This window comes from Crocodylus siamensis, chromosome 4, assembly GCF_052110815.1.
Source record: "Crocodylus siamensis isolate JL-2025a chromosome 4, ASM5211081v1, whole genome shotgun sequence".
Classification (NCBI taxonomy): Eukaryota; Metazoa; Chordata; order Crocodylia; family Crocodylidae; genus Crocodylus; species Crocodylus siamensis.
Window position 1 is genome coordinate 109,023,088 of NC_143398.1, and position 72,089 is coordinate 109,095,176.

Here is a 72,089-nt window from a genome sequence, read left to right on the forward strand (position 1 = left end):
TTGTCCCTAGCCTTCCTTCATTACCCTGGTCAGTCAGCTTGTGCGTAATCATGGAGCCATGTGATAGTGTCCTCAGTGGGCATGTGCAGTTTCTGTAGTCTGCCACTGAGCTTAGTCTGCAGGTAGTTATTGACAATATATGACATGGTGTGTGTTTTGCCATAGCTACAGTCTGGGTTGCCATGAAGACCCCAACAGTGGAGGTTGGTTGCACCCAGATCTAAGCAGCACAGGGACTTCATTACCCCATCTCTCGTTGTTACTACCCATCTCTGCATTCTTCAGATCTAATTCTCTTACTTAGGAGGATCAGACATCTGTGATACAGGGCTTAAACTACAGGCACTGTATTTTCAAGCCTCCTTTTGCTGACTAGTGACCATTAGGAAATCCAGAGGAATCATAAGATGCGTCTGTCATCTGGGAAGCATTTTTTGGCCAGCAGCTCACCCCACACCTTGAACCTGCAGCCCTCAATAGAGATGCTGCACTGCTCTTCTACTTGGCCTGTACAGCTCAGTTTTTCTACAGGCTGCCAGCAGGCCTGACTTTGGGTAGGTTTGGTAGAAATGAGGTTGGATAACTTAAGTCTGTTTTGGAACTGGGCCTTCATATGTGTGGCTTCTCACAACATGCAACACACTAGATATGGGTGCCCTGCAATCTGTGGATACACCAGACCAGTAGATTAAATATGTTCCTGAAGCCTTCAGTACTGTCAGTCAACTCCACATTAATCATATCAAGATCAATGTTATCATTGCTACAGGCCATGCTGTTTTACCTAATCCAGCAGAAGCCTATGCTTGGGGAGTCTGAATTCCACTGCCCAACTGCTGTTGGTGTATACATAGGCAAAGAGCAGAGCACATCCCTGATGAATTATTAGTCTTCCTGGAATGAAGCCATCGGGATCATGAAAGAGAAAGTATATTTTAGAGAAAAACAATGGTTGTTTATTTATCAACAGCTCCCAGGCCTTGAAATAATAACACTAAAAGCCAGCTAGAAAAGGCTTTCTTTTGGGAGAGAAGGTTGTTTATTTTCTCTAACTTCCTGATTGGCTCTTAGAGAAGGGGGTGGAGCTTCCACCATTTTCCATCTTTCCCATTGGTGAATTGTAGTTGGACAAAGCTTTTTAATAAGTTTTTATCTTAAGACTGAGGATAATCTTTGCTCTGTGGATTCCAGGCTGAGGATATGTAGGGGAAAGGTAAACTTAAAGCAGAAAAGAGAGGATTAGAATCTTATAGGGAAGAAATCTGAATAGAGCACAAGGCAGAGGGCTAGAAGAGGAGGCAATCTTAAAAAAAACCAAAAATCCACCCCCAAAAAGCCCACCCCTGCACATTTCCTTAAGTGCTTTAAGCTGTAAATCGTTTATATTAACAATTTTCCAGGCATAAAGAAATCTGAGTTGGGAGAATCAGACTGCAATATTAGCAAGCCAGGAAGAAGAGACTGTGGGTGACTATAAGGACATCAGGCTTGGTTTACTAAAACAGGACTGACATCACTGCAAACCAAATGATGGAAGGAAAAGAGACTTTAAAAAACAGGGATGAGAAGTCAATACTGCAACTTCCCTGATTCTAAGTAAAAAGACCATTACCAACAAGACCACTATGCTCCAACTTGCAAACCCCTGCAGATTACAGCACAATAATCATAAGGACGTACTTGTAAGCCCTACATAAACCCAAGTAAAAAAAGCAGCAAAGTTGATAGGATTTAATTTTAAAAAGATTAAAGAACAAATAAATTAACAAAGACATTGTAAGTGGGTGTTGGGGGAAAAGACACAGTGCAGACAGAGCCCTGTTAGAAAAATTAGGGCAAAATTGAAGAAGGATCCAGTGCTGAAATAGAAGCCTCAGTGGAAAAAGAAGACAAACCAAGGAAAAGAGTGCCCGGGAAGTGAAACAGTATGGCAGTCATGAAGGAGCTTCTCAGGGCCAGAAACCTGCTGTTGGTTGTCCTTATTCCACTTCTGCTGCTTCCTTTGCCACTCCTATATCCCAGCAGTGTAAGTATCTTATTGCTTTCTTATTAAGGCTTGTGTGCACTGGTGGGTTAGTGTAGCGATATCCCAGACAGGGACTAGATAGTAGTTGTTTTTGTAGGAACTGATACTTCTTAAAGAACTAACAGTACAATTTATTTAGAAGCATTCATGATAATCTCCACAGCAACCAAGCATATTATTATGAGCAGTGTACTCAGCAAAGAAGCTGAAAAAGTTACATTTTTAAAAGACCGCATTTTTAAAAGAAGGGGCGGGGGGCTATAGATTCTATTTGCCAGCTAAGTTGGATTAACTCTAAAGACAAATCTTTAAAAAAATTACATGAAGTATTATAAAGCTTTATAATGAGCCGTCATACAGGCAGTTTGGAGACAGACTGGGTTCGTAATTTTACAGGGAAAGTGAGGTAAAGATTGAAGCTAGGATTTAGGGATGGAAAAGTATGTTCATATGGAGATTTTCCATTATATATCAGACCTGGATCTTTCTGGTACACTGCTGTATTTCTGGAACTAACTAATAGTCGGTGGTTCAGAGAAAGGCATGGCAGCACAAAACAAAGGAAAAGAAAAGTATTGTCATTAATTCACGTAACTCCTCTTTTCCTATGTTTGCCTATTTATGAAATGAACAATAATAATGCTTTCATCCCTTCCAGGGATACTGAAGCATAATTTGTTACTGTTCTGAGGTATGCAAAATTCTACAGCAGTGAGTTCAGGGGCGATTATTTACATATGAATATTTACTTAGGCAGGGGCACAGTGCTATACATGGGGATAAAAATACCTTCCTAAACCCTGTACATGGTCAACTCACCTCCATCCTGAAGCTGGAGCATTTTAGGCATAAATACAGATGTTATTACTAGTTATAAAATCATCCTGAACTGTTTAAAGTCTAGTCAGAGAGTTTGATGGGCTAGAAAGGCAGGATTCAGAGACCTGGGATATTCCAACATTAGCAAGCCCAAAGCAGTTTTTATTGCTCTTCACTTCATAGAAAAGTAGAAGGCATGTGTTACCATGCTTTTTCAGTGTGTTTGAGTCTCATACAAATCCCAGGAGAGAAATAATGAGTTGATCAGTATGGTCAGAAAGTCTAAGCCTATGCTGATTTGTCTGTATCTCGCCTCAAGCTGCAGTTCTCACAGATTTATTTGCCCTGCCTTCTTTCTAGAGAATTACAGTTGTGTCATTTTACCGGCATTCATCTGATAAGAGAGTTTTCACCTCTTGAACTTCAGCAAAGTAGCATCCCGATTACAGTGAACTTTCTGACCTCATGTTTTAGCTTATCAGCGTTCAGGACATACCTAGCGTCCATAGGAACACCAGGATCTGAGGACTCCTTGTATGCTACATAAATTCTGTTGCACTAGATTTTATCATACATAATCAGTCCCTACTTACAAAGAGCCTTGGAGCCAGGGGCTTGGGCTTTTATAAGGAAGGTCTTTAATAACAAAAGAAGTTACGGTGCAGTTATATGTTTTTTAAAAAAGAAGTTCAATAGCCTTATATGCTGTTACACAGTATGGGATCCAACACACTACTGCTATGTTCTTACTGCAAAGTGGCAGTAAAAGCTACCGCAGTAAAAGCTACCACAGGATGCATTGCACTTGCTTTTCATGGCCATGAATAAATACAAAAGGAATGAGGCAACACGGAATTGGAGTCAAAGAACTGTAGAACAAACCAGATGCGTCTATAATTCCATTAAAAATTTAAACCTAATCAATTAAGTTGACACAACACTATTTAGTTTAGTTTTAATCTGGCATTTATTCTGTTACACTTCACAGAGTGCAGGTCCCCCATAAAGCTTGAAGATTAAATAACTATACTATTTGTTTTGTTCTGTTTCAGTCATCAAGCACGTTCTTATATGTTTCATGGAGATTGAAATGAATATCTACAGTAGCCAGTGAGGGGTGGTAAGGATGGCTGAGACTGACCTAGGGAGTTGGGGAAGGTAGATGTGCTGCTGGCCTGGCCACCACTGTGCCACCAGCAGCACAGCCATCAGCACTGCCTTATGTAGAGCAGCCACTCAGGGCACTCAAGTGCCCACTTATGCCTCTGAACACATGCATCTCTGTCTGTGTCCCAGGTAATGCTCTGTTGATAGCAACACAGCTCTGAGAATGACATTTGGTAGTTAAGTGTACTGCAGAGCCACCAAAGAGAGTACATGAACACAACACTTTGTTTTTGTATAGGTCCTGTGTAAATACTGGCTATGTCTTCTTTTTTATATCCTGGCATGGTAACAGTAAGTTAAAACATATATCAGAGAACACTAACATTCTCTCTCCTAATTTTTGCAGATTAGTGCCATGTAAAGGTAAACCAGAGTCGGTATCTATGGGTAATTTAGCAGACCCTGGAATCCACAGTAGTGTCACTAATATTTCCTCAGTCAGAGACATTTGTAAAAGAAACAGAGAGTGCTTTTGGAATCCCACCCTCTTGTATTCCACTTCTGTAGTTACAATAGACAGTGAGTTGGGGGATGTTTCCATCTGCTTTCCCATCTACCTCTTCCTTTTATTTAATCACAAAGTTACCTCTGATGTAAAATTGTTTTAGTACATAGAATTTCACAGCCTTCTCACACTCACTACCACATCAGTCAGAGGTGGTTCTCCCTTTCAAAGATGAGCTGGAGATTCTGGGTGTCTTAAAACAGGCAGTTCAGCAGCATCAGTGGTGCAGACCAGAAGTCAAGGAACACACTCTAAAAGGCCACCAGTGCTGTTCTTTAATTACTATTACTCTTATTGTATATGAATTAAGTGTAAATAAAATAAAAAAACCAGGAAGATGAAAGCAGCCCAGCTATAGTAGTGAAAGAACTGAGTTTTTGTTCCTATCAGTGCCTCACCGCAAATCTTGGCAAGCTGCTTACGCCAACATTTCCAAGAGCGTAATAGAGCTTGACTACCCAACCTGAAACACCTGAGCAAGTGCTGAGCACCAATCCTCAGAAACTCAGGCCTTTGAAAGCCTGCTTTAGCCAGCCACCCACAAATTCTAGCCTCCCACATTACTAGTCATATTTTAACATCTGACCTTATTTTTCCCACTTACATAACAGGGAAGTGCCTTCCTGCCTTGCCTATCAGCAGGCTACAATCAGTAACCTTTTAAATGTTTTTTGATCCTCACATGATGAAAAGTTTAGTTGTTATCTTTATCCCAGGGCTTTGACACCGCTGCCTGCAGTATCTCTAGTGTTACACTCCAAAAGACTGGTTGGGTTAGGGTCAATAGAAGCAAACTTATTTAACCCAAACTCTTTGGTACACCTCTCCCAACTGCACACTTCTTCCCCACTCTGCACTCCAGACTTGTTGTGGATTTAACAGTTCTCTAGAAAAAGAAGAAAGGATAGGTAAGGGAAAAGGGCTGGAAATAGTTAACATTACATAGCCATTTCCCCACTTCGGTTCTTAGTAGCCCTGGTGACCAATAAGTAAATAAATAAATACATTGAAATAGAAGGGATTAGCATAATGTCTCTTGGAAACAAGCTGGTTTAAAGTACTTCTAGAATAAATTGCCAAAATTGCTACAGAAGCTGATTAAGTTTTTAGCCGAGATTATCATACAGCAGTTATTATGCAGCCTTTTTCTTCCCAGGCACTTACTACTGCATTTCCTACCTTTCTGGGTTATATATTATTTGTACAATGCAGATATGTGGGTGTTCAAGAAGAAAAAAGACTCAGTGCCAACAATAGCTGTCTTTTGTTAAAGATGAGACTTTTCTTCTATTCCAGGAAAATTCTGCGCTATCCTGTTTTTACTATTGTATTGTACATAATTTACCTCACAAAAAGAATGAGAGAAAGCATTATTTATGTTGTTATAATTATATTGCATATTTTTTGAAAAGCAAGTGGTTTGGGACCACCATGTGGTCAGATGTAAATTTGTCTCCAGATTATATATATATCTATTTTTTAAAAATCACTGGTTTTTCATAAGAAGGTTTGTTTTTTCAAAATAAGGCCTTCTTGGTTATCACGTAGGACCGATGTAAACACAATGATTTAGATTTGCAGCAAAAATTAACATTTAAATATTCTAGAACTATGTTGAAGGCTGCCTGTTTCATACACTAAATATTATTTACATCAATATAAAGCTGTTATCATCAGTACTGCACCGAATTAACTAGGGCACAAATACATGCAGCTGTGTTAATTGGTTGTTCTATGTTGAACATGTGGACAGAACCAATATTTGTTAAAGGGAGAGGGAGAAAGTTCACAGCAGGATAAAACATTTTTTCAGGTGTCCAAGAGAGAATAATAAACAATGAAGAGGAAAAAAAGAGAAATCTGTAAAAATATACTTACTGGTTCATTTAAGAATCTGGCCCCCTTTTTTTTGGTCATTCTCACTTTAAATCATCTTCCCATCTATCAACTCATATCACTGTTGAGATCATCCAAACAGCCTTGGCTCTTGAAGCGTGACCTACAAGAAATTTTTGCTTTTCCAAAGCCCTAATCTGTATTCACTAACCTCTACAGGCCTGATTCAAAGCCTGCTGAAGTCAGTAACAATTTCTGAATTAAGGCCTATGTGAACTTTTTCACTGAGTTTAGCAGGAATGGGCTATATCTCTCCTGACTATTGACCAAAACATTTAATGTATTTGGTGATATGTTAGACTAATCACTGGGTCCTATGATACCAAACTGATTATTCTTGTGTCTCTGAAGGAAAATTAATCTTGGCTCCATAGATTACAGAAAGTGGATTCATTCCTTACCCCATCTAGGCAGCAATTTTTCGTTTAATTATTCATTTTGTGTAGAGTTAGGAGGCAATGCACATGCTTAAATTATTTCAATTTCAAATGTAACATTTTGAAGCCAAATCAAGAAACCATTTTCATGGTAAGACATAATATTACTACCAATTAATTATAGTTTTCTGAGTTTCAAACTGTATTTCCTTTTCACAAATCCAAGGCCCATAATCCATAAATAAGAGAAAAAATCCCTATGATCTCATGAACTCTAACACAGCCTTGTCTAGATGCTTGAATTGTTTTTTCTTGGCAGTAGTGACATTGTACCTGCATTAAATATTTTTGATACTAGAATTTGTGAAAAGCTACTGTATTTTTTCATTCAACCAAATTCCATATTGACTAGTGAAGCTTGCACTGGAGACCTTAAGATATGGACCTATATTTATATAAAAGGGAAGTGCTCTTTTCCCTTCAAAAATACATCTGTGAGGCGTTGTTACGTATTTCTTGATGCTCCTGCATAGTTGAAGATTGCTTTTACTATTTATACTTGTAACTTGAATTACAACAATTGCTATGACCTTCTGAAATAAGAGGTACATCAGGGTCAGCGATAGTTAATTAGAGCTAAGGCTTCCGAGGAAACCTGCATTAATTTTTAGGCAAATAGGAAATAGCACATATTTGCCTGTGGGTTGGATCTGGTTGTAATTATTATATGCTGAATAAAGGACAGGAACAGTTGAGCATGGCTTATGACTAGAGTAATGCAAGAATATACTCATAATTAGTTTGACTAAAAACTGTTAATTGATTTAGATGATATTCAAAACCCACTTATTGTCAATTTGGTGAGGCCTCCCAGCAGCGAATCTTCCTTTACACGAACATCTGTAGACAAATGAAATGTTATGAATACTTGTGTATTTGCACATGTATTCATTTTGAATGTGTTATGTGGCATCTTGAAAACTCTTTGTTGGTTCGGAAGTTATACAATCAAGGAGAAGAAACAAAGAAATATGCCTTAGGTAAGAAATCACAGAGCTCAAATTGTTAATTATGAGTAGTGAATGCTCAAAGCAATAATCATTGAGATTCATTTGTAAGGAATCCATGGGATGTAATACATTCATGTAAACCATATAAAGAATACTTTTTAATAATAAACAATATCCAGATACCAAGATGGTATAAATTGGCATAATTCCATTAGCCTTCATAAAGTTGAAAATTTACTGACAAAAAAAAAAAAAATAAGCTGAGGATCTGCTCAGAATTTGTACAAAGTTGATATGTGCTGGACAATGAATAGAAACTATAGATCTGTATAATTTTTTATAGAAGATACTCATAAAACTCTTAAGTATACCTCACTGAGCTTAAAGAAATCCTGTTAAATGTCACCAAGAAGAAATAGACACCTATCTTTGAAAAATAAACCAGAAGACGTCAGTAAATTGCGGTATCCTGGAAACCATACACACGCAATATCAAATCAGCTGTCTCTCCCTTTCAGAAATATATCATGTATCCAGTTTTCTCTCCCCCAGAACCTTGGACAGCAACAAGTTCTGCTAAATTAAACTGGAGTGTCATCATTCTTCCCTTTCCCTTGGTATTTATATGCGTATCTACTATGAGGGTGAGTTTGTTGCTCATGAAGATAATAGTATTAACTACAATAAGCCATAATGCAGGTCCACAACCACTGCTTTCAGCATCCTCCCTTTGCTGAGCAGTCAGTGATTTCCATATGAATTGCACAGACACACACAGATAGAGAGAAACAGAAAGAGATTAGAATTGCAGATAAGCACATGAACTGATTTTAATATCTCTCTCCCTCACACACCCACTGATGTTACCACAGTAATTTATAGGTGGAGACATCCTTAACTCTACATTTCTTGGGTGTAGTTGGTCATTTTTTGCTTCGGCTAGAGGTCATTTTTTGCTTTGATAAAAACCTAAAGGGAAGACTAACAAACAGAAACCTAGCATTGTACATAGGAAAGAGCGAAGGGAGGTGGGAGTAGTGAAATATGGGACAGAAAGAAGAACAACATGTAATTTGTAACAAATGTTCTTAAAAATAATATCACGAAAAGGTAGGTGCTTGCTATAAACCTTAACTTTCTTTCTTTCTTTTACAATGGATCAAATCAGTAAAATTCTATCAAATCTCATGAAAAATTAACCCTTTCATGTGACTTTCTGCAGTTATTGGCTATATATACACTGGAAGATATACTATGGTTACAAGACCATTATCTTGCTTATTATCTCTCTTCTCTACGGTACAGTCCAAATTTACAAAATGTACACAAACTTACATTTAATTAGTTGACTTCAACATATAGGAAGTTACATGCTGAACAGATTTCTATTCCATGTCATGGATATATTTTCTATGAATGTCTAAGGCATATTAAGCATCTCACACTGATTTGTTGAAGGTAAAGGTTATTACATTATTCATTATAATGAATAATGTAATATAATTAAATATTAAATAGAGATTTGTAGTTCTATGCAGCTGCCATGAGAGAAGTGAGGAAAATACAAAGAATTTCTTAAGATCACCAATGGAAAACCTCAGCTGGGAATACCCACACAGCCACCAATAAGTGACCTCCACCATCACATTTGTTGTCTTCTCATCACCAATTATCTCTGTTCCAAATACTAAAATTTATTAAGTTTATTTCTAGCCATTGATATCATTGTAAATTTATGCTATGAGTTGTCATGTTGATGGGGAACACTTGCTTTGAGTAGAGTACTCAGCTATTTTAAAATCCATCTTATTTTCTCCTCTCAGCATCCCTCAACAAGAGTGGTCATTTACTCTAAGATACTACCCATGCTAAAGTAAGACTAACAAAGCTCCCAAATAAAATCGAGTATTCTTTTATAGTAGTCACTATAATATTCATTCTATATGCTTTTCTTTTTATCATGGCTGCTTTCCTAATCTTTTGTCATATCTATAGTCCTTAGGAACTCTATTAACATCCCAATCTCTTACAAAACATCCTCCAAACTGTAAATATCCTGCCTCCAAGATTGTAGCCTAGATATCAGTCCTGTATAACTTGACCTTTGAAAAGTCCCCCTTACATGGTCCCTGTCAAATGCACTTTTAATCTAGGCACCTGTAGCTGGAACAACCCAATAGTTGATGCAGCAGAGCATGTTGTTGTGCTATGTAACCCCATCATTTCTCCCCACAGGAAGCCTCATGTGCTTATGTGCTCATAGTGACAGCTGTGTACTGGGTGTCAGAAGCAGTACCCCTCGGCGCCGCTGCACTAGTGCCTGCTTTCCTCTATCCACTGTTTGGAGTGATGAAGTCCAGCGAGGTCAGACCAAAGCCTACTTTTTATCATTTCTTCTTCCACTATGTTAACTATTTGCAACAAATTCATCTTAGCAGAATAACAGGGCTAAGGGGTTGTGTGGGGATAAGGGTTTGTGTGGGGGCAAAAAGGCTCAGCTCCCTCCTATGCAATGCTTAGGCCAATTTTCAAAACCATGGCAGGAACACAGTCAGAGGAATGGCTATACCAGATCAAAGCAGTGGTCCACCTGGTCCAGTGACCTGTCACCAACAATTCCTACTATCATCTACTTCAAAGGAATCTTGCAGTAAGCACTCCTGAGTTAGTCTTTCACTGGTTAGTTAGAGGTTGCCTTATTTCCTGAAGCATGAGGCTATGAATTCCTTCAAAAATTGATTTTAGGATTGATGTTTAGTACTATGATGCTAGCTAGCCTTGCTATCCCTATAAATGTTTAATCCTTTTTATGAATCTTGGCCTCAATAATGTCAGCAATGCATTCTACAGGCTAAATTAATGTTACAGGAAACAAAATGTTTTCTTTTCAATTTGGTGACTTTGATTTTCATTGAATGTCATCTTTCTTTTTATATTATGAGACTGGGAGCTTTTATTCACTCCATTTACCTTCATTATAGGGTTTTTCTTTTGCTCGTGTTCTCAGCCTGAAAGTCATATTCAGCTTACTAAAGCTGGAAGTGCAGACAGAAATACAGATCACAATTTACAATGACAACATAAAAAAAGTGTTGATTAATTAAGTGTAGTACGAGACCTGAATATATTCCGATAAAGTGAAATACACAGTGTGAGAGAACAGCTCTGTAAACTGCCTCATTCATCTCAGTGGAACAAGAGCCTTGCAATATAAAGTACATTTCCATATCAACTCTGTTCCGTATTTCAATGACAGTTCTTTTAACACTTAGGTTTTCTTCATGTTCCCCAAAAGCAGCCTGCCTGCTTCCTATACCTCCTCAAATGGCAAAAGCCCAGTTTTACCTTTTGCAACCTTAAAACTCTTTGTTTCCCTGAAATTGTGCAAAGTAAAATAAAATAAAATGGTTCTGTATTTACAGTACAAGATTCAACACACTGAAACTATAACATGTAGGGACTGCTGAATACAAATTATGTTTAATTTCAATGTAAGTAATGGTGGGGATACTATAAAGATTACTTTATTCATTTTCATAAAAAAATTAAAAACTTAAAATTAAAATAAAAGCATCTGATAATAATGCAGACTTCTACTCTGCTTCATGGAAGCATCACAGAAACCATGGACTCCCACTATGCAGGTTAAGCCAAAGAAAACTCACAAGGCCTTATGTGTATGAGTCAGAGTGTGTCTGAGTTTTGTGTGTATGTTTATAAGAACAAAAAAAAAGTATGCTTACAGGAACATTAGTATTTGCTAGTTTCCCCGAAAGACTATGAAAGGGATAAAGGGAAACAATTAAATCTTTGTACTGCTGGCTAGATGGATTCCTTTCATTCAGTTTAAGAACTTTTTTATTAAAAAAAAAATTGAACAGGGTACTGGGAAAATAAAGTTAATGAGTCAGAAACAAATGGAAGAAAGCCAAAAAAGGGATATTTGAATGTTTTGGCTAACAGTCATGACATCCAAGGCCTTTTTTCTCGCCATGGGGTTTTGCTAAATAAATATAAATAAATAAATAAATACTTAGCACTTAATATAGTACTATTTTTGTGAGAGCCTACCAAGGGAATTAGTATTATTCTCACACTTTTATAAAGGAGGTATATAAGGTACTAGGACCAATGAAAGAAATTCTGGCCCCACTGAAATCCTCATATTGATTTTGATGTGGCCAGGATTTCACTCAGTATTTTCCAATGCAAGTGCCTATCCTTAATTCTTAGTTATTTATTGATTTGGGGCTCTGAATTCCTGCAGATTGCCAACACTTGGAAAGAATGAAGGCTTTTTTTCACATATAATAACCGAAACATGATAGCTAATGCATTTTAAAAGTCTAGTGTAGCCAAGGAAGTTGTCACCTGTGGGTGGGTCAAAGTAAAGCCCTTTCTCCTCAGTCTTTCACTTCAAACATCCTACTATAGCCATCACCATTTTGAAAACACACCTATGCCTTACAGTGGAGGAGCCCTTTGATTTGGTTTAACAATGTGAGCTGCAGTTGCCCAGCATATCTGAAAACTAACCCACTTCTTAATATCAATTTAGGTGTATAACTTCAGGTAGTTGAGTTTGATAATTTAGACCACAGGGGCTTACCCAGAACCTGTATCGGAAGTCTGTGGCTGAACCCAAAACAGAGCCCGGCTTTTCATTTTTTGTGACTTGGATTTTTTTTTCATTTTGTATTTTAAATGTGGAGGGGAGGAATAGATTCATAGATTGTAAGGGGCTGGAAGGATAATTGGGTCCAGCCCCCCTGCACTATGCAGGAAAGACAGCTGGGGTCAGGTGACCTCAGTGAGGTGACCATCCAGTCTCCTTTTGAAGATTTCCAGGGTAGGTGATTGCACCGCCTCTGGAGGGAGCTTATTTCACAGTCTGGACACTCTAATTGTGAAGAAGTTTTTCCTAATGTTGAGCCTGAAATGATCTTCCAGGAGTTTGTAACCTTTAGTGCCCTGCTGAACAGTTGTTCACCAAGCCCTTGATGTAGCAATAAGCTGCTACCAAGTCTCTCTCAACCTTCCCTTTTTTAGGCTGAAGATGCTCAAGTCCCTCGGCCTTTTCTTGTATGACTTGTCTTGCAAGTCTCTGATCATACAGGTGGCCCTTCTCTGGACTCTCTCAAGCTTTTCCACATCCTTGTTGAAGTGTGCACCCAGAACTGGATGCAGTACTCCAGCTGCAGTCGCACCAATGTTGAGTAAAGCAGAAGAATCACTTCCTTGGTTTTGCTTGAGGTGCATCAGTTGATACATGCCAGAGTATTGTTTGCCCTGCTAGCTACAGCATTGCACTGATGGCTCATGTACATACTATGGTCTATTATTACCCCTACGTCCCTTTCAGTCATGGTGCTAGTCAGTTTGGCACCATTAAGCCTGTAAGTATGTTGGGGATTGTTTATCCCCAGATGGAACACTTTACACTTCTCAGTGTTGAACTTCATCTGGTTCTGAATCGCCCAATTTGCCAGCCTGTCTAGATCTGCTTGTATCTACAGCCTATTTTCAAGTGTGATCACACTCCCCCATAACTTCATATCATCTGTGAACTTGGCTGGTGAGTTTTTCATCCCACATCCAAATCAATGATAAAGATGTTGAAAAGCACTGGACCAAGCACAGACTCCCAAGGGACTTCACTGGCCACTTCTCAGCAGGACAACACAGATCTGTTCATTAGAACTCTCTGGGTTCTAATGAAGTCAATATGGCCCAATACATGAAAAGTTGGGCTCAAGACTCAGATTAAATTTCTGCTCTGTTCTAGACTTTCTGGGAAATGAGTAACTTAGGGTAAGATTCACAAAGGAACCTGCAAACATAAACCGGGCACAAATTAAGCATCTCAGTCCAAGAGAACAACCTGGGCCATCCCATTTGAGCACCTGAGACAAGCAGGGAAATTCAGTTCTGGCCAAAACTGACTGAGGTGTCTAGAATTCATCTCTAGTACATACCCAGAGGCTCCTCGCTCCTGCCTAAGGCTCTTCAGGATTCTGAAACTAAGCATCCCTATTTTGAGCTACCCTAAAAACAACTGACAGCATGAGTTCAGAACTCCCACCCATTTTCCTTAAAAAGCACAGCAACAGCAGCTGCTAATGGTGCCACTGCCACACAGCGCAATAGCCTAGTGATGATGATCCATCAGCCAAGAGAATGAGACACTTCAGTTCAAATCCTCACACTGAGGGGATTCAAAGCCATATCTCTCATTCCTTCACCAAAGGTGTAGGGATAAGGCCAGGCTGAGGGACCATTTCTCCTGTTAAAGTTGGGCTTCCATGCAAAAATGAATACAGAAGTTGTGGGACCGGAAGGCACGAAGCAAGAGGGTGCTCTGTGAGCAGTTCTTGCTCCTATAATTACTTACTGTTTTTCAGTAGATAGTCATTAGATATTAGTCATAAGCAACGTTCTGTGCCTCAGTTCCCCATTTGTAAAATGGGATTAATCACACTGCCTTACCTCATAGGGATGTACTGAGGGTAAATGCATTAGGATTTTGAGGTGTTCAAATACTTTAGTTATAGGGACATAAAATGGAGGCATGGACAGCTCATTCCAAACCTGATATATTGGGCCAGATTGACTTCATAAGCTAGCACAAACCCCAGTGACCTGTACAAATGTTAATGTGGATGTTCTCTGTGTGTTTCCATGGGAATTCCTTGGAGGCAGTTTCTAAAGAAATGATTGGTAGCATCAGACAAGATGTTGAAGGACATGCAATACCACACTAAATTAATACCCCAAAGTTTTTCAGGATCATTTGCAACAGAAGATTAACCAAGCATTAGAGACAAGAGGAGTCTAGTAGGGAAAACAGAACAGAAGTTAAACAAGGTGAATGTGTTATTCATTGTACTGGCCTACGAAATCCTCTAATAGCTTTTAATAAAAATCATAAGCACTTACATACTACTTTTCATCTTCAAAGAGTTCTAAAATACTAATAACTTCTAACACCACTTTAGTATATGCAGGCTATATATCATTTAATCATTATCGTATATTATTTTGAACCCTGTCTTGTAGATAGAAAGGTAATGGACCAATACTAGGTGTCCCTGAATGAACATACTGAGTAAAGTATCTTCTCTGTCAGAAACAACCCACCAAGCAAGACTAGTATGCCCTTGAGAATTTGGCAGTTGGGTCACCTAGTCTACCTGGCAGATGATCAATCAGACTGAAGTGTTCTACCCCATGTGCTTGTTAGTGTCTGGAAATAGGTGTTAAGGAACCACACACTGATCCGTTCATAACTAAGATTTACTGGGCATGCCTACACATGTGCATGACTGTGCAGTTGTTACTGTACAGTCATTTATTACTTCTTAAAGCAAGTACTAAATAACTGCACAGTAACCGCCAGTATGTGGCACCGTGCAGGTCATTTTCAACCCTACTGTGCTGTAGCTTGTGCACTAGTAACAGCCTCATGGTTCATGCCCACCAACACTATGTCGTTGTAGCAATGAGCTGTACCTCGTCGCTACGGTGACATAGCATCTTGTATAGACGCACCCACTGTGTATTCCTAGCACTCTATGAAACATTGTCAGCAGTTGGCCTCTGCAAAGAACCATGACTCAGATATTATAGCTATGCACCCAACACCTTTCCTGGTATGACACAGGACACAGCTTGTCCAAGAGACCTGAGTTCATGTCACAGCAAGGGTTTCAATTGTACTACATAAGCCTTGATAATGATGACTGCACCTTCCCAGCATGCTTTTTGTGAGTAACTGTCACTCTGAGTTTGCTTATCTCTCACTTGCCTTCCTATAGGTAGCTGCAGAATATTTCAAGAACACAACTTTGCTCCTCCTGGGAGTGATTTGTGTGGCAGCTTCTGTAGAAAAGTGGAATCTACACAAGCGGATTGCCCTGCGCATGGTCATGATGGCTGGAGCAAAGCCAGGCATGTGAGTGAATCCTCTGCTTTTGACTGTTGACAGGCTCACAGGTCATGAGCAAATCATAAGTCAGTTTATCCCTGTAATCTTGTTCAAAAGCAAATTATGATATTACCCACAGTGTGTCTTCTCTTCCAACTGAGTACCCAAATTCAAGCCTGGAGAATCTGTCATTAGGTTGCAAGATTAGGAGTTTTTCCATCCTGTTGCTATCTCTTCTCTCTTTGTCTTTGTTCCTTTACCTTCTAATATCTGTTTGTTCCACCCTAATATGAAAAGCTGTAAAAGTGCACCCCCAGACAGCTTTTCCCTCCTGTGTTTTAGGTTACTACTTTGCTTTATGTGCTGCACCACCATCTTATCCATGTGGCTTTCCAATACATCTACCACAGCCATGGTGATGCCAATTGTAGAGGCAGTACTACAAGAGCTGGTGAATGCTGAGGAGGAGTGTGAGGTCATCAGCACTTCAGCCAACACCATTTCTGAAGAGAAGGAGCCAAACGGTATATGAAGATAACAGTAATTCTCCGTTTTTTAAATGAGGCAGATCCTTGGCTGATATAAATTGGTATAGTGCCATACACGGTTTTAGCTATATGTTTTATATCAGCTAAGTATCTGGTTCATGCTTTTTATTTTCATTTATTTTATACACCAACATTTATTTGACAGCTTCAGGGAAAAGTGACTAGATAAATAGAGTCAGGAGGTTTAAGCTGAAGGGAAGATAGTTATGAGCTAAGGAAAAATTGGTGTTTGAGTAACAGGTATTCAGAAATCTTACAGTCTGTATGTGGTCAATAAGAGGGAGTATGAAATAAAGGATGGGAAAGCATTGGGAAATCTCTTAAAAGAAAAAAAAAGAAAAAAAGAGATATTTTGCCTCCTTTTGGGTCATACTTTGCCTCCTTTTGAATGATATCTTCAACTTATATTGGGATATGAACTTACCCCAGGGTCTAGAAGCCAGGATGAGTTAAGGCTGAGTGCCATTTTGAACTTAAAGTAATAAGTCAACCTCCTTTGCATGTGTGAAAAAATAACCTTCACAAATGTACAGCACTAACTTTTTGAGTAAAGAATGATTTTTCTCTTTATTAAGATCTTTGTGGAAATTGGATACTAAATTTTTTAAAGGTCTCACTTTTAATTCACTATGGTGAGGAACAGACATTGCATTTATTCCAGAATAGAAATGTCCCAGTGTTGGTGTGTACATACATCACCTTTCCAATCAGGATTTAGTGAGGAGCTGAATCCACTGCTCCTTTTCTGCCTTTGATTCAATGATGCAATCCTGAGACAACCACTCAGATGCACTCTTCAATATCCCAGAACAAACTGTTAGCACTTCTTATCCCATGAACCTTTCTAGGTTTGGTTCTGGGACAACAGACATAGACGTCTGAAATCACTGCACTTTGTCCCAGGAAAAAAATGGTTTCTTCTGGGATAAATGTGACTTCTGTTTATTGCCTATAATTGCTAAACCAATTAAGATATTTATTTGTAAATACTCAGAAGAATAACTGTTCTCAAAGAGTAAATCCTATAATTTTAGGGAAAATGCATTGTGTAGAGGGCAAAGAAGCTAAATGCTTGGTTTTGGTGCAAAACTTAACATTAACAATGGAGCCCACTATCCCTGTCTCTGCAACAGCAGTTCCAAAACTGTGGGCCATGACCCCAAATGGGGTTGTAACATCAGCAGATGGGGTGGCAATAAACACGCCCCTTTAGACTTCTGCACCCACAGCAGGGTGCATGGCTGCAGCTGGGTCAGACCAGCCCCGGGCAGCAGCCACCTCTGTGACCTAGTGGGTGGGAATCATTGTGGTAGGAAGTGCTGCACCACCATAGCCAACAAGGTGAGGCATGGCAGCAGCAGCAGTATGCAATTGTGACCATGCTGCTGCTGGGTGAGCTGTGGCAGCACAGTGTCCCTCCCTCTCATGCTGGATCCTGCCCACTGGGCTCTGGAGCCCCCAGGGGGAAGGCAGCAGGATGGGGAGGCAGCCTGCCTCCTTCCCCTTGCCATGGGCTCCACTCCAGCAGCATTGCTCACGGGCAAGGGGACAGGGTGGTGGGGAGGAAGCCAGGCTCTGTACTCTGCTCCAGCTGCAGCAGTTGCCACCTCCCATGGGTGGCAGCTGTGGCTTGGGTGCTGCTCGGGGTGGGGGGGGGGCAGGAGGCCATGGGCCCTGACCCTGGGCCTGGGGGGAGCTGTGGGTGGGGAATGACGGGCACCCAGGGTTGTGGGGGGCTATGGGTTAGGAATGAGGGGCCATGCTGAGAAAATGGGGTCATGCTGAGGAAATGGGGTCAGAATTGGGGTCATGCTGAAGAAACACTTGGGAAGCACTGCTCTATTACTTAAAATGCTTTTGGACAATGTGCATCAGAGGGAAATAGCTTATCTTCTGATATCTGGGGGTTCTTCTTTGTAGGATGTGAGGGGGCACAGGGGTTTCGGTCACTATCCAACAGGGTTAAGGTTGTTTGGGTGTCTGAACTGTGTGCCTTCAAATTGCTATATGGTTGTATTTCCATTAATTTATTCCTGACTGAATTTCCTGGTTTGTAATATTTGATTCTGGAATATTTGGCAGCCAATATTTTATGTTTGGGAATTCATAAAGGAACGTCCTCACGCATCATCAAAATGCTTCCAATTCACTTATGCACAGCCCAGAGGCATGCACATAAGCACAGCCCAGAGGCAGGGAAGCAAAAGTGTAGGTAGGCTGCTCAGGGACCAAAACAACCCTTGCATCATGTTGCAGAAGCTGATCTGAGTTTTAGCAGTGCTTCTCCTGCAGCCTATGAGCAGGTCGTTAACCTGTATTGAGAGTTCTGGTATCTCGCCCCCATCATAGCCCTTTATGCTAAAGTTTGGGATAGGCCATCTGCAAGACAACTGATGGTCACAGTTCTAGACTAAGACTTTTGGGCTCTTCATCTCCTTCTCCCTCTTTTCTTATTGCAGGTCTCAGCGAAAATCATGGCCAAACTTCACTGGAGCTCATTTTCATCAATGAGGAGTAAGAATGAATCCTGTCCATCACGACTGGAGATTTGAACCCTACACAGGTTGCAATGAGATGAACACAGGAATGGAGCCAGGAAGGGCAAATAGAAGTTTATATATGGACATTTTAGAAGTGTTTGAGGGGACAATTATTTAAAAAGTTGGGTTAATAGAATGGTTTTCTTTATTCAACACAATAGCTATTTTGAAGGGGAAGTTAAGTCTATCTCAGGATATATGTTCTTTAGCAGTTTTGTTTGTGAATCCAACATGAAGAGACGTGAGCAGATTCAATCTTTTGTTCCACTATAGGTACAGGTGATGAAGGGGTTTTAAAAACTGCATGGAGTGTTTGGAGGGAGTGGGTGGAAGGGTAAAGGGGCCTCAGGTTTTGTTGTGATAGGATTCAGAATAGAATGGCGGATGATAAGAAATGCTTAAGCTGTCAAGTGCTTGATCTTTAAATAAAGGTCATAGAAAGATGAGGAAAGGAAATGGAGAAAAAAATATAACCTTAAGTGAAAAGGTTAAAATTTGCAAATTTCTAAACAAACTCTTCACTTGGCTAAAAGCAGGGAGAACCTTTCCTGTAATGTTTTCCTCATCTGTTTTTCACATCTTAAAAATGAAACAATGTTTGAAAAAGTTCCACCAGCTCTGCCTGCGTGTTCTTGGTCAGTACATAGAATGTGGCACAAAGCTAAGATGTGGGATACAGTGCTAAGTATCATCTGTCATGGTGAAAGATAGTAAGTCTCAATATACCTTTGCTTAAAAGTAATGCTAATCATACCAATAATGCTCTCAGCTACACATTCATCGCTTAAACATTATCCTGATACTAGACTGGTGCATATTGAAAGCTATGCATCAGCATTTTCATTAGCGTGGAACTGAATTCCTCTGTACTCTGTCCTATTTATTACTTCCCACTTCATTCTTTTTCCCCCCATGTATCTGTGCTGTACACAGTAAGCTCTAAGATGATGGTTTCTCACTTATACTCCTTTTCTGCTTTCTTGAAAATTATATATTTGGATCTTTCATAATAAAAGTCCTCGCTACAAAAGTCGGGGGGGGGCGAGGGGAGGGCTTGAAATTTGGAGGAAAGGTAAAACTGAAATAAAATCTTATTCCATTGTTCCATTGAAACTTCAGTTCAATTCAGTGGTAGAAATGACCTAAGATTCTAAGTCCCTGGAACAAAAATCACAGTTATTCCATGGGCCACCATAGAACAGGTTATTAGATTTCTAATGAGGTTGAATAATAATAATAATAATACTAAAGGCTTGGAAGTAAACACAGGAAGTGTTCCACCAGTGGAGGAACCCTACCAACACAATACGAGAGACAGATCCTTGAAATAAAGTGACTTTTTCAGGTATCTACATGAATTGTCTTTTAAGATGGGAAACATGAGAATTCTTCTCAACTGCAGCAGACTCTAGTTTTGAAGTGCTCCTTTATCTACCCTTGACATATGCCTTTTTGATAGTAGGGGAATAAGCCTTTTAAAAATATTTCCTTTCTTTGTTTTTAGTGCTACGACCACTGACTTCAGCTCCCTGATGCATACCAAGGTATTGTCATAGGTAGTACCTTTGCCTCCTGGCCAAGAGACTCCTGGCAAGTTCTAAATGTGGGTCTTGGTTGTTCAAAATTTGGTAACCCCTGAAGTAACACAAGTTCAGTGAATTAAAGAACTCTACTTGCTGAATTCGCTACACCTTATAAAGTCAAAGGTCAAGTGTTTCTTGCAAAGTTTTGATTGGATTCTCCTACCACAGAGCTGCCAAGATTATAGGGAGAGAAGAGATACCCTGGCCATGATTTAATTTTTAAGGATTTAGTTAAAGAAAAGATTTATTTTTATTTAATCTGCTGAATTACAGAACAAGGGCTTCCACAAGCACTGTTGTGGTTTTACTGGAAACCCCCAAAGAACCTGTAAATTTATTTCTGAGGGCCTTCTGGGATTATGTAAAGAGAACATCTTCTAACCAAAAGGCCTCTCCTCTCCCATAGAATATGAATGGTGTACATGTGATAGCCAACCCAATTGGAACTACGAATTCTAAAACCAATGGGCAGCATTTACCTCAGGTAAGAGGTGCTAATCTTCTGGGGGAGGCAAACACAGTTCGTTCACGGCAGCTTCATATACAGGCCCTATAAGCAAATTGCCATGGAAGTTTTGCCCCTCTTGTCTTAGAGCTTTTGATAGTCAGGCCTATGCTAGTTCTCAAGATGATTTTTACTTCTAGTTGCCTCTTTCACAGACCTGTTATACCCTTTAGATTTTCTTTGGTGTGTCCAGAAGAAGAAACGAGTCCCTGTCGGAGTACTAGATAACTGGAGTAATACAATAGCATTTTTGGAAATCTGGGTATAAAAGTGACGCATAAATCCAAACATTTGGTTTACTAGTCTATAATCGCTACTGATTATCTGTCTATGTTATTAAATCACCATATCAGTGCAGTCCAAATAACAGTCCCTCAGTGGTCATTTTGTAAACACTGAAGGTATCACAGATTTGACCTAATACAAGTGTGAATTAGGATTTCCATGAGATCAAGAAGCTCAGAACAGCACTACAGTTATGTAAAAAAAAAAAAACCCACTAAAGAGCAACAGAAGTGTATGTGCTGTACCAAATGAATTCATAGCCCCTGCTACCTTTTTCCAGACCCTGATCTCTTCTTTTGTTACCTCCAGGGTTGCAAACACAAGATATTTTTTAAATATCTTTTTACTGCAAAATTTTTACTGACAAAGAAACTTTTTTACTGACATGTATTTTACTGTCAGTAAAAAAAAAAGTTTTGTGTTGGCAGCCCTGTGTAACTATTGTAGTGGTTTTGTATCCTACTGTCACCACCACAGGAGTACCCTGCTGACCACATACGCTGACATGCCCAACTGCACCCTGTATCTGCTGTCCCCCACATCCCACTCCCCAACCTTACTGATGCCTCACTCTCCCTGTCTCAGAGTGGTTCTCCACACACTGCCTCTTCCCCTCCCAACTGGTAGCCTTGTCCCAGCTGCATCACCCCACTTCTTGTACCTTCAAGGGAAGCAGATGTTAGAGACAGGGGACAGCCAAAGGGACCTAGTGGCAGCACATGGCTATGGAGGGGTCTAACAGACTCTGGTGAACCACAGCCCCTAACAAGAGTTCTGTGCAGGGTTTTGCGCTCCTGTCTTTGACTGCTGCTTGTAGCTTTTTCTTGCAGTAGAGCTTAAAGCTCTGGTGGCTTCATGTTTTTATGGAAGGCAAAATGTTACAGATTTTTACAGCTAGCAATTTTAAGAGTATTTACTTATGACGTGTCTGTAAATTTGCAGGCAGTTGGCAACTCTGCTCGCTTCCCTTAAATTCCATGGACTGTCTACTGACAGCTACCACTATGGAATGCTCTTTGCATCCTTCTACCACCTGCAGCTGCCTACCCATCTTCTCTGGGACATATCTTAGGTATGCAGTGTCACACCTAATTTCCCTTGCAGTTTCCCCAAGCTACTTTCATGAACCAGTGAGAGGGTGAAAGGTCTGCCAAACATTGCCTCCTTGTTTCTCACATGCCTGAAAATTTACTTACTCCAAAAACTAAAATAGAAGAATCCACTCTTCTTAGCTCAGAGTTTGTTGGTATCCAACTAAAAGTCCATGTAGAAGTGGAGCAAGGCCAAACTATGATCAAAAATCTGATTACTGCTCCCCTTGCATTTTAGTCCCAAGTCAAGCATTTTTGAGTCATTGGACAGGTTTTCAGTTCTGATCAGAGTTAATTCCCACAAAGAATAAGCTACCTGCAACCAGATTGTTTCTTTGTTTCTAGCCATTTTCACAATCAGAGTTTCCATGTGGCCTATGCCAAGCTGCTGATATTGTTTAATACTTTCCCTAGTGTGTATTTCTTTTTACAGACTCAGATACTTGTTCTGCCTTCAAACTCCAGAGACCTGGATTTGAGTACCAAATACCGATACCAATCTAGACATGATCATATGGTCTGTAAGTGCCTCTCACTGAGCATCTCATATGCTGCAACCATTGGGGGACTGACCACCATTATAGGCACGTCCACTAGCCTCATATTCTTAGAGCACTTTAACAAGTAAGTGACATCACACAGCTCCTGGCAGTCATGTTAGGGACTGGTGCTGGGATAATTACCGTCATGGTGATGGTCTTACTAGAAGAGTTACTGCCTTATGGAAATAAGAACAGATTCAAGAAGATATATTTAGAGATAATTCTGTTTCTGCTTACTTTCTATATACTTTCTTTCCTTCTCCTTTTTGCTAAGTGTATATGATTAGAAAGAGGACCATTATTTGTTACATGTCCATCTGTTCCTGGTATTTATTCCTCATGTAAAGTAATAATCCTCAGCATGTAACATCATTTTGATTTCTGCAGGAGCTAATTGTGATATCATAGACAGATAATTATGGTAGCAGCAGAGGCAGACAAAATCAGGCAAAAGAAAAATAATTTGAGTACATGGAATTATATTTAAAAAAATAAAATGAACTTCATGAGAAAGAGACAGAATTTTTTCCAACCTTTTCCTAGTGGTCTTCAGGGACCAAATTTGCAAGAGATCAGCTTTCAGAAACAGCCTGATTTCAGATGCTATCAGTTCCCAGTGTACTGGCACTTAAGTGGGAACTGACTTTATTGAATGTATGGTGTTTACACAACATTACACCTCCCCTCAATCAAACCAAGCACATCTACAGACTTTTTTTGTCTGCTTTTTACAGTGCTTCTCAGGGAATAGTAATTTAAGAAAATGTCACACGTTTCCCAAAAAGCCAGTTCTGATGGTGAGCTTTTATGAAGAAGTTCAGGTTTTGGAATTCTCTGCAGAAATTGCTTTAGTGTGTCTTGCTATGACACTTCCATTATTTTTGGCTTAATTTAAAGTGCAGCCTAAACTGTATGAATTATTATATACTGTGTGATCTAGTATAACCAGAGATCCTGAGTAAAATCCCTCTTAGTTGAAGAAAGTTTAGCTGACAAATTCAGCACAATCAGGTTTTTGGTTCTTGTGCTTGCCTTAAATTTTCTGTTCTTCTGCTACCATTTAAAAAAAAAATAATTTACTGTATTGAAGCACACCAGGAATAACTGGATGGAAAACTATGCAAAAGCAGTAGTATTTTAATACATGGAACAAAGGAATATATGATCCAGACAGATTTCTGCAGAGACATCACATTGAATGGATTTGGGAGGTTTTTAATTAAGGCAATCATAGATCATTATTATCCTCTTTGACAACCAATCCCCAACAAAAACAAAATATTATTTTCACAGAAAAATGAAACCAGTCCATATGGTGTGACATACACATTTTATTTGACCAAATTAATCCCTGCTATACTAGCAATACCAGTAAGTACTCTAAACATTTTCTAAGATATTCAGATGACCAGGACATGTGATATTTCAAGAACAGGGTGGACATGATTAACTTGGCATTTATTTGACTGTGGTTTTGTTATGTATGTGTAATACTGCTATCATCCTCATGCTTATCCAACTTTTATATTATGACACATGATCAGTTAGTTCTGTATAGATATAAATTATGGGAGTTTGTCCATCCATCCCTCTTGTCTTCTTAATTACTTACAAAGCTTTCTCCTTCACAGCCATTATCCAAATGCTGAAGTGGTGAATTTTGGAACCTGGTTTTTGTTCAGCTTTCCCATTTCTCTCATAATGTTGGTTCTGACTTGGTTTTGGATGCACTGGCTGTTCCTGGGTTGCAAGTGAGTGCAAACTGCTAATGAATGATGCATGGGACTGTAACAATATGGAGTGCTTCAGCTTCTTAGGAACAAGCATCTTAGGTTCACAAAGGTGCTTTCAATCACAGGGGACAAATCCCAATTTACATATTTCTTTTCCTTGCCAAGGAAGTGCTGCTCAGTGCTTGAGGGAAGTCTCCTTTCCTAACAGCATTGGATGTGTAGCCATGGACTTTATTGCTGCTTGAGTCTAGTGGCTGCTTGAGTCCAGACACCCAGGCAAGTTAATCTGAATGTAAAGTGGTTTAGTTAGTGGGCATTAAACCCATGGGTAAATACTCCTACACAGAATTAAAATGGCCTTAATAAGATTTAGCTGGCTTTGGAAAATAAACGGGATTGACATCACTAATGTATTCTATATGACAGTGAACTAGATGAAAATGCCTTCTTTTGCCATTGACCTTGACTCAATTTGAAGAGGCAATTTAAAGGTGAATAACTGTGCCCTTTTTTCAGTTAATCCCATGACCCTTCCAGCTCCAAATTAGAAGGCCATAATAAATTTGAAATATGTATTTAAATCCTGAGAGAAAACAAGCCCTGACATGACCCACATTTCTTTTCTTTTTCAATAAACAGCATTGAAATTCCACATTGCATCTAAGAACTCACCCTGATTAATGTTGTTCTAAAGAATACCAGAGAACTGAAGTATTATCGACCTCTTGTTAAGTGTGGTTTGATTCCAAGCCTCTTTAATCTCTGACTCCTGTTCAATGAAGTTCATTAAATAATACATGAGATTAGGAGTTTGGCTACCATACTTTGCCTTCACACCTTTCTTAGCAATTGGTATTGATAACATATTGACACGATGGCCTAATGCTGGAGGATAAATTCCTGGTAATATACATGCCACACATTTTTTTTTCATAGGAAGACTGCTATTATCCTTCTGCTGTTAATGGACTGGCTAGAATAGCATCCCAGATTTTCTTTTTAGGCTAGAAATTCAAGTTCTTACAGATTGTAAAATGTAAGCTCTTCAAAGGTCAAAGCAAGAAGGGAATAGCCTATTATGATTTTCTGTCCCCAAAGCAGGAGGACAATATATAGTGTAGCCTCTTTTGAAGAGACTAAAGGGGATGTTAATAGAGATATGACCTTTATTCAGCTGTGCTGCACAGGGCTGCACAGAGTATGTTTAGCTCCAAATATTGGAGGGTCATATATAAAAGTATTTAGCTAACTAAATACTAGATGCTTAGTGAGATTTATAAAAGCACCTATGTTCTTTACATATCTAACACCTAGAGAAGAAGTGACTGAGAGTTGGGCACCTAACACAATTTTTTTTTTATAAATCACACAATGTGCCTATCTGCAAATTAAGGTACATAAACCCCTTTGTAAATCTGACTCTAAATTGATACAAAAAGAGAGACTTCCAGACACTGTTCAGCCGATTATGTAGTATAGGAATGTAGCGTATAACAATTGAGACTGAGGAATAGCCAGATCTTTACAAGAGGCTATTCCAGCTTTAACATATTTTCCCACTGATACCCATTACTGCATAACCCTTTAGAGTGGTTTAGCTACAGAAGCTTCTGGATTATTTTTATATCACCTCCCTGTATGGTAAAGAGGTGCAGCTGAAACAGAAAATCAGAATTTTGCTCATTGAAATATAGTCAAGTGGCACTACCAGAAGCAACACACAGAAAAGGTTAAAGAAAGCTTACAAACTTCTCCATTTGAGTTAAGGATGTCCAGACTTTGCGACACCACAAAAGCAATTTGCTATCAGCCTGAGGGCTGCACCTCATCTGCATAAAGATTTTATAGGAAGTTTAAATGCACTCAGCCATAAAATGTGCTTGCACTTGTATATCCTTGATAGAAGTATAGAAATTGTTCACAGGCAAAAAATAAATAAATAAACCAATCTGATCAGCTTTGTCTTTGCCCTTCAGGTACAGAGAGTGGAGAAACTTTGTATTGGTTATCCTTGTGCTAGAAATATCAGGGGGAGTTGCATCAGTGAAATAGCCAATAGACGGTAAAGTTATAGAAATGTCCAAGATGCTTTTACTAAATTACTTACAACCAAAGGGAGACTGCACCCTTTTGTAGATTCATGCTGTTTTCATCAGGTCAAATGTGCTAATCCTAAAAAGTGCATAGTTCCACTAAGTACATATATATATTGTGTGCTACAACCTGCCCGCAATGAGGTGCAAACTTGCTGTAAACTCTCCCGATCAGGTAGCTGAAGATAGCTAAAAACTGTCTGGCATAAAGCAAACCAGGATGCATCAGGGCTCCTACAGGGAGTGTGATGGGGCATGCCTGAGAAGAAAGAGAATAGCCATAATGGTGCTGCATTTCAGCAGTTTCAGGGACAGATCCGGGAGGGGGGGATGCAGTTGCATGCCCCCCACCCCTGCTATGTTTCCTGTTCCACCTAAACTTGAAAACCAGTGCCCTGGGAGGGGCAGCAGCATTTCTATTCAGACAGCCCTGAGGGAGTTGATTGATTTATAGCTCATTTTCGTCTCTCTGATTCCTGCTAATCTCTCTTCACTCTACAGCTGTTAACAATCCTTTATCCTTTTAAGTGGCCTTGATGTTCCTCTAGTCAAACTATTCTTTCCCTGTCAATTTTGCTTTTTGTTGCCATTTCTGGTAATGTCTCTCTTCTATTTCACAACTCTGCAGATTTTGTGGCTCCAGCTCAAAAACCTTATGTCAGGTGTGGTAATATTAACTCTGGTAGGTAAATGACTGACAGTGAAATACTGGAGGCATTTTCAAAATGCTCAGGAAGGCTAAATTTTGTTTTATGAATCTGAATAAGAGAGATACAATTAATTAAATGAGTACAGGATTAATGAAACAATATCTTTTGACTATTTTGACTATTTTTTGCCTAATTTGTTCTGTTTTTTTGAACTTAATATATCATTTAACAACTTAGTGGACGTTCCTAAAGCTGTATTTGTTTTTGCTTTAATCTTAAACTGAATAATATAATGCTAATCCCCTACCATATTGGTAAAGCTTCTAGTTTCTCTTTAACTGGAGGAAAATGTGTATTGTTTTATATGTGAGGATGTGCCATAATCTGCACCCTGCTTTTCAAAATCCCAGCTCTGCCCATGAATGGCTCCATTTGTGGGCCATTATCAATCTGCATTAAAGGGCTTATCAACCTGCATGAGTTAGAACAGCCTTCAGACTGCTTCTGCCTTGGAGTGGCTCCCAATAACCCAGGGATTAGGAGAGTGCAAAGGTGATATACAACAACCGCCTCCCATTTCATTCCCAGGTCCTGCAGAAAGCAAAGCTCAGACAACTGTAAGATTTGGGTCCTCTATTTTCATCTTGTTGCCTGATTTGCTTACTAAATTGATTTTGTTCTGATATCTGACTCCCTTCTCTCATTTTCCTTTGCCAAATTATCCTCAGTTTTAAAGAGACTTGTTCTGTGAGCAAGAAGAAGAAGACCAAACGGGAAGAATTGTCAGAGAAAAGAATTCGAGAAGAATATGAGAAATTGGGAAACATTAGGTAAAAGGATCTCTATTCTCGATGAATTTTGCCTTCCCTGTTGGAACAAATCACTACTTTGGTCCTCCATGCTGCCTTTGTGTCATATGATGGATATGTTTTCTCAGTAGTCCCTTCTTGATTATTCAGCTCTTTTATTTTGGAACTTATTTTTCCTTCTTTGCAAGATATGTGTGGTCTCATACAAAGATGACACCAACCCAGAAACTTTATTACAAACACTTAAGAATTTTTGTTTCTTAGGGAGGGAGAAGGGAGGAGGACATTGGCTTCAAATTCAAGTCTGTTAATCTGGATTTGCCCATCCAGTTTTGGCTCTAGGTTGAAGGCAAAACAGAAGAGAACTGCTTTCCACTTCTGCATTGGATGTGGCAGGAACCCCATTAGAAGAGCTTATTTTGCAATTTCTTCACCTTTCAGCCTGGGCATGAAGATGCTCTCATGACAGCAGCAATTCCAGAATGATTTCTGGACATTTAGCTCAAATTTCATTAGATGATTTGCAAAGCTTTAGAACAATCAAATCTGAATTCAACTCATTGCCACAATTCAGCTACTGAACCTAAATCTTTATTTAATTTAAATCTAATCTATATCCCTTCAGGCCAGCTTTAGTTTGGTATTTATTTTGTGTTTAAATATGTATGCTTATTTATATGAACATCTGTGTTATGCTTTTGGTAGGCTTTTGAACAGTGCTTTAGAGAGCCATCAACAGCACAAGAATAATGCAAGCTCTTTCCTGTCACAGTATTTCAGTTTCTGAATAATGTAAATATATAAGAAGAAAAATATTGTAGTGATTCGGCTTCATAAATATCTCCCCGAGACATTAAAATACATATAAAAAATTTAAGTGCAAATACAGATAATGAAATCCTCTGATTTTTGTTTTTGTTTTGATTTTCTGGCTTTAGTCTGGTAACAGCTGGGAACCAAATGTAAAGGTCTAGTTCAGACTGATCTCATGTTTTCTTCTCTTTCTGGAATTTATTTCTTCTGTGTTAGAAGCAATTCCTAATTCCTCTTTAATTCCTTCCTCCCTTTGGAATTTGTTTTTGGGTTTTAGTGCTGATCTCAGATTCTTTTCTTTCCTTTTTTTCTTCCCTGTAGTTATCCTGAGATGGTGACCGGGTTTTTTTTCATCCTGATGACCTTGCTTTGGTTTACACGGGAGCCTGGCTTTGTACCAGGCTGGTCATCCTTCTTTGAGAAGTAAGTTACTTTCTTATCAGTTCCAAAGGGATAAAGCAACAGTTTTTAGAGGCTTCTAGCATGGCTATTTGGTTATTTATTGACCATAGAATTTCAGCAGGCCAGGCCATTTCAAACAAGGTAAATCCTAGTTTCAATCCAAGTCCTAATTTGAGGTTTTTCATTAATTTATCAATTTCTGTCCACACAACCAAAATTGTGTCTGTTGTTCTCCAGATAGCAGGCTTCTGTTAGAATATATAAAATAAATGTGTTCCAAAGGGAACAAATGGAAGGGCAAAACCCAAAATTAAAACATACACTAAAAAAAATGTGTGTACAGGGGAGCTCCCAATATTATGTCAGTGCTGCTGGGTTTGATTGTAGCTATCATTCATACTAAGCCTGTGAAATGTTTTTGGCTGAATTGTTTTCCAACAGAGACTGTTTATTTTGTCAAAATCAAAATGTTTTGCAGTAAAGCATAAATTTTGGTGGCAAAATGTTGAAATGAATTGCTTTGTCTTTTTTCTTATATTTCATTCAGTTTAGGCTTTTACATGACATTGAAAGTACACTTGAGACAACACATTATCCTATATGGAATGTATATAATATTGCAACAATATCAAAACAAAATGTTTACTTGTTTCCGTGTGTGTATGTGTGTGTGTGTGTGTGTATGTGTGTGAGTATTTGTCCATACTCTCTCTCTCTCTCTCATATGTGTATATATATATATATATATATATGAAAGAGAGAGAGTCATTGGATAGACACACACACACACACACACACATATATATATGTATGTATGTATACACATATACATATACACATATATGGAAACAATTAGACATTTTGTTTTGATATTGTATATATGAGAGAGAAATTCATTATATGGACAAACACACACACGCACACGTACACATATATAAGCGTCATTGTATGGAGACATGAGATGTGATTTTAAAATTATATATTTTAATTTCTGTTCTTCCAGTGCTTTAAGATTTCCACCTTACTTTCAAATTCAAACTGAAAATAAATTTCCAATAGAATTTCTGTTTTTCAAGTTCAGGACTTTTTGGGGACCTTATCACAGCTCAGAGGACCTGCAGATTAAATATATATATATATTTCAGTAATCCTCCCCATGCTCCAATAAATGCACAAAGATAATGTCCATGGTTGTTTTTTTCCCAAAATATGTTTAGTATCTCTTAACTAACATTTTTTATCACTGTGGGTTCAATGGGAATACTACAAGAAATTCTGTTTCTTAATTAGAAAGCTGTGTGGAATAGATTAGTAGATTCATAGATTTGATGAGGCTATTATTAGTCATTCTGGAATAATGATTGTGTCTGGCTAGAGTACACTGGCTCAAATAAAAAGCAAACATGAGTTTGTACCCTTCATATGTAGTGATACATTTTTTGAAGGACATCTACTAAGCCTTCAGCTATTCTCTACAAAGTTACTTATGGACAGGCATGCAACCTCATTTGGAAGTGTAAGCACCTGTACTTGTGACTGAAAATATCTAACATCTTCATATGAATTTATACATACTTGTTTGCTTGCATGAGAATGTTTTTATAGACAGTGCACAAGTTCTTCAGCTGGTATGAATCTGTTAAGATGTTTTCTTTTACTAAGCAGCATGAGTTACTCTACCTGGAACCTGTGAGACAGTGAGTTCATCTACGTAAGATGCACTACTGTGCAGTAGTATGGTTTTCTGTGCAGTAAGCATGCGCGTCTACACATGCACAGGCTTACTACTCAGTAAAACCGCTACTTGTGAGTAAATTTGCTACCTGCAAATGCAAGAAACAAAGTTACTGGCGAGTAGTTACTGCATGGTAACGTGCGTGTAGACACCAACGAGGAACAAATTTGCTCCCAGACAGCCCTGTCACTAGGAGGCCAACCTCAGGCTACCCCCAGGGCTCCAGGGTTGGGAACCTCTCCTGCCCCAGATTAGAGCCAGCTCTCTGGCAGCCCCAGCTTCAGGCCCTGAAAAGCCTGCAGGCACTCAGAGCCCTGGAGCAGATGCAGGGAGCCTGAGGCCACACCAGGCCAGTATGTCCTTCTGTGCAGGCCTCAGGCCATCTGTGCCAGCCTGCCTGCACCTTGCACCTGTGCAGCGCTGCCTGGCACTGCAGTATTGCATGCCTGCCAGGCCTACGCTGTCCAGGCCTGCAGCATGCTGCAGGCTCCTGACAGGCCTGCCAGCACCTGGGCCCAGCTGCAGGCAGCTCCTAGCCACTGGGGCCAGCTCCAGCTGCTCACAGTACACCCCCAGCAGACTGCCCAGAGCCTGCAGGTTCTGTGGGGCTTTGCTTCACCGTGTGGCTGCCAGTTCCATGCCTCTGCACTGGGTGCTGCAGGCAGCTGTGCAGGCCTAGCAGCATAGGGATAGCCATGTAGAGGCCTGGAGGCCCAGAGCAGGAGCCCAATGGCCTTGTTGCTGATGTCACACCCCACCTCCCAGGGCTGCAGCTGGTCACAGGAGGCTGGTGACTTTGTGGTCCTGTGGGATGAGACAAAGGTGTGGCAACAGTTTGCACAGAGTGGGCGCTCCAATGCCCATGTCTATGAGGGGCTGCCAGGCTGGATTCAGGAGTGTAAGCATGACCAGTCAGCATAGCAATGCTGCATAAAAGTCAAGGCCTTGTGGGCACAGTGAGTTTCCATCTCTGACTACACTCATCAGTCAGGGAGTTCCCTCAAGACCATGCCCTTTATGCTGCAGCTGACAGACATCCTTATGCCCCATGACCCAGGCTGCCACCATGCCATGTACTGCAGCATGGGCAGCCTGCCTGAACCCCCACTCTGGCCTGGCATCCACCATGACATGTTGCTGGGGGAGGGCCCCTCAGGGCGCCAGTGGCACATTCTGCCAAGCTCCCTACCTGCAGCCTCCACCAGCACCTGAGGGGGCCCAGGCAAAGCCCTATCCCGACAGCTCTGCAGCATCAGTCCCAGCCATGAGGCAGTGCCAGCCATGACACAGCCAGCTGTCAGCAGTGCCAGCTTCTCCTGGGGGGTGGGGCTTCCTGGGCATCCACACACTGTGCCCTGCTGTCCAATGAGTCCACCCAGAGCTGTACACCATTACCACCAGCCAGGGCCAACCAGCCCCAGCCACATGGTAAGCCCTGCACTTCAGCCCTGCAGGTTCAACCTTCTTTAAGAAGTAAGTTACTTCCTTATCAGTTATCAGGCCCTGCACCACACTGCACCAGCAGCCCCAGCCATATGGTAAGGGGGAGGCAGGAGATGTGTGAAACTTTATTGAACAGCATATGCCCCAGCTAGGTGGGCATGGGTCCATCACACAGTGAGGAATGCATCGATGTTGGTGATAATGTCCTTCTCAGCTGTGGGGGGAAGGCGATGTGTAGCACAGCTACAGGTAGCCCTTCAGGTTGCAGCAGAGGTTGCAGGGCAGCCTGAGGTTGCTCCCTGCACTGTCAAAGCTCAGGGTCCTATGCCAGATCCACTGGTGTACCCGGGGCACCATGGCAAACAGCAATAGCAATGCATAGTGGGTCAGGCACCCTTCAGTCCATGCAAACATTTGCTTGTGCAACGCCCAGGACAGGAACAGCAGGAGCATGCTTGAGGTGCAGAGCAGCCACAGGGTGCCTGGCACCAGGGCCCCCTGTAGGGAGCACGGAAGCATGGGCAGCTCTTTGTCCCAGTTATCTGGAAGCCCTGTGTCCCCTGAGCACAGGCACTGTGGGCTTGGTGGCAGCACAGGAAAGCAGCTGGCCTGCAGGAGAAGCAGGGGGAGCAGGGTCTGGATCTGTAGCAGTAGGTGCTGCCAGAAGCCTAGCCTGACCTGGCCTGGGAATGGGGCAGGGAAAGTAGGTTGGCTTCAGCCAACACCCAGCCACCTATCCACCCCAGGGAAGTAAGAGGGGGTGAGGGGCTTGGCTAGCAGCCACTTGAGCCTGGGCCTGCCTGCCTGACTTACCATGGTCCCTGGGCATCCATGCACACCCAACCCCTGATCTGAGGCCTGACAGAATGTGGGCCCCTGGTACAGAGCATCTTTTCTCAGAAATGTTACAAATTCTCGCAAACAGCTTCTTTCACATGACTCTGAAGGCCCTGCAGCTGCGCATGGGAGAGAGGCCGCTGTTGGCAGTCAGGATGTGGCCTCAGGGTCACCACCACCCACAGCCAGGGCCCCATAGATGCGACGGCTACACCAGAGGATGACCCAGACCAGTTGGTGACAGCTGCGGAGGACCATTTGTCAGACAAACAGGCCTGGCAGGTGGAGGATATCACCCACAAGGCTGTGTGGGACTGGGCAGATTGGGCCTGTAGCACAAGCATGTGGAGGTCCTCCAGGAGCAGTCTGTGCTTGTGGCCAGGGCAGTGAAGGCCACAGAAACCACAGATGACTGCTGGGTGCTGGACACCATTCTGGCCCTAGCAGTTGCCACCCACTGCCCAGGCCCTGACCCTAGCCTTACCTGGCCCCTGGCAGCTGGCTGTAATTCAGCAGCAGAACCCTTCCTGGGCCTGTCCAGAGGTCTAGTGCTGCCTCCACTAGCCCCTGCCCTGGCCCCCACCTCAGGTCCTTCACCACCCAGCCCCTCGGCTTGGGCCCAGTCCCACCAGTTGTCCCAGCTACACATGGGCATGGACCTAGAGCTGCTTGCAGTGAGGCTAGGATCACACATTGGCTCTGCTGGCCCTGAACACCAGCTGCCAGAGGGGGAGCCACCCATGCCAGGGGTCCAGCAGCTGCCATTGCTCCTGGGTACACCTCCTGCCCACTGGGCATGCCTCAGCCTGGGCACCCATGGGGGAATAGCCAGAGGCCAGGGTGCTGGCAGCCTGCACCCTGCCAGCACTGCTAGAGGACTCTGCCCTCTAGGCACCCCCACCCCAGGAGGGCACTTTCACAGCCACATCACTTAACTTTTAAATAGTTTGCACAGGGAAGAGGATGTTTTATTGGTGGTAGATGGGGTGGGTGGTGGAGAGGCTCTGTTATTGGGGAGGGAGTGGGGGAGGGCTGAGTTATTAGGGAGGGATGGGAGAGTCTATTTGTTGTGAGGACAATGATGTTTTCCTGAGGACTGTTTGCAGTAAGCCTGGTGCTGGGGTGGGTGGTGAGGTGGAGTGACTGTCCAGGCAGGCTGCAGTAAGGAGTGCAAGAGGAGGTGATTGGCTAGCGCCTCTCACACCCATGGCTCTGGCCCCCACTGGTGGATGTGTGGCTTGCCCAGGGCCTCAGTGGTGGGCCCCCACTGGGGTTAGCAGGGCCAGCACCATGGCCAGCAGGAGCCCAGGGTGCTGGGTGTTGCTGCGGGGGGGAGGGGAAGGGGCTGGAGCAGCCATGGCATAGGGAGGCAGAGGCTGCAGTGAGAGAGCCGCCACGTACTCATCCTGGCTTCTGCATGCTGCTTCTGGCCAGAAAAGCAGCTAGCCAGGGAGCTGAGCTGCTTTTTAAAAATGGCTGTCAGCTGTTGGCAGGTGCAGCCAGAGGCTCAAGCTCCTCTTGGTGGCAGCAGGGGCCCATTGCAGGAGCAAATCTGCTCCCAAATCTCTGCATGTGTAGATGCCTGCCTGGGATCACTTTCTCACAAGTAGTTTACTTACAAGCAAACTGATCCTGGATCAAATGCAGGTGTAGACATGCCCATAATTAGCCACATTTGTCTAAAGTCAACTAGAAGGTGGGGTAGATCTGCACCTTACAGACTAACCAAAGTAGATATATATAGGACAAGCTTCCATGAGCTGAAACTCACTTCATCAGATGCTGTGAAAGGACATGCACAGTATATAAGAGAGACATTAGAATACAAAAGACAAGTAGGGTGCAGAAGGAGGAGGGGGCAGTGCTAGGAGAGGGAAACAAGCATGCAGCAAACCCATAGGATCAAAAGAGCCACAAAAACTAATCCAGGTAAAGGAATAAGAACCTATATATTCCCTGTTTGAGCCATATTTAATGTAATCCAGTCTATGAATGATGTCTTGTTCTGCAGTTTCATGTTTAAATATTTTTTTTTAAAACTTGGTCAGTGATGGAGTGTTCAGTGTGGTCAAAGTAGTCTGCCACAGACTTATGTGTCTTTCTACAGCTGATGTCAGTTTGTTTTTCATTAATTCTTTCATGTAGGGATCACCCTGTCTGTCTGGTGTAGACAGAGGAGAGGCACTGTAAGCAGGTGATGGCATATATGACATTATTGGAGCTGCATATTAATAAACTCAGTTGTTATAATCCATGTTATTTGGTCCAATGATGGTCTATATCAGTGTTGGGGCACAGAAGGCATTTGGATCTGATGAAAGGTCTGGTGCCTCAGTGAGACTGGGATTTGGGTAACCTGTTGTTTGAAAGACACCATTTAAGGTTGGGGGGCTGCCTATGACTAGGACAGGTTTGTCCCCCATGACTACTTTAAGACAGCCAGCCCTTTCCAGGAGGTCATTAATGATGTGTCTAAGGTGTTCAGACCAGGTCAGCATAGGGTGTGAGTCTGGCTTTGTTGATTTGAGTGTCTGTAGTTTTGGTGTTGTATTGTAATGGTGGGAATCCCTACTTTAGAACCTTACAGTGTCCATCACAGTCAGTGGGTTCAGAATAGGCACAGTTGTAACATACAGCTTGGCTGTAGATGGTGAATCTAGTGGTGTGCTTAGGATGAAAACTGGTGGCATGCAGGTAGCTGTGGTGGTCTGTTGGTTTCTGATACAACATGGTGGCAATGTGGCCATTGCAAACCTTCACAGTAGTGTCTAAGAAATGAATTTGTTGTGTAAAGTATTCCAGAGTTGGTGGAGGGGTAGAAGTTATTAAAGACCTAGTGAAATTTCTTTAGAAATTCCTTCCCATGTATCCATACAGTGAAGATGTCATCAATGTACCTTGGGTAGATCATGGAACCTGGAACCTGACTCACTTTAATCTTTAGGATTCTAGCAAAAAGTCAAGATAGTCTTCAATTAGGCTAAGTTTGAACGCACTGTTAGAGAGATACAAGTATATTCTTTTATTTGTGTTGGCACTGGAACAAGCTGAAATTATTTCATTTTTCCCTTATAATTAGGGACCTACCTAAATCATGGCAGAAGTGCACTGTGCAGTGGGGCTCCTTTAATCTTGCTTTTTTTGCTGCACTCCTCTCTCCCTACCCCAAATTCCAAGCTGCCACTGATTGGCTGAGGGGCCCCATCAGCCCTACCTCTCACCACTTGTTCCTGATTGGCTGGGAGACAAAAACCATGATTTAAAATATGGCATGGTTTTTGCTTCCTGGCCAATCAGCAGCAAGTGACAGGGCTGCCAGAGCCCATCTACCAGTCAGTAGTAAGGGGGACGTGTGGTGAAAAGAGCAGGATTAAAAAAGCTGCTGTGCAGCACACTTCTACTCTGATTTAAATAGGTGTCTACTTAAATATATAGGATAAATACATAGATGATATGCTGCAGAAAGAAACATGATAAAAGAACTCAAACAAACATGAGAATCAAGGTCCCCAGCCTTGCTGCTCAAAACACCCTTATCAGGGTCTGCACACATGCTTTTACTACAGCAGACTTCCTTTAGTGTGTCTTCACTATAATCAAAATGTTTTTTCCTTAGGAAAGGCTACCGGACTGACGCTACTGTCTCTGTATTCCTTGGCTTTCTTCTTTTCCTGATCCCAGCAAAGAAACCATGTTTTGGAAAGAGGGAGGAAGGTGAGAAGATATTTGTCTTGCATGAAACTTGACCCATTTTTCAACACGTTTAGAGTTTCTGCTCTATAGTGGTGGTCTCTGCAAATATCTCAAAGACAGATGAATCTTTCTCAAGCAAGCATATGCCTCAATTCAGTTTCTTTTATATAACTCCATACTCTATAATATCAGACCTTTTCCTCAATATCTTTCTTTAGCCAGTTGATCGCAAACAAGTTTCAAGAAGTTATGGCCATCATCCCATCTTTCCTTTACTTCCCTAAACTTTTTCTGTTGTAACACATGATTATGATTTAGAGAAGGCTGAGAACCACTATGTTAATTCCAATGTAGACTGTTGCAAAATGCAGATGGACATAGCCCTTGTCGTAATGGGACTGCATGAAAAGTGAGCAACTGCTTAACACACAAAAAAGTCTCTGGGTCTATTCCTATTGCTATCTGCTAATGTAGAGAGATGCACTGCCATTCTCTGGCAACATTAACTATCATTTTCTTCTTGATAACAAATGTTATTGCTATTTAATATTTACTTTTTGGTAGCACTCAGAAGCCACAATCAGGATCAGTGATCTGTTATGCAGAGCTATGCCAGTATCTACAAAGGCATGAACCATCCAACTTGACTCCAAATAATTATTAGAAATAGTATGCAAGTATTTCATTCCCGCTGCGAGTAAATACATAAGTTAGGAAAACTGCATTAGCACAAAGTCCATTTCAGTACAAAAACTGGCCCCATAAAGTAAGTTAGCACTGCCTGCAGGAAAGACTGGGACTATAAATGGCCCTAGTGGCTCTATTAGGAGTGAAAAGATGCGGACCACCTCCTCAGAAATAGGAACCAGATCTTAAACATTCTTATCTAGGGATAGTTTGTACACAGTTTACATAGGAAAAGAGGTAGTCTCTCAAATAGATCTGACTTAAGCCACAGGAGTTTATAACCAACAGTGCCACTAACGGAAGCCAATAAGAAGCTGGTAAAGCGTCAGGACATTTAGGCAGCCTTCTTCCTGAGACACAGACAGTCATAGAAGAAGCAAGCTGCATTCTGTACTAGCTGTCTCTTGCAGATGGGCCATTAAGAGTAGCTTTATACAGAGTACATTACAGCAGATATGCTTAATGTCACACAGACAGAAATCAGTAAGATATCCTCTACAATTTAGAGAAATGTAACATTGTTAATGCAACATTAGCTATGTTATTTTTTATTTTTCTTTGACATAGGAGATGGAGAGAATTCTGCAGACATTAACTCAATGGAGCCAATAATTACCTGGAAGGACTTCCAAAAGACTATGCCCTGGGAGATTGTAGTTCTGGTTGGAGGAGGATATGCTTTAGCAGCTGGATGCAAGGTAGTATTTTAGAGGTTACCCTCTATTACTTGGGTATATGGACCCTTAAAATGTCTACAAGGCTAGATCTTTATTTAACCCCTTGATATTCTGACAGTTCTGGCAACAAAATTACTCTGCAGTTTCAACTGGCATGTCATCTACATCTCTGGGCCATTGATTTGAAAGTCAATTATATTGGGGATTTCAAGAACTTGCTGCATAATCTCTCTCCTGATGACTGGACTTTATATCACCATCATTATCATTAGAGCAGCACCCTAATCCCCAATCAGGGTTGGGGTCCCACTGTGCTAAATAGTTTGAGAACATTTTATTTAGATATAGTCCCTGTAATGTCCTGTCATTCACTGAGCTTTCAGTGGGCCTCAACTCTGCTCTTGAAGAGGCGGGAAGGGCAGTTCTGTACCTATTCGGGTTTGATCTATCTGCTAAGCAACTAGATGGACCACTTTATATTTGGGGTTTATTAGGGACTGACTGAAATCATTGACACATGAAGCTGATGTGGGTGTGCAGGGAATGGCCAACTGAACTAAAGTAACCATAATTTGCTGGTGAAATTCTTCATTACAAAGTCTCTCAGACAAGAGGTTTGCATTTCTCAATATACCATGTTCTCCCTCATCGTGTCACTCTTGTCTTTCTCAGACCTCTGGCCTTTCTACATGGATTGGGCGCCAGATGTTGTCTTTGAGCAGCCTCCCCTACTGGGCTGTTACTCTGCTGGCCTGCATCTTGGTGTCCATGGTAACAGAGTTTGTTAGCAACCCAGCAACCATAACTATCTTCTTGCCTATTTTATGCAGTATGGTAAGTAAAAACAATGGGGTTTTAAGCTGTTGTTTCCCAATAGGCTTTAGGGACTATCTCAAGGTGTTAGGATATCAGCTGTGAGCTGATGAAGAACTTGGTTCAGTGCTGCTGTGGTGCTGTCAGGTTTAGAAGCATTAGCTTAGCCAGTCGACAGGCCTGGGTGCAATATTATATCATTAGTAATACTTTAACCACCCATATGCTTTCGGGTCTTATTCAGGTCCTTTAAAAATAAGCAAATATGCCTTGAGGGAACCTACAATCTAAGAGTAACAGAAATGAGAAGGGGAAGATAAGGGAAGAAAAAGAATAGAACACACCATAAGAGCATGTGGTTACTTGCTGAAGCTTGTACGCAGCTTTAGGCTTGATTTAACTTTTTATTATAGCTTATATCTATTATTAATTAGCTAATGTTACTCTTATTCACTTTGTATGAGGAAAGAAGTAACTTCTGAAGGGTATTCTAAATATAGTGAGGGGGCTGGCTTGTTGCACAAGATGACATACCAAGTATAAGGACAGCATGGAAGAGTGAACAGAAGTACTTGTGAAAATGAGACAATGTGGAAAGTGAATGTGTCATCAAAGGCAGAGTGGAAGGAAAGACACCAGTTATATCCTGCATTAGAATACACAAACCATTGCTTTAACTGCAATGAAGGCAACAGGAACCTGCCTTCATTTTTACAGGTTTTATCATGAGAAAAACTGTCTACCAGGAATCTAACCTGTGAAATGTGTTTCTCCATAAATGCAACCTAATGACTGACACAGTGAGGTGATAGGGAAGCAATCTGAATTCAGAGTCCAAAAATGGTGCCTCATGCCCCAGACTAGGAATAGAAAGTGTTCCATGGAAGCATATGTTCAACTACTAGAGGAGGGGAACCCTTTGTATCAATGGGCAGTGATTTACCTTGGATGCAGTTTGGAGCTGCGCTAATTAGATCCAAAAGCAGCAGCATAGACTACAGACATCCTGCAGTGCCAAGGGGAAGGAGAAGTAAATGGGAGAAAGAAAAAGTTGAAACAACCCATTTACCCCCATTAAAGCATGTTAATAATTTGACTAATGTTTCTGGTTAAACAATACCTGAAATTTTAAGTGTACTCTGATTTCTACAGCTCCTTGAAGGAAAATTACCCTACTGTTAGACCTCAAAATGTAAAGAACCAAGGAGATTCTAATAATCCTGGATCTTAGCTACAATTAAGATGAGAGCACCTTTTCTGCCTTCTCCTAACAACCAAATGGCAGAGTGAAACTTCTCTTCTCCCACCTCTTCTTTGTCTTTCCAGTCAGAAACCCTGCATATCAACCCTTTATACACTCTGATTCCTGTAACCATGTGTATCTCCTTTGCTGTGATGCTGCCAGTTGGGAACCCTCCAAATGCCATTGTCTTCAGTTATGGGCACTGCCAGATCAAAGACATGGTAAGTTCTGAGAATAGTTATATTCCCCAGCCCTGATGCAAACAAAACAGAACCTACTGACTAATCTGGAAATAATAAGGGGACCCATGATAGTAACAGGTGGTCGGTTTGCACCACAGCTATTTCACAGTAGCTGACAGTTTTGGAATATCTGCTCTTGGTATGCATGTGTGTTATCTTAATTTTTTGGAATTAATACAATGGTTGTGAAAGGTACCGAAGAACTAGCAACACAAAATCACTCATGTTTTTCTGTAACTCCAATATAATAGCAGTCTGTGAAGAAAGAGATTAAGGAGCAGAATGAAAGGGGAGAAGCCAGAATTATATGATAAATTAATATATCATATAACTCTGCAGTTTTTCATGTAGCTATCACCCTAGCCATGTAGGATGTAAATCCAGGGACTAAATATATAGTGGTGATGCCCATATGGAAAATTGTGAAGCTATGTGATGAATTACATTTATCATGCACTCTTGGCCCCCTTTCTGGTACTCTGTCTGCACTCTCACACACAAAAATCTTCACTGGGCCTTTTTGCTACTGTAGTCAGCACATTCACTTTGTTCTTTATACAACAGAGGATTGTCAGTTTGCTAGTATCCAGACTACTGCCTTCTGAGTTTGCTAGTTAACACTTTTTACCTGACTGACATTGATTGTGCTCTCATGTGCTTGTTTTTCATAGGTGAAAGCTGGGCTGGGTGTAAATCTGATCGGTCTAGTGGTTGTCCTGATAGCCATCAACACTTGGGGAATTAGTCTTTTCCAGCTGAATATGTTTCCAGACTGGGCAAGGGTCAGCAATGTAACTGGTCAGTTGTAATAAGCAGTGACAAAACTTACAAGACCAAAGCAGGCGGGGGGCAAAATATTTCATCTAAATTGCACACGTAAAAGAAAGGAAGAAACTTGAGTGTATATAGATCCAGGATCCAGAGCAAAACATAGAGCAAGTTCACAGGTTGTTCTCCTAAAAAAAAAAGATACCTTGCCCTTTATTTCCTAAAGTGAAAATTTGCATTACTTTTTCACTTTTAAAAATCACCATGAAACAAGACAGATTTGCTTTGATTTATTGCTTCTTTCCCTGTGCTACTATAATTCTACAAGAAAATCCAACTTAGAGCTCCCCTTACACTACAGAGCAATCAAACTGAACATTTCCCTTTCAAATAGGGGATATATGATCCCAGTGAGAAAACTGAAGTATATACTAGTATAGTATACAACATTAATATAGTAGTATACTATACAACATACTACAGTAACATACACTTTCCTTCCATTCTGACTTCCACACCAGATAGAAGGTGATTCAGTTTACTAACTTGGAGTATTTTTAAGACTAATTCTTTTAAATGCAGGTTTGTTTGGGTTTTTTTTTTTTCCCTTGAGATAAGTCATCATTATTTAAGGATGATCAATCTGTTAGCAAATCTGTGTGGACTAGAGAAAAGTTTGACTAGAAACTGTGTAGCATCCACATGAAAGGAAGATGAGTAACTACTACTCAGGCAGGGATGAATGAGGGACCTGGACATGGCAACTTGGGAAAGGACCTGAGGCTTGTCCTCAGTCCTCACATGAAAATTTACGTGCTGGAATACTTTCAGTCTCTTCTTTGGAAAGAGGAACTTCAGAGTCTTCTCAGGATCTCAGATGGGAAGTGTCAGGTTCCTCATTCCTTATTTTTCTGGTGTGGACGCTGTCCACAGCAGTCCTGCAGTGGAAGCAATTCCCAGCAAACCCTGACATGGCCACCAGTCTTGTTCTCTTTATGTTTCCTTTGCTGTTGATTTTATTGATAGAGAAGGGGTAGTCCTTTCCAAGGTCACAATCAATGCTGCTCTGTAACTAAGATGGAGGAGGACTTGTAGGAATGGCATTGACAGATCTCACCATCACAACACTCACACTGAGACCACACACAAACACACACACCTATTCTTTAGCAGCCCAGAGAACAGGGACTCCAAGCCAAGGTAGCTTCAAGATACAGCAGAAAAGCAGCACACCAAAGGACCATTTTCTCTTATGTTTATAAAAGTGGGTGCCTTTCATTACTGATTGTACCCCAGTTATCCCCACTAGATTTCCCTTATATGTATTGTTTTTAATCACTTATTTAATGTCAAGGCCTTTGATCTGGTTATTAGGATAATTGGGTCCCATATAATCACTTTAGAGATGCAATTTAATCACTTGTTATGTGGCTTTGTTCAATAGGTTTCCCATTTGGAAACAGTATATTTCAATGTTAGTGTAAATGTCTATACAATGTAAAGACAATGTCAATAAAATAAATTATTCACCATGTCATGACCTTGTGCTTTGTAAGACTATAAATGAGACTCAGATACATGTCTCGCTGTGACTCAAGTAGTGCTCAGCATAACAAAGATTAGAGTAAATATTAGTCCTGGCATATTGATTTTTAAAGAAAGGGTTTCCACATATTTCTGCTTGTAATTAAAATGGTATAACAAGATGTGCATGTTTTGGTAGAGGTGGATATGACAGGACTAGGGGATCTATCCAAATAGTTCTTAGTACTATCATGACACCAGAAGGAGGCAACACAACTTGGCAAACCAAGGTCTATAGAATGTATCTGCTGGGAATTTATTCCTGAAAAATATATTAAGATGGATAGTGTAGCATAAGCCATGGGTCAGTAAATGTCATACATTTCCTTTCTTTTGTAGCAACACACAGGAAGGCCGCTTGCTGCTTCTTCCAATAATGTGTTAAGTCCTTTAGTTCAGATAGGGAAGGCTTTTGCTGAAGATCTTGAGTTCAAGTCCAATTGATACAGAGTTGCAGTAGTACAGTGTGCAACTTGTTTATTTTTTGTGTTTGTTTGGGTCAAAGGCCTTTTTTGAAGGAACCTGGGTCCCATCAGTATTGTTGCCCTTTTTTGACCCACCACTTAGCCAAGATCTGAGATCTTACCAGATTGTTTCTGTTAGGTTGAGACATGGATTATGTGAATCAGGTGTTTCCAAAGTGCAGTCCTGTTAATTTTCAAATAATGTACTCAAAGTCCTGTTTTCCTGAGCACAGAAGGGACAAAATAACAGAAGGTAATTTCCTTGTTTTCAGTTTCTAAGCCTGCTCTTCCAATCAGCACCTTGCCCAAAATAAAATATCTTGTTTTCTTAATTTATTCCCAATGTTAAATTCATGCTGCTCCCTTTTTAGGCTGTTTCCATACTGATTCCCATCTCTCTCACTCAGAGACAGCTTCAACCAAATTTCTTAGATCCTGTGTTTTTAGTGAATCAGAAGGCCAATTCTGCCCATCTCAGCTTCTCTCTGGCTTTGTTATTTTGGTCCATGCCTTGGCCAGTGGTCTGTTTTATTCTAGCTATCACCAAACAAAGGAACATTTAATTGCTTTCTTATTTAGTTTAAATGAAAAGTCACTAGCATGGTCATCACCAATGTCAGTGTAAAAACATGCTTGTTGATAGTCACAAACACCTTCCTCAACAATAGTTTTTGTTTAGAAAACGTTTCTAAATACCTGTTGCATGCCAGAATAATAATAAACAAAATTATCTGCAGAATTATTTTCATAAATCCAAAGAGATAAAGGTCAGCTCTGAAGGGACTGAGGCAGAGACATCTAGGTCTGGGACAGACATTGCGTAAACTGGTTTGACGCAAATCAGTTAAGTCTGATACTATATTCAACCACATTTATCTCAAACCCATTTTCAGACTGGCTTATGTGCACTGAACATCTGTTCTGTTACAGGTTTTAACCAGTTTCTGATCATTTAAACTGCTGTATGTGTAATGTCTGTCTCTAGCCCTAGAGAGTAGGATTACCATAGTTTCAGTTTAAAAAAAAACAGGACACCTGTTGTGTTGGGGGAGGGGGTAATATGATTGCAGGAAAGGCAGTGATATGCCGGTGCCCTGCCCCTGCCCCTCACTTCCAAGCCACAGCATCCCCCCAGCCCTGCCCCTGCCCCTCACTCCTGACCCAGAGTACCCCACCCCCCAGATCATGCTGGTGCCCCTCATTCCCAATGAACAGCTACCTGGCACTGCCTGTGCCCTGCATTCCCGACACAGAGCTCCCCACCCTCTGGTTCCCTTCACTCCCAAGCTGAAGTCCCCGCCCCCAGCCCTGCTGGTGCCCCTCACTCTTAACCCACAGCACCCTGCCCCCCATCCCTGCTGTCCATGCAGCTCCTTGCTGCCCGTGAAGAACTCCCACCTCACCCCTCCCCCGCTGCTGGAGGGGCAGGTATCTCCCCCACCTTCCCACCCTGCTGTAGCGCTGGTGCCTGGACAACATAGGCACCCATCCCCCTTGCACACCCATCCCCTCACACACACACCCACAGTCCCCAGCCTTGGCCCTCCAACACCAGCAACCCCCACCTCCCCCCAGCTTAGTTGCCTGCATTTGTGGGATGATATGGAGACCCATGTGAAGCCCCAGCCTACAATCCCCCTCCCCTGCTCGCTCCAGCTCTAAGCAGCAACTTTCTGCGGCAAGTCAGGAAGTGCTGGGGAAAAAAATTTTGATGCTGAGCACAAGCAAAGCAAAATCCCAGACATTTCTTGATATTTTAAAAAACCTCTTGGATTGAAATGGGAGGACCCAAAAAAGGGGACATGCCCAGGAAAATCCAGATGTATGGTAACCCTACAGAGGAGTGAACTCCATCAAGAAGTTCCCAGAAAGCCGTGGTGTAATTAGAGGAGAGCAATGGGCCCTGGGTGCTGACTTGAGGTGTGGAGAAGAGGGAAGCACAAAAAATGGACTGCTGCTAGCAGCCACATGATCTCAATCACAGCCATGGTGGCAACTAGAAATCACTGCTACCCCTCTGCCCTGGCTGTCTGGCTATGTCCCTACACTGTTGCCATAAACCATATCAGTGATCTTAGTGTACCCTGGTTTTGCTGGCACCCCAGACTGCCAAGTTCCAATTTTTTGGCAGCTCTGGCTGTTCACAGAAATGGAATTTCTATAACAGCTTTATTTTCACTACAGGGCAACATAAAACAGGGCTCCCTGTCATTTCAGTGGAGAACATAAGAAAGTAACTGGAGGGCAGAATTTGGACCAAAGTCCACTGTATGCTAAATTAAAATGTGAATTACATGCTACAACAAATGCACCAGCACTGGTCTCTGAGTAGCAAGTATTTGGAGTGAATAAATTAGTGGCGATGCATAGGGGTACACAGGGGTGCATGTACACCCCCTGAGAACACCAGTGCACCCCCTGACTGGCCAAACTCGCTGCTTAGGTGATGGACAGGAGGGGCAGGTCGGAGAGCTGGTGCACCCCTGCAAGCACCAACTGAGGAGTGGGATCAGCTGCGGAGGACCCCCCCAGCAATATCGGCCGTGGTGGGACCCCCCCCAGTCGATGGGATCAGCCACGAGGGACTGCCCTCCCCAGTCGCTGACTGGTTGCTGGGGGGGCACTTGCCCCCCCGATTAAGGCAGCACCAATGGCCCATGGAATAAATGATAAGTAAGCAAAAGAGGAGGAAAAACCCACAATAAAACAGATTTGTCTTTGTCAGAAACTAAAAATAAAGATTTTTCTTTAGAAAGGAAATAACTGGGATTCCAAATTAAGTCCTTTCCAGATGCTTTGAATATTTAGTTTAGTCTACTAAAAGTTCCTTTTCCATCGAAAATCACTCTGTCATATTAACTAGTAGCTGCATTATATTGTTCCATCTTACAATCCTTTCTGTAAGAGAAAGTTTAAGTAGAACTCTTTGGGTGTGTCTATACGAGACATTTACTGAGCAGTTGACTAATTAACTGCTCAGTAAATGTCTCAGTGTCTACATGTGCACCCCTACTAGGGGACAGGAAGTTAATAAACTCTGCAGAAAGGTACTACTTGTAAATACTGTGGAGTTTTTTTGTGCCACAGATTTTTTTTGTGTGCAGCAGTGCACGTATACATGCTGCCCCAACTGAGTGGGACATGAAAGTGCTTCAATGTGGGGACTGCCTGCTGGCTAGCCTGCACTGGAGCACCCTTAAGCACCAGCCAGCCCTTCTACAGTGCACTGAGCCAAGTTGGAGGAGCCCTGGGCTGGCAGGCTGACCCCCAGAGCCACTGCCAGCTGGGGCTGCCCCGACCAGCAAAACGTGCTGTGGTCCAGGTTCATGTATAAATGGTGCACCTAGGAGCTTCCTGGGAACAATAAGCTCTGCAGTTTATTCCCGTGCATTATTGGCACATGTAGACATGCCCTTTTAGGATGAAATATCTAATTGTTATATTCCTATAACTCCTGAATTATTTTAGTGAACTTAACTGAGTTACACAGGATTTATACTGACAGCAATTTTTTGCTCTGCAGTTAATATTTTTATCTCTCAGGGCATAAATCACTTTCTCACATGATAGTTGCATGGCAGCTGCTCCTTTGTGCTTGTAAATAGTAACTCATAAAATTTAAGACTGGATTACAAAGATCTGGCTCCTTCTGTCCTCCTCCATATTGATCAGTACTTTACCACATAAGACAGTTCATTGATTCCAAAGCTGAAGTTTACAGGAAAATGGCACTGCTCAGCATGACCAAGGTTTTGGATTGGAATTCCTTTTCCTAGCAGATTTGAGCATCTTCCATAGATTACCATCAGCCATATGTTGGGGGTGGGGGTGACAATATTAGTAGAGAAACTAATGGCTGGAAACACTATGAAGAGTGACCTCACTTCATTTATTGAGACAGTTGGTCCATGTGAGTCTTGAAGCATGGTTAGGGAAATATAATTGGAAGTCTGCATTAATGCAGCTCTGTCCATTATTAGTTGTCCTCAAGCTGTTAGACTGTTATTTTGACATTTCCCCCTAGTATGAATGTAGGATTCAAGTTTTAAGAGAAACTTTAAACATTATAAAAGTAGATAAGGCTACAGTCCAACAACAAGGAGTATAAATCAAGGGGAAACGCTGCTCCCTAAATTCATAACTTCTGCCATAGATTTATGGTTGGTTCTCTTTTGGCCGCTAGTATATTTTGCAAGGACAAAATAAAACCACAGCAAGGAACATCTGTTCTGAGGAAAAAATTCTGCAATTTGCTTTATTCTTCAAAGAAGGAAATATGACATTTTTTGGTTATGATATAGATGTTCATGCATCTTTCAAAAGGAGTGATGAACAACACCTGTAACCATTCTATATTGATACCACGTTAATAAATGGGAGCCACCACTTGGGACGCTGTAAAATAAAGGTTAGCAGACATTACTGAGAAGTTTTACAAATAGAACAAAATATTTATTTCTTCAATCCCCCAGAGAGAATTAGAAAGAGAAATATGGGGGGATTTGTCTCTACAGTTCTACTGTTTACCTCATGAAGCATTATTTTCTAAGACACAAAAGTAACTCTGTCTCATTTAGAATAGATACCTATTTGTACAGAAATGTCATGTCACAAACTTCTTTTTACAAATGTCATTTATGTTCACAACATTAATCTTCTGTCATTTTAAACATGTTGCACTGATTTTTGTCTTTTTCCAACCTTTATGCCTTTGTGGGCTGTAAAGCATATGGAATCAAGCTTGGCTTTCCAAAGCACAACACGTTTTCTTCACCCTTATTTGCTAAAATATATATAGAGACTATCTCCTAAGAAAAAAATCTGAAGACGAGAGCATGAAGCTATTGTAAGGCATTGCTGACAACTCTGTAGAAATACAATGGTTGAAAACCTGGCTCCGATGAAGACAATGAAAACTTGCTATTGGCTTTACTGGATCCAGGAGTTTATCCTCTAGCTTTTAACACATTGAGACAAGATCTTTTGCTATCAGACCATCAGGAATTGCAGCCCAGGTTTCCTGCAAAACCATTATAACTAATCAAAGATCAACCTTTTTCAGCCTTTGGAGAGAGGCGGAATCAGAGCAGTAGATTAAAGGGGGTTACAATGTGAATGACCCTCCAACAGCCTTTCACTTTCTGTGGCAAATGGAAACAACCCGGATTTAGATGCAGATTCCATAGAAGCCCTACTTTGGAGCTACCTGGCCAGCATAAGGTCTTTGAAGTAACAGTTTATCACCTGTGCAGTGAGAAGATCAGGACTACTCAACAGTTTGCTATAGCAAAGTATTCTGGGATAGCTGGGTAGTTATGAAAAGTACTAACAAGCCAGTCACATGGCTTCAAAAGTGTATGTTTAGGCTATGTAGGCATCTGGCAAGTGAAGGTAGTACTTGCAACCTACTAGGAACTTTTTCAAGTGAAGGGAGTTGTTACATTCTATTTATCCATGTATTTCCCCAGGTATTTTAAATGGATCTAACTTCTGACCACAGTACATGAGCACAATGAAAAGGTTGTTGCCAGATGTCTCGGGGATGCTCTGAGTCAACACATTGTCTGTGTGACCTGCCACATACTTTCTGATGTCAAATCTACTCTGACTTGCTCCTGGAACAAGAGTGGCAGGAATTGTGCATCACACGCTCAGATGTTTTGCTACTTGAAGATCTAATTTTGCAGCATGCATTAGTATAATTTAGCATGGTCTGAGAGAGAATATTAATTGAAATTTATTGTGCTGTGGTTTCGAAACTGATAGGAATCTTTGTTTTCTGAAATATAATCCAGACCTCCAATTTTTCAGGTGGGAAACAGGAAGTAAAATATGGACTAAGGTACAAAGTGCTCCTAACCTTGAGGAGCATTTAAGAAATCAAGTCGTTATTAATTTATCCATTATTTATATAACACTACAGATGTGCCTGGTTTTCTTTATTTGAAAAGCTTTATAATGTGAGATAAAAAAATCGTGACATCTGCTGTAAATTATCAGATGAAAGTTTGAGCTCTAAATTGCATTTTTAATGCCAAAGCAGGCTACATGGCCAATAAATATGGAGAAACCTTAATTATTTTTTGCCTCCTCATCTTTGTGATGAGCAGAAAGATCAAAACATACTCCATAGGGAAAACTAAATCAACATTATGTGTTGAAATAATTTTATAGGGTAATAGAGGAAATATGACTGGTTTAGAACCAAAGTTTTGACATACTGAAGTTAAAATAGAATAACGGAAAGCAAGTCATTTTCTCCAGATTCAATTGTCTATTATTAACCCTATCACATTCATGGGAAGTTAAGGAAAATCAGGCACATGGGTTTATATTTGGGTCTATATGGAATGCAAGCAGCCTGATTCAAAGTCTATTGAAGTTAATGTGGGCACAACTACATGAAATGCTTAACTGTGCAGTAGCATAGTTTATTGCAAAGTAAGCATGTGTATCTACACGTGCACATGCTTACTATGCAGTAAACCTCATTAATCATGAGTAAATTTGCTACCTGCAAATGCAAGTAGCAAATTTACTTCCAATTAATTAATGGCATAGTAGTGCTCATGTAGATGACTGACCAGGAACAAATCTGCTCCCAGTCAGCTATCTACTGGCGGGAGGAGGGGAGAGATTTCTCCCTGTCCCCAGGAGCTGCCTGTTGCTGAGGCAGGCTCCACTACAAGAGTCTGGGCAGGAACTATATCCTGCTGCCCTGGCAGCAGGGAGCTCTAAGCCCCCTGCTCCAAGATTGCGATTGGGGTGTGGAAGATAGGAAATCCTTATCTCCCAGCTCCACCATGAGGATTGTGGTCATGCCCCAATTGGGTGACTGAGGCACAGGGCTTGGAAAGAGCTGCAGGCATGGGGTGGGTCCCAGCCCACTGCCCTGATCTGCCAGTGGAGCAGCTAGCAGTGAGCTAGCTGCTAGCTGCTGGCTGCCCCACTGGCACATTCGAGTAGGTAGCTGGGATCTGCCCTTCCCCTGCAGCTCTTTCCAAGTCCCTGCCCCTGATTGGGGAGCCAGTGCCAGGAACTCCCTGCTGCTGGGGCAGGTGGACATTGCCTCCACCCTGGCAGCAGGCAGCCCCGGGGGCAGAGTGTAATATCCCAGCCCTGTCCAGGAGACAGCTGTTTCTTATCCTGGTGCTCCCTACTAGCCCTTGGGCTAGCACCCAGGCAGAGCCTAGAGCTCTCCCTGATGGTGGCAGGGGTCCATTGCAGGGCCCCAGGAAGCTGAAGCAGTTCGCTGCCATTAGCAGCAAATCTGCTCCCACTTCCCTATGTGTGTAGATGCCTGCCTCGGAGCATTTACTCATGAGTAATGCATATGAGTAATGCATATCCAGTGTACCTTAAAGAATATTGGCAATTCAGAAATGGCTAAACATGGTTGTATTTTCCTGGAGTATTCTCATCTTAAAGAAGCCTATTGATATTCTCCTTCATACCTGCTGCTACCTACCACAACGCCTCCATTTGTTGGTAGCTTATAATATGCCCCCAGTAAATGGCCATAGGAAACAGTGTCCATTGTATGTGTTGACATATTTTACAGGTAAGATCCAGTGCCTTAGCAATTAAGTTTGGTGCCTGGGACAAAGCCCACAGTGGCAACCCACCCTCACAGATCCAAAGGAGATATGTCCCCCCATGCCCGGGAGGAGCTGTCTTTCCCCCATCCCCGCACCCCCTCAAATAAGCCGTTCACAGCTCCATCCCACACCCTGGTTGGGCAGTGCCTGTTGACACCCCTTTGCTTTGGCACCCAGGGCAGTTGCCCTGCTCCCTGCCCTTGCTATGGCACTGGTGAGATCTGATGCTTTCCATTATAAGATCCTTTCAGCTGTCTTTAGGCTTGCCAAATATCACCAATTAAGACTGAATTTTTTCATGTCAGGTGTCTAAATCAGGGCGTGTTTTTCTGGCATAAGTTATAACTAAACAGCTGTCTCATTTCAAAGACTGAGATTAGGGGAAATGCCATTTTACTTGTGTTAAAAAGGCTTACAAGCATTTTGTTGAGAAACTTGTACCTCTATGTTTTGAAACAGGGGTGTGAAATTTGGCAGGGGATAGCCTTTATGTCAGAAATGTGCCTTTGGCCAAGCTCGTGAAAATAATTCATTCTCATATGGCCAAGTTAATAGCTTTTGAAAATTATACTCAATGGGGACTTGCTAGATCTTTGTAGCTAAATGATCTGAAGTTGGACTGTTTTGTTCATGTTCCAACCCCATGTCTGAAAACTCAGCAGCATTGTCCTTGTAAATGTTCCTGCTAATTGTGACAGGCTACTATATTGCCTGGGACTGGATTTAAGAGCAGAGGGGGAATTTCCTTCCATTGCTTCCTAACTAGCACCCAAGAGGAGGAGGAAGGTATTGGGACAGGCATGAACGCCACATGCCCCCAGAGGCTGGCAGGGCACAGTGGGCTTCTGCAGGCGGCCACAACACTGTCAACAGCAGGGTGTGGCGAGTGCTGACTAGTTCCAGGTTCTGGAGAAAGGGTGTATTTGAAAAGGTAGGGGATAGGGGCAAGGGATACGGGCAGCAGCCAGAGAAAGTGGGAGAGTATTACCCTTTTATTACTGCTATTTTCATTCTCCCTCTTGTTTTCTTGTTGTATCCAGCTGTATCTTGTTGAATCACAGAATCAAAGGATTGGAAGGGACCTGTAAGATCATCAAGTCTGGCCCCCTGCCATGTTCAAGAGGTTATTGAGCTCAAACGAGCTCAATGAGGTGCCTGTCCATCCTCCTCTTGAACACCTCCAAGGATGGTGACTGCACCACCTCTGATGGGAGCGTGTTCCAGATTCTAGATACCCTTACAGAAAAGAAGTTTTTCCTAATGTCCAACCTAAATTTTTCCTCAATTAGCTTGTGCCCATTGGTCCTCATCCTCCCTGGGAGTCCCTTTCTAAAGAGTTGCTCCCCTAGATCTTGGCATTCACCCTTGACATATTTGTAGGCAGCTTTCAGGGTTTGTATTACACTTTGACTCCTGAGGAGGGCTGCAAAAAATCAAAAAACAGTTCATTAGGAGCAATCTGACTGGAGAATCTCCTTCCCCCACTTATGATTTTCAAATCTTACAGAGGGGGCTCTTGTCTTTTATGGGGGGCTCAGCTCACCTTCCTCCCCCCACTCCCCAAAGGCTCCTCTGTAATTCACACCCTGCTTGCTTTAGCTGTTTAGAGCAGGGGATCTGGGCACTACAGTACAAATGAAGCCTGAAGAATCCTAGGATTGACTTAAGTGTAAGATTGTTTCTTTCTCTCTCCCTCCTACAAATTATCACAATTGATGTTGGCAGTGATGCTTGATCAGTTATGAGATCAGCATACCTGGCAGAGCCTTTTCTAGTGGGACTGAGCCTTTGGGCAGCCCAAGCTTGTCAGCCTTCGGTATGCATTGCAAGGCACACTCTTTACTTCCTGATTGTAATCAAGGGGCTGTTAAGTGGTTATGGTTATACCATAGGTAAGAGGATTGAGTGTATAAACTATTTTCTGTTATGTAGCTGCAGGATTATTATTTACACTGGTATTCAAGGGGTGTGCTCATTATTTATATGCTTTTTAAGGATTGTCAAAGGCAGTCATTGTTGGGTAGGTACTGTGTGAAAATACCAATTGATAAAAAAATAATTTTTGTATTCTCCATTGCTAATCAATACTGTAATTTAATTCAATGTTTTATTAATTTACATTGCTACCATTGTTACCTCTTTTTGCCTTTATAGAGTGTATTTTATTAACAGCTCAGACAACAAAAAGCAATGCTTGTGATATCATGGGTGCTGGGTAGTAACCTTGAACCTGTGGCCTTGTCTATCTATCTAGTACAGCTGCTCATCCTGGCTTGCCACCTCTGCAGAATGCAGGGGCAGGTACCCAGCATTTTCCACCTGGGCCTAGTGATATGTCCACTTATGGCCACTAGGATGGCCAGCCAGGGTCAGCTGACTCCTCACCCTTTCCAGCATAAACCCCTGACCTTGAAGAGGAAGTGTCTGGGCAAAAGGACTCAACTTTATGGTTGAGTTGTTCTAGGTTGCTGTGTCCTTAGCTTGTGCTACTACTGGCTGGTGGATTCCTTGGATACCAACTAGGGGTGTGCGAAGCAGGCTGTATTCAATTCAGATTTAGATTTGGCCCAAATCAGGGACAGTGATTCGATTAGTTGATTCAGATCACTGTCTCTGATTCATTTTGGCTGATTCGGAAGATTTGATGCTGATTTGGAGAATCGGCAATTCAGACATAGACACAGCTTTAAACATTTTTCTACATATCTTGAGTTACCAAGTGCAGCTCATGATCACTGTGATCCTGGGGTGCTTGAAGCATCCCACAGGAGTTCGGGGGGGAGGGGGCCTCCACGTGCTTTTTGGCCCCCCTGCATGCTCCCCGGTGGACCAGGAAGTGGATCAGTACCTTGTATCCTCTTCCCAGTCTGCTGCCCAGTGCACTGGGGAGCCCCCTGTGCCTCTGTGGGACACTCCATACGCCCCAGCATTGCAGCACTCACAAGCCGCCTGCTGCCTAGAGGTATATAGAAAAATCATTTAAAGCTGTGTCTATGTCTGAATCTCCAAATATCTCTGAATCGACTTGGAGGGTTCCAAGTTGATTCAGAGAGATTAAAGGGGCCTCTGATTTGATTCTGATTCAACTACCGAATCACACCAAATCTCCACTGAATTGAGTCGGGGACCAAAGCTGCGCACAGCCCTAATACCAACCTAGCCAGCTTCCTGACCTCATGCTCTGCCTGGCCCTCTGGATCTCTAATTCAGTTCCCCAGACAGCTCTTCTGCCTTCTGACTTCCTGGCTTCTTCTAACCTGGAGGTGACTCCTAGACCTTACTGCCCATGGTCTGACCTGGGATTTCAATAGTCCACTGCCTTGTATTCAAGGGTTTTTGTGTTCATGAAATATATTGCAATATAGTGAGGAGGGCTCTCAGCTATGTTCATTGGGCAATGGAGTCAAAAACCTAGATCCGTAAAGAGCCAGGGAAGCTGACTAAAAACTTTGTAAGGCCTTAGCAATCTTCTCAGGGAAAATATAGAACAATTACATAGATATTTGAAAAGTGTATATATTAATGAGAGCAGCATGGTGTCATGCTAGGTAACAGGCATCCAGGTCTGGGGTTATTTCAGTCAGGAGAAGCAGCTGAGGTCTCAGGAAAGTATACTGAGTTGGAGTATAAGGAAGCCAGATGCAAGAAGATCCATACAGAGATCTGAGTCAGAGATCCAGAGGGTCAGGCGACTAGCCAAAACAGATATTCAGGAAATCAAACCAGAATTGGGGCAGGTCTGTTTCCAAGAGTCAGACCAAACTTGGGGTGCATAGGCAAGCCAGGTCAGGAATCCAGAGTCTGTGAGGAAGCCAAAAGTAGCACAAGCCAAGGATGTAGCAGGATACAGATTGGAGCTTTGTTGCCCCAGCATTTCCTCTTCTTGGTCAGGGATTTATATTGGCAGGGATGAAGGACTGGCTGACTCTGGCTGCCCATGCTGGTAGCAGGAAGTAGTCTTGTGGCTCAGCTCAGCTGGAGGCCACCTGCGTTCCCACCTAACGCTCTGTTGGGAAGGTGGCAGATGAGGCTAAGCAGCTGTACCAGACAAACTAAGGCCCTAGGTTCAAAGGCAGAGCCTGACTCTACCCTGCTATGCCCACCTTACAAGGGGTGCTGAGCCTCAGTGGTCCTTGCAAAATGTTTTCAGTAGATTGGAGCATGGAAGTCTATGGGCTTTCATGTGCATTTCTCTAGCCTATAACCCTCCCAATCAAGGTAATAGTTTTCCTCACCTCCATCTTGAATTTAGAATCTTGTGGACTAAGTATTCTTCTTGACCCTGAACCATTACATGTGGTGGAGGAGGTTGAGACTGGTGGAGGAATAAGCTTTCTGTGTAGGGCTTAAACAGGGATGTGTGAAATACCAGATGAATTTTCAGATAGTGGGAGCTGCAATTCAAAGGTGACTGGATAAATTTGATATAGAAGGGGTCGATATACCTGTGATCCAGTTTCTGCAAGGGCTGGTGGATACGGAAGTCTATAGCAGACCCCTCCCAACATACCTTTAATCATACTGAGTAAACAGGTCTCCGTTGACACTGTTGGTCTGTATGCCATTTGTAAGCTGCTTCTGCCTTTTCCAGATGATCTTTAGTTTTTTTGGACCTCCTGCACATATTGCATCTAGTCTGTAGCTGCAGATATGAGGTGGTGGGTAGGAGGGGTGTAGTTGGGGTGGAACCTGTAACTGGCAAAGGAGGTCTGTCCAGTTGAGGGCTCTGTGTGGAGTTCTTTGTAGGCAAACTCTGTAAGGGGTCCTCACCTGTTCTCTTGGAAATGGAGGTAACACCAGAGGTATGGCTCTAGGATCTGATCTGTTCTCTTGGCTTGACCATTAGTTTGTGGGTGGTATGTGAATGAGAGCTGGGTGTGGACCCTCAGCAGGTACAGGGTTTCACATCAAAACCAGGAAACAAATTGGGGCCCCAAGGTTAGAGGTTATGTTCTCCCCTTTGGCCCAGGAGACCATGAAGGTGAACCACATGATCCAACCATAATTGAGCAGTGTCTTTGGCTGAGGGCAGACCTCCACATGGGATAAAGTGAGCCACTTCACAAGCTGATCTGTCCCCCTCATTGAATATTCATTGAATTCGGGCATCTCTGCGATAAAGTTTAGCAAAATAGCAGACCAGGGTTGGGATGCGGAAGAATAGGAAAAGGTCTGGAGGAGCCTTCAGTTTCAGTGCGAGTTTAAGTGTAGGCACACAGATCCCAAGAGTGGATAAAGTCTTGGACAATCTCATGCAGGCATGGCCACCAGAAGCACTGGGCAACCTATTAGCAGGTCTTGTTTGTTCTGGAGTGGCCTGCCAACAGTGAATCATGACTTGCACAAAGCACTGTCACTAGCCAGACCTGGGGGCATATAGATCCTAACCTCTGTGAATATGACACTCTACTGCACCTGGTGGGGCTGTCGAGAGGGCAGCCTGCTCCCTGGGGAAATTTCATTTCATGTGGCAGCTTGAAGGAAGGCTATCAGGCCTTTTGGTAACATGGCTCTGTTGGTCATGTGGTCACAGGGCTGGGTTGGGCTAACATCTGCACAGGATCAGTATCACGTTCTTTAGAAAGGACATCTGCTTTTCTGTTCCTGGACCCAGGTTATTTGGAAGTCAAAACAGGAGGAAAAGAGTGCCCAGTGCAGTTGCCTCTGAGAGCTTTTGCCATGTAGAAATACTCATAAGTTCCTGTGGCCTGGGAGGATCAGTATCTTGTGCTGTGCTCCTTCTGGATAATGCCACCACTCCCCCAAAGGCCACCCAGATGGCTAAGAGTTTGCTACCCAGGATCTTATAATTCTGTTCTGCTGGGATAAGTTTTCAGGAAAAGAAAATATAGGAGTGCAAGATCTGCTGTTGGCCCTGCCATTGGGAGAGCACTGCACCTATGGAAGTGCTAGATGCATCCATTTCTACTACAAATGGTAGGGTAGGATCTGGATGAGTGAACACAGAGGTGTAGGCCTGTTTCAGGTATTTAAATGCTTTTTGGGGCTCCCTGGATAAGTAGAATTGGACATTCTTTCACAATAACGCAGAAAGAGGACTTACTAGGCAAAGTTGGTGATAAATCTATGGTAGAAGATGTACGCCCCAATGACCTGCTGAGGAGGTGGCAGGCCAGGTAGACTGAGGCCCCAGGTTCAAGGTCACAGCCTGACACATGGGAAATAAATATGAAACACTGGAAGTCTTAGTACTATTGAGGAATTATGATACAACTGGGATTATGGAGATGTGCTGCGATAGGTACTTCAGTCATGCAAACCGTCATACATTAGTATAAATTTTTCAGGAAAGACAGGTAGGGACATAAAGGGGAAACTGTTACATGGTATATGGTAACAGCTGTTTCTCTTTTTCTCTCTCATGCAGTACACATAGAAGGCAGGCACACTGAAAGCCTAATGGTAAAGGTCAGCGGGGAGAACAGCAGGAGAGGTTGTCATGGTGGGTGTCTGTTATAGATCACCAAACCAGGAGAAGAACAAGGCCTTTTTTTAAACAGGTGATGGAAGCTTTCAAATCACAGGACCTGGTTCTCATGAGGGACTTTAATTATTGGGGCACCTGCTAGGAAGAAAGCAGAGCAGTACATGAAGAGTTTAGAAAATGTCTGCACTACATTGGAGATAACTTAATATCGACAGTAGAGAGGCCTCCTAGGCGAGAAGCACTTCTTAATCTACTGCTTCTGAACAGTGAGGTTGAGAATTTGACAGTGAAAAATAACTTGGGGGGTGACAGTGCCCATTAAATGATAGAGTTCAAGATCCTAAGGGGAGGAAGAAAGGAGAGCAGCAGAATAAAGACACAGCTTCAAAAAAGCAAACTTTAATGAACTCCAGGAATTGGTGAGCAAGATTCCCTGGGAGGACTATCTCAGAGGGAAAAGAGAATGGGTCCAGGAGAGCTGGCTGTACTTTACAGAAGCCATCTGAAGGGCTCAGGAGCAAGCTATGGTGGAAGAATGGGACCTGCAGTAGGAGACCAACCTGGCTAGACAGAAATCTCTTCAATGAGTTGAAACTCAAAAAGGAATTCTACAAAAAATGGAAACGTGGTCATATTACCAGGGAAGAGATAGAGAGTGTGTGTGTAAAAGTATCACATAGGCATGCAGGAAGTAAATTAGGAAGGGTGACACACAATTTAAGATGCAACAGGCAAGAGAATAAAAGGCAATAAAAAGGAATTCTACAAGTATGTCAAAAATAAGATGAAGACCAAAGAAGCCATAGGCCCCTTAAGGAATGCAGGAGGCTGAAGTAATTTATGGTTCTTTTACTTCAGCCTTCACAAATAGGGTCAGCTACCAGATGACGAATGTAGTTGCAAGCAAAGATAGAGAAGGAGGCAAACAGCCTTGAGTAGTGGAAAAACAGGTTGGAGATTAGAGAAGCTACATGCTTTCAAGTCAGCTTGGCCAGACAAAATGCACCCCAAGGTACTGACGGAATTGGCTGAGGTACTCATGAAGAAGATAGCCAATTATTTTGAAAACTCATTGAGGCTGGTTGAGATAATTGGAAGAGGACGTAAACACTTTTATGAAAGGGAAGGAGGATCTGGGGATCTACAGACCACTCAGTCTGACCTCAGTACCTGAAGAGGTCATGGATCAGGTCCTCAAGGAAGCACCTAGAGGAGAACAAGGTGATTAGGAATAGCCATTCACCAAGAGCAAATCACGTCTAAACAGCCTGATTTCTTTCTATGATAAGGTGACAGGCTTTGTGGATGGTGTAGGGTTTGGGGGAGAGCAGTGGATGCAATAGTGTTAAAAGCCTTGCTACAGTCAGGTTGTGTCTCTTTTGACATTCTCATTAACAAGCTAAGGAAATACAGACTAGATGAAAGTACTGCAAGGTGTATACATAACTAGCTGGATCTAGGGCTGTGAAAGGTTAAACACTTAAATGATAAGTATATTTATACTGGTAATGCATTACCAGTTAACTTTTAGCATGGAACACAGTCCGGTGGAGACAGGAAGCAGCATGGTACCTCAGGAACAAGCAGGCAGGAGGCAGGGAGGAAGGGGAAGGCCAAGGGGTGACTAGTACCCATAGCTAATCTGCTCCTTCTTTCTTAGCATGCCGATGGCTGCAGCAGGCTGGGAAAGTCCCTTGCCTGCTGCTATTTAGAGCTTCATGTGGGCTGTGTTGTCTGACGGGACTTGCTGCCACCTCCTTCCTCACCTGTCAAAGGCTGTGGAGAGTAGCTGCTAATATAATTAGAGGAGGTTAAACAGATACTTTAACAATATTCGCATTCCTGGTTGGATCATCATACCCAATTAGACACTGAGCCATCAGTGGGTCAGTGTCTAACTGGGAGCTTCCCCACAGGACTGTCCTTGCTCTTGTATTTTGCATCTTCATTAATGATCTGGACAGTGAGATTGAAAGCACACTGAGCAAGTCTGTTGATGACACCAAGTTGGATGGAGCTGCAGACACTGGAGGGTAGGGCTAGGATCCAGAATGATCTGGCTAGACTGAAGAAGTGAGCTGCAATGAAATTCAACAAAGATACATGCATATCCTGCACTTAGGATGGAATAACTGCATGGACAAATAAAGACTGGGTAATGACTAGCTTGGCTGCAGCATTGCAGAGAGAGGGACCTGAGGGTTACAGTAGACTATAATGTGAATATAAGCCAACAGTATGCTGCCGGGAGGGGGGGAGTGGGGAAGGGGAGGGTTGGGAGAAAAACAAAAAAAGGGAGAGAAATGGACAGCATACTGGGTTGTATTAGTAGGAGTGTTACTTGGAAATTCAAAGAAAGCAATTCTTCTGCTCTATTTGGCACTGGTGAATCTTTACCAGGAGTTATATTCCATGTCCAGAAAGATGTGAACAGACTAGAAAGAATCCAGTGGAGAGTTCCAAAAGCGATTCAAGTCCAGGGAAGCAAGACTTACAAGAAAATACTCAGATGCATTTGTTGCACCCTCTTTCCCCCACAAGGGAGCCCAAAATGAATATGGCTATCATCAATTTCTAGTACTGTAAAGGTTTACATGGTAAAGAACTCTTGCTCAGAATAAATGAAAAGGATTCTTTAAAAGCTAATTTGACAAGTTCCTTTTAAATTCTTAAAATACTGCAGAAAGAAATTAAAATTCTAGGTAGGGGTAGTTGTAGAATTTTTACTGATCTCCAGTTTAACAAATTAAAAAATTGAATATAAAATATTAGGAAACTACAACAGCAAAAAAACAAACAAACCACAAACTATGTTTTCCAGTCACGCATCAGCTGAGAATCAGAATTCCTGAAACACATGATGGTAGGTCCCAGAACAAATTTTCTGCTCATACTTCAACTTCAGGATATTCAGCTTCTGAGAAAGCAGAAGTGGAGGAAATCCCGCCCCCAAGCTACGTTTCCAGCTAGTATTTGTCATCTGAAGGGGAAATAATGTCCTTAAAGACCGTATGAAGTAGATCCAGGCAACACTGTTGGCTTAGGATTAGTTACTAGGTGGTTTCTTCTTAGCTTCCACATCTTTTTTAATATCTTCAAGTTTCTTTGCAAGGTCAGGGATCTTTAAAAAAAAAAAAAAGAAAAGTTAAGACATATTAGCTATTTAGCATGACCAGCTGTGGATCTGGAAAAGCACACATTCCAGAAAGCTTAGGAATTTTTTGAAGTGTTTCCAGGACTTGCTCCATTGGTACATCACCAATACAGGAATTATATTCAGTCTCATGAAGGAGAGCAGCAAGCAGCACCATGTTTAACAATTCAATCCATCAGGTGGTGATGATGGATTTTCAAAAAGGTCATTTTGGATGGAAGGACAGGTAAGCCAAATGCAGTATTGTCATTTTTGTTGGGAATGATAGGATAGAAAAAGAATTGAAAAAGAAAAACTAAGAAGCTAACTGCCAAAGAATACACTCCACTAAATGCTTAGCTACATTTTTCTTCTTAGAAATTCTCTTGGTATTTTGAGAACTTCTGTGTTTTTGTAGAGCAGAAAATCAGTGTTAGACAATATTAAGCCAGTGGTTCACAACCTTCAAAGCACCTCTCAGAAAATGCCAGATTTTCATTTTCAACATTTTTTACCCTCTACAATAATAATAATAAAACAATAATAAATGCAATGATGCTGTTGCTAAGAACTCAGAAAGACCCTAAAAGGTCAGAATGATTTTAATTCTATTTGAAATCTCTGGGTTTATCTAAGTTGTGAATCATGTTTGCACACTTAACAGTGCTAACAGTGCATGGCACACCATGGCACCCTTGAAAGGCTCTCAAGGCACCCCAGGTTGCCAAGGAAACCCTGGTTGAGAATCACTGTATTAGACTTTCAAGCCTCCAGAGAAAGATCCGTAAAAAAAGAAAATTTCTTCTCGTCCATTTTGTGTACGAGCTGACACTTGCAATATTCAAACCTGAAGTTTCAGGTTGTGATGAAAAAGTTTATCTTTAAAAGAAGCTTATTTTGAGGGTGGGAATCCTTTTGGTATTACAAACACCTTATTTTAAAAAAAGTGATCCAGCCAAAAATGTTGATAGCCAAAAATGTTAAATTCCACTTGCATGGAGTAAGGGGGAGGGGAGTCAAGGCCAGCTCTGGTGGCCTTGCCCCCCCCCCGCAACAACTCCATCATCACCACCTGCAGGGAGCAGGGTAGGGGGTGGGGAACACAAGATGGCTCTACTCCCTTGCTCATGTTCTGCTTCCTTGCTCTCGCCTCCAGGGAGCAAAATGCCCCCCAGTCCGTTCCCTGTTTCCCCGCCATCTTGGTGTTGTGCTGCAACCTGACCCAATGCTTATTTGCATGCTGATTGGCTGTTTGTATGCCAATCAGAAAGCAAATAAAGTGTTACGAACCAACCGACAGACAGATTAAGGCTTTTATAATATTAGAATATATATACATACATATATACACCTACACTAATATATATATACAATTTAAAGCAATTTTGCCAATCCTTGATTTTATTGGGACTCTTGAAGTATTGGGTGTTTTTCTCATAATCTTCAGCCCTTCAAGATAACTGGGAGAACTGCAAGAGAATCTCAGCACTCGCTTCTAATGAGAAAGCTATATTCTAACACATGGAAGAACTCTTTTTTTGTATACTACATGCTTAAAGTGAAGCACTTGCATTAGGGATGGCAAGACTGGGGCCTAAGTGTGAACATTTACATAATGAAATTTTGGGTTTTATGAAATTTACACAATGGAAAAATCCCTTTGGTCTGTAACAAACCTTGCAAAGAGGATTAGATACACAGACAAATCTATCCTCATGGCCCTTTGGTCTTTTCACAAAATAATGTTTCTGTATAAAGATATTTTAAAACACAAACCCTTACACACACTTATGGGGTTTTTTTGAGGGGGATAGGGGCTGGTGTAGGAGGAAGGGCACCCAAGTTAATTTTCTACAGGATTGCATGACTCGGACACTGATAAATATATTAAATTCCAGGCTCATGATAGCAAATGAGTTACATCACCAGGGTGAATTTCTTCTTTTTCAAAAGTAAATGTTGCCCTCTTGTGGTGAAACACCTTTATGTTGCTTCATGCTTGCATTATACCTGAAGTAGCAATTGTTCCAAACTTTAAGCTTCAAGAAAATAAGATAGTTTTAGTTTAAAAAAAAGTTAGGAACAACATTTACAAGTTAGGAACAACATTTACATGGCCTCTTAAAATTAGTCATGGGAACAGAAGACAAGTCAGGAAAGAAACACAGCCCCAATCCAGGAAACACTGTCAGGCTTTACTAATGTATGAGACAAGAAAATAAAGAGAAACTAAAGGAATTCACTGTTCAATATAAATAAAAAAATGGGTAAACGGGGTATAAACAGGTGAAGAAGATATTAGAATAGTTTTAAACCCCTAATTTTTCACTACTGCTAGTAAGTTTACTTTAAAATTAAAGATGGGGAGGGAGAGGGAGAGGGAGAGAAGGAGGGAGAGAGGGGAGAACCTGAAAAGTACGATTGATATCTTCTCAGTTTTAGAACTACTTAATCTGCAAACCTGTAAGAAGGTGGGTAGTATATGTATACTTGCAAGTTATTCCACAGAAACAAAAATGTAAAAAAACAACCAAACAAAGTTTTATTGAAAATAGAAACTTTGGATTGAGTCCCCAAAGCCAAGCAGAAAAGGATGATGTCAGGTTTACCTAAAGAGGTACAGCTGTCCAGAAAAGTGTCGGAGCTAGGGACATAAGTTACACATAGACTTGCATGTAAGTTACATATAACTGATCAGTAAACTGGTTCAAATCTGTAACACAACAGAAGTTCAGTGCACATCAACCACTTTCAAAGTAGCCAAAACCAGTTTAAGATATACCTCAATGCATGCAGTACCAGACATAACTGATTTGAGCTAAATCAGTTTACTAAGCTTCTGTCCCAGGTCCCCTTTCATATTCAAATTAAGTCACAGTCCCTAAGCATCCCAGGATGCTTTGCATCTCCCCTCCCCTTCCCCCCACCCTTGCAAGGTGGGCAGGCTAGCCTTGGCCTAAGCTGCCTGTTCCAGCTGAGCAGGAAGGCATGCTCCAGCACACCCTGGCTTCCAGCCTGGGCCACTACAGGCATGTGGCTACATTTCTGGAATCGAAAGTCAATGTTTGTTCACTTACTTATAAGATCAGTCTCTGCAGCTTAGACTTAACTGATTCAGCCTCCAGCTTTTTGCCTATCTGTACTTGGCCTGGGAGGGTACAAACTGTTTCATTTTCAACATTAGCACAGGGCATCTAGAAAATGTTTATACACAAACAAATAGGACCATTTGATGGTTAGCATGGCTTACTCCCAGTTCCTTGAACTGTTATGAGACGTGGGCTTTAAGCCTGACTTTGCCACAGACCAGTTTTATGGCTTTGGGAAAGATTTCACTTTTCTGTTCCTGTTTTTCCTTCCACTGTCTTGTCTATTTAAATTATAAGCTCCTTTTGAAAGCAGTGATTTTTGTCTTGATATCTGTGGTTATTATAGAAACACAACAGAGCCTTTATCTCAGCTGAGACCCCCTAAGAATTACTGTAACAAAAATAATACTTACATCGTAGTTCTGAGCCAGATACATCCCAACGACATTGCCAAGAGCAAAACCGAGCTAAAAAGAGACAGACAAGGAGTTTAAATGTTTCTCCTTCAGAGTCCCTTGATACTTATCAGCGGAGGTGGCTAAAAGACAGCAAAAAAGACATTTCATGAAAAATTTGAAATTTGTCCCATTTCACAGGTTCCATAACGTGGCACGTCTTCAAAGTTTCTCACTATATTTTGTAATGAGTGCCTTGCGTACCTATTAAAATCATAATTCCATCTTAGCCTGTGGAATACTTCTCATTTTTTATTTGTACATTGCCCAGTATAGTGGGATTTGGATCCACAAATGAAGTTCCCAGACAGTAATACAAACAATAATGATGCTGGGGGAAGAAGGAAGAGGAACCTACCTTCTGGAGGTTATGCATATAGTGATATAATAGCCATAGGAACATTGGTGTTAAGATTGCGAGAAGAGTGCAAACGAACAGCTACCAAACCTCTACCCCTCCAAACACTCTCTTCCAGGCTTGCCTTTGCAGAGAAGAGACAGGTAGGCCTTAGGTCCATGATACCAAGAGCCAACTATAAGAGAATTCAACTACTTATTCTATGAAGCTTCATTAGGAAAACGAATGTATACGTCCTAACACGCTCCTATTTCTGGCTGAGGAAAATCTCAGGTTTCACAGTACTTCTAGGAGAAAAGATGAGCACCAGAAATATACAATCAGATTTTTCAATAATGCTAAGCATCTGGCAGCCCCAATTCAAACAGACCTTTATTTTCCATCTTCAAGTTCTATTTTATGCTTCTTTGGTGCACAAAATCACAATAAGATGTTTCTGGCCATCAATACTACAAGTCTAGCCTACTTCCTTAACAAAAAACCCAAAACAAACTAACAATCAACAGGTATGATTTTGCAATGAAATATAACTGGAAATTATATTTAACACACAAGAGGTGTATCTACACATTGCCCGATAGCGTCATGGCGATGGCTATGCTGCCGGTGTGCTATGGCGATGTACCGATCATGCATGTCTACACGTGATCACCAGCTATATTGCCTTAGCAATGCAGTCCCCCCCAGTATAGCATGCTGCTACACCAATGTAGCGGCAAAATCTGTGTGCTGTGCACATGGTGCAATAACCTCCCGTACTCTGCTGTGCTTTAGTACTTCCAAAAGGAACTACTAAAGCATGGCGATGTGTAGACATGCCCAAGATAGAATAAAATATAGCTCACTCTTCCAGAAGCATAAACCATGCACCAGACACTAGTAAAAAGCATGTTCTTGTTAGTAAGCTATTGTCACTAATGAAAACTACTTGTTTATTAATACTCTCATATGTTGACATTATGATTAACTAAATGTATGAATTTGAAGTATGGTTGTCATTTTATTTATCATTTTTAGAACTCAGAGTTTGGCGGGTTTCTCCTAGATCAAGAGAGAGAAAAACCTATAGCGGGTTTTTAATGTGGTTTCTGCAAGAGTTCTAGATTATGCTGGTAGTGTAAACTGGAAAGAAAATCAAACTCAGTGAAGAGTTTTGTATGGGATATTAATGTATGCTGTACAGAGATAAACTGGATTTATGAATCCTTTCAAAATTAAAAGGAAATTTAGAAAAGGAACTTTCCTTTTGGTAGTGTCCATGAATTTACCAGAACGCAAACAGACTCTCATTTGAGAACTCTCTCTTGTGCTCTCTCCCTGTGGTGCGAAGAGCAACTTATGTTACTAGTCGGTATAAGAATCTTTCAGCTTATCCTACCCCAAATCATTTTATTAAGAGGATCCCCTCATTTTCTTCACCTAGAAAGGGGTAAAAACATCTTCGATCCCGATTTAAGTTTACATCTTACTTTGAGTCCAAAGATGGAAGGAAGGCCAAGGCAGAGATGGAACTGGGACTAACTTCCCAGATTAAGGACAATAAGAAGTCCTTTTTTAAATACACAGGGGGTAAAAAGAAGGTCCTGGGTAATGTGGGGCCCTTGCAGGATGCCATGGGAAACGTGGTCGTCACACCAGACGGCAAAGCTAACATGTTTAACGATTTCTTTGCCTCCGTCTTCCTAAGTAGGAACCAGAACAGCCACCTCCCTGCTGGGCCCCCCTCGGGCCCCGGGGGAGGCACACCTGGGCCATGGGTTAGCGAGGATTTAGTTAGGGAGCTTCTGGAGGGGTTGGACGTATTCAGGTCAGCCGGTCCGGACGATCTCCACCCTAGAGTTCTAAAGGAACTGGCCGAGGTCATTGCAAGTCCCCTGGCACGGCTTTACGAGCACTCGTGGTGCTCTGGTGAGGTACCGGAGGACTGGAAGAGGGCCAACGTGGTCCCCATCTTCAAAAAAGGGAGGAAGGAGGACCTGGAAACTATAGGCCAGTTAGTCTTACCTCGATCCTAGGCAAGCTGTTCGAGAAAATTATGCTGGCACACATCCAGGAGGGGCCAGCAGGGGACTGCATGCTTAGGGGCAACCAACATGGGTTCAGCAGTGGCAGGTCCTGTCAGACCAACCTGGTGGCCTTTTACGATCAGATCACCAGATCATTAGATGCAGGGGTAGCAGTGGATATAGTCTTCCTGGACTTCTGGAAGGCTTTTGACACTGTCTCTCACCCTGTTCTCATTAAGAAACTGGGGGGCTGTGGTGTAGACACCCACACAGTCAAATGGGTCGCCAACTGGCTGGTGGGCTGCACCCAGAGGGTGGTGGTGGATGGGTCCTTCTCAACCTGGAAGGACGTGGGCAGTGGGGTTCCGCAGGGCTCGGTCCTCGGGCCCGCGCTGTTCAACATCTTCATCAGTGATTTGGACGAGGGGGTAAAAAACACGCTGTTCAAATTTGCTGATGACACTAAGATGTGGGGGGACGTGGGCACACTGGAAGGATGCAACAGGCTACAATCAGACCTAGACAGGTTACAAGGGTGGGCAGATGAGAATAGGATGGGTTTTAACACAGACAAGTACAAGGTGATGCACCTCAGGAGGAACAACCGGCACCATGCCTACAGTTTAGGGAACTCCTCTCATCAGCACGGAGGCGGAAAAGGATCTGGGGGTCATCACTGACTCCAAGATGAACATGGGCCAGCAGTGTGGGGAGGCAGTTAGGAAGGCCAACCGCACCTTGGCTTGCATCCACAGATGCATCAAGCAGGTCCAAAGAGGTGATCCTCCCCCTCTATGCAGCACTGGTCAGGCCGCAGCTGGAGTATTGGGTCCAGTTCTGGGCGCCACACTTCAAGAGGGAAGTCGACAGCATGGAGAGGGTCCACAGGAGGGTCACTCGTATGATCAGGGGACAACAGGGCAGGCCCTATGAGGAGAGGCTACGGGACCTGAACCTGTTCAGCCTCCAAAAGAGAAGGCTGAGGGGGGATCTTGTGGCCTGTTATAAACTAGTCAGGGGGGATCAGCAGGCATTGGGGGAGTCACTGTTCCCCCGAGCACTGCCAGGAGTGACCAGGAATAATGGTCACAAGCTGGCAGAGGGTAGGTTTAGGTTAGATATCAGGAGGCGCTACTTCACAGTCAGGGTGGCTGGGGTCTGGAACCAGCTTCCAAGAGAAGTGGTGCAGGCTTCTACCCTGGGGGTGTTTAAGAGGAGGTTAGATGCACATCTTGCTGGGGTCATTTGACCCCAGTATTCTTTCCTGCCATGGCAGGGGGGCGGACTAGATGATTTGCTCAGGTCCCTTCCGACCCTAGAAACTATAAACTCTGTGAAACCCATAAGCATGAACAAAACATGTCATTATCTTAAGTCATAGCTCAATATTACATGCAAGGTCAGTTCTGTCTTATCTAGACTTTTCAACAGCTGAAAAAAATGGGCAATAAAAATGTGCATGTTAATTAAAAAAATAGGGACTAAGGAAAGTCTGAGGGACTTCATCTGTGCTCAGTATTTTAAGACACATTTAAAATGTAAACAACAGACACTTCCTTAATTCTGAAAGACAACAAAAAAACAGTGTAAAAATTTGTGAGATTATCCCTTTATCTCCCTGCTACAGTCTTAAGGGGGGCAGGGAGGGGCAAGGAAAGGAGAGGGACAGATGCTCTTTCTACCCACAATAAGAAGGAACCCAGAATTAATGTGCCCTTCCTTTCTCCCCACCCCCCCGCCCCTTCATCATATTTCAGACACTAATCAGAAAGTTAATTAAAAAGTGATTGTTATCAAGCATTTGTAGTACAAGAGCTTCAGGCAGCCCCTGAGTTCAGAAACATCAAGACTTTTAAAGCTGCTTAACCTACTGGGGAAGGCTATTACCCAATGTCCTTCCTGAAACAGAGAGATACAAGGGGTTCATTTGGAAGAAATATACATGCTTTCATAATTACCCTGAAATCTTGTTTTGGAGCATGACAAGATAAAAAGCCTTATTTATTTTATAAAAACACGAGAACCGAATAATTCAGGAGAGACTGATGTTAAAAAGATTCCAGAATTTGAGCAGCCAACCAATCCCAAAGAAAAATTTAAGAAACCCAGGAGACAGAGGCATTCTAATTTCTCATATATACATGTCCTTTCCCCACCTTCTACTTACCTGTTTGTCACTGAGACTGGCTTTTAATAGTCTCAGGCTGGGGTTAAATAAGTCCAAATAATACACTGCATGCAGAGTGATAGATATATACCCTTGCACATACATGTATATGCATGTACGTATATATTAGGGGTGCACCGATAGAGATTTTTGGGGCCAATACTGACAGCCAATTTCCGATACAGCTAGTAAGCCTGTTGTAGTGGAAGAGGACGGAAGTGGTGTTGGGGGGGGGGGGCAGATCAACACCCCCCACAGTGAGGGAGATGGCAGGGGCAGGTGCTGCCTAGCCAGGTGAGGCATAGGGTACAGCTGCAGCTCCTGGGTGGGACAGCATGGCTGCCACTGCTGCTTGCACCCTGGGAGGGCATGGGTGGGGGGTGTGCCCCCTGGATTGGCATGGGGTGGGGCAGGCATGCTGCAGCTCAGGGCTGAAGCCGGGGCTATGCCGGGCTCTTCTCAGCGGGGGCTGGGCTTGGGGCAGGGACTACAGAGGGGGCTGCAGCCACTCCAAGTTTTGCCATAGCCCCACTCCCAGCACTGCTGCTGCCATGCAACCGGCGCAGCCCTGGCTCTTCCCAGAGTGTGGGTGAAGGTGGAGCATTGAACCGGGGCTGAGCCAGGCATGCAGCAGCAACGGCACTGGGAGCAGGACTATAGTGAAATCTGGGGTGACTGCAGCTCCCTGCCCCGAGCTCAGCCCCCACCCAGAACAGCTCAGTACAACTCCGGCTCCAGCCCACATCTGCAGCCTGCCTACCCCACCCTGTGCACACCCAGAGGCGCACCCCTCCCTTGTACCCTCCTGGGGTGCAAGCAGCAGTGGGAGCCACCCAAATCCCCCTGAGGAGCCCCGGCTCCATCCCACACCCTGCCCCATCTTGGCAGGGCAGTGCCTGCCCCTGCCCCCTCCCTTATCATGAGGGGCACCCATGGCCCTTCCCTTCACTCTCCCCTTCCACCACAATGGACTTACCAGCTGCATGCAGATCTGTTCCTTGCTGCCTGAGTGCTGCACTGCAGCTGCATGCACACACAAGCATTTATTGGCCAAATTATCGGCCGCATCGGGTTGATTTCCAATACAGACGACTTTCTTCATAACAGTACCAACCTGATGTATTGGTGCACCTCTAATATATATACACATCTATAGATACATATGTATGAATATGTACACACACATATACATATATATGTATGTATACCCATCCCCCTCTCTCTGCATGCAATGTATTATTTGAACTTATTCGTACCAAAGCTGAGAATATTAAAAACCAGACTCTCAGTGACAAACAGGTAAATAGAATGAGTATGGAGGGTGGGAAGAGAACCAGGTATTAAAGATATGTACCTAGAATACTGATTAAAACCTGTTGTTGGTTATCTAGTTTTAGACATGCATCAGAGTTTTGAGATGCATATAAAGCTTGGAAGGGGAAGAAGACGGTCAGAACTCTTTATGTGGCCAGTGAGGCAAGAACATGCAGTAACTGATACTGATAAGGGTAGACGTATATTATCATAAATACCACACTTAATCTCACCTTTGAAACTAGTGTTTCTTATCTGGTTTGTTTAGAACAGAATACAGGGGCACGAGGAGAGAAAAAATGATATGGAGCACTGATTTCAAAGCAGTGGTTTGTAGACTGAAAATGTGTGCATGTGTGGGAGAAACGGGGTGAGGGGAGACAGCATCTGGAATAATGACAAAATTTCCACTTAGAATGGAGTTAAACCACTTTCAGAATCTGTGTCAGGTGTTCCCAAGTTTTTTACTTTATTTTAAATGTGGGTTGCTTGATTTGCACCAGGCTATCCATGGCCTCAAGGGAAAATAACTCAAGAGGCTTCAAATACTGAAAAGAACTGCAGACACAAGACATGAAGCAATGCACTGTGGAAGCAAAGAGGTCAGGGGCTTACCGAGGTAAGAATTTGAATGGAAGGGGGGAAAATAGCTAGGAAGCCCCATAACAAAAGCAGGCAGCATGCTAGAGAGAGCCTTAAGACCATTTTGAAAACTGACAATATTTAGAAGGAATATTAAGAAGGTCTACTATAATAGAGTTGGATGGACTTCAGTATAGCAAACTAATGCACTAAAGAGGTCATGCTTTCTAAGCTGGCTTAGTACTAGAATGGAAGCAGTAGCCTTTATAAAAGTGTTTGGCCACGTTTCATTACATGCATAAATGGGGAAAACAGTATAGAAAGAAGTAGTGAAAGACAAAAACAAAACAGCAAAGCTCGTTTTTTCAAAAGGCCGCTGACTTAAAACATACATTGACCATGCTAAAAAACATTTTGTACTATGAAAAAATTACGTGGTGTATGTTTTGACCAGGACACTCACTTCACTTCCATCTAACTACATTTATTTGGAGTTATTTGAAGAAAATGGTAGCTAGGAATAACTGGAACTATGTATTGGGGGCACACTGCTGGTGATCTAAAGAAACTGTAACAAAATTAGTAAGGCCAGAGCACGTGTGTGTGTCACATGCTACTGAAGACATGGGTATTTTTTACACAAGTGCTGCAGTGCCGAGTGTTTTGAAAAACACTTGGCGCTGTGTTGCTTGCAGCTGTGTAAGTGGTGAAACGCATATTGTCGCTGAGAAAATGGCAGTGGAGTACTTTTGAACTAAAACGCATATAAGGTGTTGTAATTCAAAAGTGCACTGCCGCCATTTTCTGCATGCTGACACACATTATGTTGCTTTTCTTACACAACTGCATGCGGTGCAGTGCAGCGCACATCAGCTCGCGTGTGGAGCTGACTTGATTAATCGAGTCCGCTCCAAAGCAGCAGATCTCCAGCATGTCATGGGACAAAAAGGTTTGTGTATAAATGCCTGGACTCATCTTGGTGCGCAGTCACCAGTGGGGTCCCTCAAAGCTGTCCTAGGGCCTATACTATTTAACATCTTCATCAGTGATGTGGACATTGGTGTCAGAAGTGGATTGGCCGAGTTTGCCGATGACACCAAACTCTGGGGTAAAGCATCCACACCTGAGGACAGGAGGGTGATCCAGGTGGATCTTACCAGGCTCATGAAATGGGCGGACGAGAACCTGATGGTGTTCAACACCAATAAATGCAAGGTTCTCCACCTTGGGAGGAAAAACCTGCAGCATACTTATAGGCTCGGGAGTGCTAGGTTGGCTAGCACTATGGGCGAAAGGGACTTGGGGGTCATGATGGACCACAAGATGAACACGAGCCTTCAGTGTGATGCTGCAGCTAGTAAAGCAAGCAAACGTTGGCTTGCATCCATAGATGCTCCAAGCAAATCCCAGGATGCCATTCTCCCCTTGCACTCGG

The 72,089-nt window shown here is 42.2% G+C and overlaps 2 protein-coding genes and 1 pseudogene across 3 annotated transcripts in view; 2 read left to right on the forward strand and 1 right to left on the reverse strand.

Annotated features, from left to right (window-relative positions):
• The first annotated feature begins 1,196 nt into the window (after positions 1-1,196).
• On the forward strand, positions 1,197-42,977 carry SLC13A4 (solute carrier family 13 member 4). 2 transcript variants are annotated; one of them, XM_090041101.1, is made up of 16 exons: positions 1,197-2,026; positions 10,036-10,164; positions 15,615-15,751; positions 16,067-16,248; positions 18,732-18,786; positions 20,317-20,356; positions 20,802-20,879; positions 22,710-22,900; positions 24,450-24,569; positions 28,023-28,124; positions 29,238-29,339; positions 36,950-37,047; positions 38,281-38,411; positions 39,063-39,224; positions 40,530-40,667; positions 41,360-42,977. In XM_090041101.1, exons 1-16 carry the CDS (start codon positions 1,928-1,930, stop codon positions 41,495-41,497), a joined length of 1,902 nt encoding a protein of 633 aa, XP_089897227.1. In that variant the 5' UTR covers positions 1,197-1,927; the 3' UTR covers positions 41,498-42,977. The 2 variants fall into 2 exon arrangements, with proteins under 2 accessions (XP_089897227.1, XP_089897228.1); XM_090041102.1 differs by lacking the exon at positions 20,802-20,879.
• Positions 31,783-32,523, forward strand: LOC149866320 (uncharacterized; annotated as a pseudogene).
• Positions 42,978-60,253: 17,276 nt separating the features above from the next.
• Positions 60,254-72,089, reverse strand: part of STMP1 (short transmembrane mitochondrial protein 1) — a 13,550-nt gene continuing 1,714 nt past the window's right edge. Inside the window, exons 2-3 of the mRNA XM_090043322.1 lie at positions 64,186-64,239; positions 60,254-60,671 (exon numbers count right to left, since the gene is read on the reverse strand). Coding sequence (XP_089899448.1) covers positions 60,597-60,671; positions 64,186-64,239 — 129 coding nt within the window. The 3' untranslated portion in view covers positions 60,254-60,596. The remainder of the gene's footprint in view (positions 60,672-64,185; positions 64,240-72,089) is intronic.

Bases quoted from the DNA above. Each gene is read 5' to 3' on its own strand.
- SLC13A4 (XM_090041101.1), top strand. From the start codon at position 1,928: ATGGCAGTCATGAAGGAGCTTCTCAGGGCCAGAAACCTGCTGTTGGTT. The intron at 2,027-10,035 runs GTAAGTATCTTA...TTCTCCCCACAG, and splicing joins CACTCCTATATCCCAGCAGT to GAAGCCTCATGTGCTTATGT. The intron at 38,412-39,062 runs GTAGTATTTTAG...TGTCTTTCTCAG, and splicing joins CTTTAGCAGCTGGATGCAAG to ACCTCTGGCCTTTCTACATG.